At 43.6% G+C, this 72,089-nt stretch overlaps 1 protein-coding gene across 1 annotated transcript; it reads right to left on the reverse strand.

Annotated features, from left to right (window-relative positions):
* Positions 1-17,039: 17,039 nt before the first annotated feature.
* Positions 17,040-57,473, reverse strand: RIN1 (Ras and Rab interactor 1). Its single transcript, XM_088468328.1, has 11 exons — positions 57,168-57,473; positions 56,733-56,809; positions 52,603-52,780; positions 50,927-51,041; positions 42,995-43,067; positions 35,831-35,922; positions 34,635-35,657; positions 31,975-32,280; positions 25,332-25,463; positions 22,616-22,752; positions 17,040-21,400 (listed from the first exon to the last, which is right to left on the reverse strand). Exons 2-11 carry the CDS (start codon positions 56,762-56,764, stop codon positions 21,086-21,088), a joined length of 2,403 nt encoding a protein of 800 aa, XP_088324454.1. The 5' UTR covers positions 56,765-56,809; positions 57,168-57,473; the 3' UTR covers positions 17,040-21,085.
* Positions 57,474-72,089: the final 14,616 nt, after the last annotated feature.

Below are 72,089 nucleotides of genomic sequence, written 5' to 3' on the forward strand. Positions count from 1 at the left end.
ACTCCCAGATGCATTTCGTACTCAAAGACTTCGTCAGTGGGTGTGTTCAGGTGCCCTGTTCACTGCTTTATATCCCGCTGTCAATCATTAAATATAAAACACTGTTTCAATTTCAATCTAATTACTGACACTTTAGTTTCACAAACCTCGTTAGTGAATAAATCATATATATAATAATAAACTTTTACAATACCTTAGGACAGATCACATTGACATTTTAAAGGAGCACTCTTGCAGGTATATTATACTGTATAATAAATATAACTCATTTTAAACAATTAATACTCAAAAGTATAAGGTAAAAATTACAAACCTGCAATAGTACTCACTTTTAAAATTCTTCTTAGATATAGTAACAATGTGCAGAGAAAATATCCACCTGTGTTGAATCTAACCAGCATCTATGTTTTAATGAGGAGAAAAAAAAAAGTCAGAATAAAACAAGACACATAGGGGTATTCAATATGGGAGCAAAAAGTCCGTGCTGGACTTTTCGCTCCACATCGGAGATTTTCCTGGGATAAAGTATCGGGCTCACGCCCGCTTTATCCCCGTATTCAATATGAAACCTACGAAAAGGGAAGGTGCGAAGTGGGATCTGCGTAAAAAAACGAATTTTTCCTTGAATAAATTGTAAGACCCCCCTAAAGTTGTAAAAACATGGGGGATCACTATGGGTACCCCTGTTTTTGCCTGCAAATGAAAGTCGGGGATTTAAATAGCCGCAGCAGGCGTTTTTTCCCGACATTGAAGAAGTGTTGCAGAAGAGCACTTAGGTTATTTTTTTCGTTTTTTTAAGTGGTCCCATCAAATTTGGGGTACATGAAAATGGCTACTAGCATATTTTTATGTCCCTAAAGTAAGTTTTAAAAAATTCTGCAACTATGCACCTGCCGCTAATAGCCTATTCTAGAATACACCTGCCGCATACTTGCAGAATAGCCCTGAACCTATTTCCCTATTTTTAAACACTTTTTTCCCATTTTTTTTTTTTCACCCCAATTTTTAAATTAATTTTTTGGGGTGTCCCTATTTTATTTTTTTTACTTTTTTTGACACAGTTATTTTTAAAATGTCATTCCCAGGGGTGCAGGCTATTTTTTTTAAGCCTGCACCCCTAAACCCCAATTCTGCACTTTTTTCGCCACCTATTCAGTGGTGCAAAGTTATCCCCGTTTTTTTTCAAAGACTTTTCGAACCTGCGAAAAGTCTTTGACATTGAATACAGTGTAAAACCAAAACCAGCGAAAATAACGTCATTTTTTGCGAAATTATCGCAAAAAGAGACTTTTCGCTCCATATTGAATACCCCTCTTATTGCACTAATAAAGCATACAGTATAAGGGAGAGTTATACCAAGCAAAGGAATTATTAGTTCAACAATAATGCCTGTTTCACTCATACCTATACTAAATAATTCTGGTCCTCTTTGCTCTCTTCATTCTTTCCTGTTATTTTTATGTGATATGTTTCATCATCCTTCTGTCGTTCAGCCTTAATGCCATCATGCCACATATTTGCAATGCGTGCTTTCCTTCTGCCTTCCTCCCTTCTATTTTCCTTTTTTCTTTTGTTCTCCCTTTTTGTGGGGAGGTTGTTTTTTGTATTGATATTTTTTATTGTCAACTATGACAATACAATATACCATAGGTAAATCTGACTGTTTATATACACCTAGTTTTGGTTTCTGTTGGTATAGGTTATTATCAGATTATGTTCACACACTCTAAGGATGATAACTATTTATTTACTCTCTATATTTGAACCTTCATAATTAGTTTTTATGTGGTTCCATATATTCCTAAAGATAAAGACATGGTTACTTGTGGTTAATCTGATGTACTGACAGTGACATTTTGGATATATCTTGTACTTGATGGAGATGTTTATTGGGTTTTTAGAGAACTGCATATAGATATTAAATAAGCTGCTTTATATATTAATATATAAACTACTCTCGTATCCAGGTGGGATACGAGCAACAGACTTGTTAGAGATGTTTAGTGGGTTCTGAGAGAACTTTGTTTAGATCTATAGACACATAGATATATGCTAGTTTATACCAATTACGCATTTAGTCAGTTATCATATTATTTCCTATTTAGTTAGTTCTAATAGTTGTATATTACATTATTGTCATTTTTAGTGGTTATTATTATTATTATTATCATTATTATTATATACATTTTCATTTTATTTTGTCCAATAAGACATCCTTCCTAGAGATAGAATATTATAAATGCTATAAATGTAGAATATATTTATTAGATCATTTTTCTTATATGTATATATTTGAAATGAGAGTTTTCTTATTCCACATTTTCTTATATGAAGGGAAAGATTTTTCATTTTTATTTTTTATTACTATTTTTTAAGAAACCTTTTATTATTTCTTATGATTTTTATTTTTTATTTTTCCCTTTACATATATTTTTTCTGAATCATGTGTTAATGCACCAACTAAATATAAGTATATAAATTGTGCTAGAATTAGATCTATTGTATCTGCACTATTTAACATTGGATCACCAATATTTTCTAAACTAAGTCTCTCTAAATATCTGAGCAGGTGATTTTTCACAAATGGTTCTTTGCTGCGATATGTATTCGTTATATGTGTATGTTTTTTTAGAAAGATAAACTATTTATATTTGTACATGTGCCCATATTTAAAATGTATATGTCTGCTTTGTGGTATACTCTAAACTCAGTGCAGCTAACTGATTTAAAACCACACAGGTGTTTTCTATTGCAATCATTTGTCTACGTATTTAAGGAGGCTTTACCTCCAGGTTGCCACATCCCTCTGAAGAAATCCCAATAGGGAAGAAACGCGTTAGGGCTTCTCTGAGCTTATCCACATCACGCTGAACACCCCTCGGTATTTGAAGCTAACCGGGCTTTTACACTCCCCGCCTAAGGACGGAGTACAAGGATTGGGAGCTTCGCTATTGACACTAGACCTTTAGGCAGTGCTCTGGCACTGCAAAGTCTCTCTACAGCAAAGGGACAGAGTTCGAATGCTCTGCCACCAGCACCGGCTCCACCTAGTCATCACACTCCCTGCTAGTAGACGGAGACTTGGAGCGGCCACCTTCCAGCCAAACATTCTCCTGCAGGAGACAACTACCTAAAAACAAGAGACGCTCACGGCTCCCCATTCCGGCAGTTCCCTCCGTGGGAAGATGGAGGTAAGAGATTTGTTTTTCCTTTCTTACATACTGGTAGCCGTACCACATTGTCCGTCTGGTAATAATTACACCGCCGGCATCTCCATCACACGGCATAATTCCTTTAATTAAGGCTGGAATAATATAACCATTCTAGAAGGATTTAATCTTTCATTGATACATTTACTTGGAACATTGTGTCTAAATTGAGCTACCTATAATTGAATTTCAACAAACGTTCTCAATCTATTTACACTGTGGATTCATATATCTTTATTGACATTTTTTTGGATACATTCATTTGGAACATTGGGCCTCATTCAGACCCACTCGCAAGCGGCTGTCCGCTCGCAAGTGGGTCGATGGTGTGCACTGCGCATGCGCACGACGGAGGGAGCTCCGTCGTGCGCATGCGCCAGACGCGACGAGCGAAGGACTTTCCTTCGCTCGTTGTGTCTGATCAAAGGGGGCGTGCTGTCGATGTTGATTGGGAACGCCTACCGTCTGAAGCCGGCCCCACTGACATCACTAGTGATGTCAGTGGGAGTGATTTTGGCTCTGATAGAGCCAAAATCACTCCAGGGCTTGTGGTCGAAAAACCCGACCACAGGCTTCTGGTCGTACTGGCAATGGTCGCGATGGTCAAGACCATCGCGACCATCATCCTGCACGCTCGTATGTGCTGTGGGTGGTGACCCACAGCTATACGAGCGTCCAGGAGGACGCTCCATTTTTATGGAGGACGGCCCTCATTCAGAGCGAGCGCTCTGCTCAGAGCGTCCGGCTCTGAATGAGGGCCATTGTGTCTAAACGGAGCTACCTTTTTATACTGTGAATTTATATATCCATATTTACTATTTTTTTTGGAGTGCAAGGGGTAGATTTACTAAGAATCGAGTTTGGTCGAGATGACAATCGCGGGTGTTTTTAGGCATGTTTTTCATCTCGCAAATTTACTAAAGGCAAACTCGGGTTTGTTTGTGAGAGAGTTCATTCATCTCACTCTTCAAACTCGGGCGAGTTTGCAAACTCGAATCTTCTCACCATCGGCCAAACTCGGAAGTACTTTTCACCAAAAAAACACATCACGCAAATTTACCAAGAATCGAGATTACAATCTCGAGAGACATGCCTGCAAACTTGCTGCCAAATTGACATTTTAAACACTCACCTCCTGATCAGCGAGTTTTGCAGAAACATGCAGAAATCTTTTTTTTTTTCTTGCTAGTTTTTTTTATTTTGTTGAAAAAATTACGTGAGATCCCCCCCAAAACACTAACCAGCCCCGGACTTGTCAGCCTGTCCTGGTACCTAAAATTAACCAACTGGCGGACTTAGCCAATGAGCGGCTCCTCCACTTGAGTCCCAGCCAATGAACGGCCGCTAATGGAAGCTGCCGTGATTGGCTGGCGGCCATGAGACTGAACTCATTAGCAAGACTGTAACAGCATGCTGATACATTGAATTGGATCTCTACTGAGAACATTGCAGGACATAAGGGTGAGTATTGGCTTTTTCTTTCAGGTTTTTCACTCGGATACTTTACGTTGACAAGGGGACGTGAACATCTGGCAGCAGGTAAATCTGTGTGGGTATGTATGTGTATAATAAAACTTTAATTTCACGGTGTGTAGTGTTTTTTTACTCATTTCTTTACAGGTGAACTACAGGTGCCAGCAGGCCCTTAATGCCCGGCATGCTGGTACTTGTGGTTCTCCAAGTACCAGCATGCGGGGCAGGCTTACTGGCACCAGTAGTTTGACTGGAAAGACAATGTTTATTTTTCTAATTTTACACAACACCGACCTATCAACCCGCCACCCACCACCCAGGCCAGGGGTGCCCTGGAGAGGGGTACCCCTTGATTGGAGGGGTACTCAACTCCCCAGGGATCCCTGGCCTGGGCTGACTAGCGGTCAGGACTGATGCTGCGGCTGGGGGACCTGGTGAAAGGGCTTCCCTGGCTGTGGCATCAGCCCCCTGCTAGTAAGGGTCCAGGGCTGGTTTTAAATATAGGGGTACCCCTACACAATTTTTTTGCCCCTATAATTAAAACCAGCCCTGTCCCTGCTGCTGGTACCTAATTTATGGACGAACCCTATTCATTTTGTTCCCCGTAATTTTAGGTACCAGGACAGGCTGCCAAGTCCGGGGCTGGTTAGTGTTTTGGGGGGAAAGGGAAAATCACGTTATTTTTATAAAAAATAAACCAAGTTTTTTACAGGTACAACACAAGCAGCCAGCACATATCTCACTGATATGTGCAGGCTGCTAGCTCGGGCGAGATCTGCAGTGAGAAAACACTGCAATCTCGGGTCAGTAATCACATCTTCACTTGTAACTCGGGATAGAAATCTCGATTTGCTTCACCATTGGAAAACTCACTTTCAGCTAAACTCGCTTCTTAGTAAGTTTCCAAAACCAAAGAAAAAAAAAACAAGCCCGAGTTTAGGCGATGCAAATCGAGGTTAAAAAAAAACCTCGACCTATCTCGAATCTTAGTAAATTTACCCCCAAGTGTCCAAAGGAACTTTCAAAAATCAAAGAATTTTCCTTATTAATTTCCTTCTGTTGTGGATATCTTTTCTTATTTTATACTATATATTTTATCAATATTTGTAAATGTTTATGATGATCACGCTCATTTTTATAAATGTATGTTTATATGTTGTTTAGGACCACAAGGGTCAGTATACCATGTTATGCTAAATAAGCATTGTTTACTTGGGTTTTTTTTCCAATTTTTGGGCACATTTTAAATTATTTATACATCTATACCTCTACAGTGCTGTCTATATATCTTTTCATTTATTGTATTAATACAGTAGGCTTTCATAGATGTGGAGATCGCAGCACATGTAAAAATCATAAAGGAACGTCTAACAAAGTACTGGAATTTAAATCAACATATAATGGACAAGTTTTTTAAAATCAGAGAGTTTATTACTTGTAATAGCAAAAATTGCATTACCTTTTCCAATGTAAATGCAATCTCCAGTATATAGGGAGAACTTCACGCACCTTACGAGAAAGGTGGGGTGAACTCACTAGGAACATCAAAAAAAAATTTGAAAAATCTAATTTATCAAACCATTTTAAAGAAGTTCACACATGTTCCATTGACTCCATCTCACAAATAATTGTTATAAAAAAAATAGAAGGCAATTGGCGTAATGGAGCATACACATGATCAGATTTTCCTTCAGATCTGTACAATAACGATTTTAAAAATCGTTCAGTCGTTCATATCTGAAGGAAAATCTGACAAATCTGACATGTTTGTCAGATGATGATGAACGATGCGCGTTTCCATTTGTCAGATAACGATATCTGAAATCTGATCAGTGGTGTAAATTTATCCCAGATGCCTGGAGGCAAGTTATAATTTGGTCCCCCCTGCCCCGTTACAGCCACTGACACTGTAATATAGCATTTCTCAAGCAGATACACCTGCAGTTGCACACAGAATATAGGTATGCATGGAGGAGTGAGAAAGAGAGTTGTGGGTGAGGGGGGCATTGGACGTGTCACACTGACAAAAGAGGCTGCTGAGGAGAGGTGACACCAATGAGTAGGGACAGGCTATAGATAGATGGAGGCAGCAGCTGATGGTCTGACACAGAGCTCTCCACTAGTGTATGGTGGTTTCTCAGGTGCCAGGAAGAGGTGCCATGTATTGGGCGGCCATGACGGTACACTGCGGGTACATAGTTGCAGCCCTAAGTGGGGTGAATATATTGTAGGCAATGGAGGCGTTGCCCCTTCAGTGCTGGAGCCCGGCGGCAGGCGCCTCCATTGTCTCCCATAGTTCTTTCCCTGCATCTAATGTGTTTGCAGTCGGATTTGGACGATTCCATTCATTTTAATACGGGCAAAAATCGTTCAAATCGTTGGTCAAATTGTTGATAAATCGTTCAATCGTTCATCTGACATATCTGACCGTGTGTATGCACGATAAGAAGGACACGTGTATGTTTGGCCCAAACCGAAATGAAATATATTCATGATGCTAAGACCTTGGTCTATTATGGCCTAAATGCTGATTTTGAGGTAAAGTGTTTTTTTGTAAAATTGGATCTTCTGGGATTTTAAATCTGAAAATTGTATTTTGATAAAATGGAATATGATTTGTATGAAGTTTTTTAATCCATATTAATGAGTTTATGAATGAGTAATATTTTGTATTTTAATATGATCTTATATGTATTCTTATTAACTATTTTAATTATTCTATGTTGTTTATCTGGGAAATTTCTAGAGATAAGAGTATATTACTATAAGTCCACATTCTCCAAAATGGATGCGATTATGTCCCCCTTAGTATATACTTTACTATTCCCCTATTTATTATGTTAAAATGGTGAGGAGGACCATCCACTAGAGGCCGGTCTACCCCTGTGCAGTAGACAAGGTCCGCGACTACCGGCATTACCCTGGAACGCAAGCCTGATTCACAGAAAATGACATGACTTTCAATAGAGGCCGCATGTACACATTGTATTGTATTGTATTTATTTGTTATCATCAGCAAAACAAGTTTGACAGACGAAATTACGTTGCACAAAAACACGCTAAAAAACAGTGAAATAGCAATCCATGGTAGAGGTTATTACAGACAGTTACATAAAATAATGATGTTAAATTAACTAAGAGATACATTCATAGCATTCAGCATGTGCACAGCAGATGGAAGAAAACTAACCCTCAAGCGACTCGTACGTGCCCGTAGTACTCTGAACCGCTTTAAAGACGGAAGCTTATAAAAAAATTCATGAAATGGATGGCTTGGATCCAATATGATACTCTTGGTTCTCTTTAGAACCCTTAGCCCATAAACATCATGTATAGTTGGCAACTGCACGCCAATGATTTTGCTGGCAGTCCTAACAACCTGTTCCAGTGCACTCCTTTCACTCGCTGTACAGTTGCCATAGCAGACAATAATACCAAACATCCGAATGCTCTCAATTGAGCATCTGTAAAAGATTAACATGGTTACTTTACTAACTCCTGAAGCCCTCAAACGTCTTAGGAAAAACAAGCGCTGTTGCGCCTTTTTAATTAGGGACAGTGTGTTTAAAGACCATGTCAAATTTGACGCAACCTGGATACCCAAAAATTTAAAAGACTCAACTGTCTCAACATCCTTTGCTAATAGACACTGGCAATTTCTGCTCTAAACATCTCCTACGAAAATCAATTACCAGTTCTTTTGTCTTATCACCATTTAGGAGCAAGTGATTATCACCGCTCCAAGAAACCAATTTTTTTATCTTTTTTCTATAATGGGACTCATCATTCCTGCTAATTAAGCCAACGACTGCAATATCATCAGCAAATGTAATGATTTTCACAGAATCAGAAGTCGACACGCAATCATGGGTAAATAGCGAGTATAATAGAGGGCTGAGAACACAACCCTGGGGAACACCAGTCTTAATCAACACTTCCCCCAACACAGCACCTTCAATTCTAACTACTTGTGGTCTGTCAGTTAAAAATGTAAAATCCAATTACAAATAAACCCACTTAACCCCAAGTCAAACAACTTAGATGTTAGTGAGACGGGAATAACCGTATTAAAAGCAGAACTAAAATCGACAAAAAGTATCCAAACATAAGAATAACTCGCTTCCAAATGAGCGAATATAAAGTGAAGTACTGTAAGTACCGCATCATCAGTGCAACGATTTTTCCTATATGCAAACTGAAAAGGATCAAAATCTGCTGGGAAAGAAGATTGAATATGTCTTAATACCAGCCTTTCAAAGCATTTCATTATCAGTGAAGTTAGTGCAATTGGGCGATAATCATTAAGGCATTTTACTACCCCCTTTTTAGGAACTGGAACAATGTTTGCCATCTTAAAACATTTTGGCACTACACAATTAAAAAGGGACAAATTAAATAAGACCGTTAATATCCAACCTAACTGGTCTGCACATTCTTTGAGGACTTTACCACTAATCCCGTCCGGGCCGGCTGATTTACACAAATCGACCCGACGTAGACATTCAACCACATCATACTCCTCCAACATAAGAGGAGACTCCCCCACCCGGGTAATTTGGGGCATAACGGAAAGACTATTCTCTTGATCAAACCTAGAGTAAAACAGGTTCAAATCTTCAGCTAATAGATTATTATCATTGCTAATCACATCCTTTTTCAATTTACAACCAGTGATATCCTGGATCAACTGCCACAGGCTTCTCAGGTTCTTGTTATAACTTCTAGCTTCAATCTTTGCGGATTAACTAATTTTTGCCCTCCTAATACCTCTCCGCAACTCACTCCTGGCAGATTTCAACATTGCTAGGTCACCGGATTTAAATGCTCTATCACGAGCCTTGAGTAGAGATCGAACCTCCCTGTTCAACCAAGGCTTTACATTGGGAAATATTTTAATGCTTTTCGTTACTGTAACACTGTCCGTACAGCAACTGATGTAACCTAATACCAATGATGCTAGAGAGTCAATATCTATATCGCCATTCTCCCTACTCTCATCAATAAACAAATCCCAATTCATGAATTCCAACATATCCTGTAATCTAATCAGTGCATCCTCCGGCCATATAGTTACCAGACATCTGACTGGTCGCACTCTCCTAGCCAGTGACCTATAAACAGGTATAAGAAACAGGGACATATGATCGGATCTGCCAATGTGGGTGCAAACAACAGTTTCGTAAGCTTACTTAAGGTTTGTATACAGTCACCTGGTCCAAAGCATGAATGCCCCTGGTTGGAGCCGATACATTTTTATATAACTTAGGCAATACTTTCCTCAGGTCAGCTTTATTGAAATCACCTGCTATAATAAAAACTGCCTCAACATACACAGATTGTAGTTTTGCAATTTCCTCATAAAGAATTCCCAGGGCAATTGTCACATTAGCCTGAGGGGGAATATAAACAGCAATGATAATTGCCACCGAAACTTCTCTGGGCAAATAGAAGGGTCTGCATTTCATAGACAAATATTCAATATCCACTGAGCAATAATTACCAATACAGACAGCATCAATACACCAGGTACGCAGGACATACAAACACAGCCCCCCACCCCTGCTCCTCCCTGATGCAGAAGTTCTGTCTGCTCTAAACAGGACTCTAAATGCTTCATATACGAAAGAACCACTTGTAATTCATCCAGTTTGCTAGTCAGGGACTGGACATTTGCTAGAAATAAACTAGGCAAGGGGGGTTTGAGAAAACATAAATTGAGCCTGGCTCTAATACCAGCTCGTCTGTTTGATTCATCCCCATCTCAAGTCTTCCTGCTCAGACCTCGCTACCTGCCCGATATGGTCACTGGCACAAATTTGCATGAATGCCCTCTGCACAGGCATGGGGATAGTACCTCTGCCACTCATAGAGACTCATGTGAGCCCCTCCTGTCCCTAGGGTGGGACCTAATCTGACCCTACAACAGTAGATTGGTGTTGTCGGGGCATACTCGCAGATCTTTAGTATCCTCCATATGTATTATGGAGGGACAGTAGCAGATATCGGAATATCTCCGATATCTGCTGCAGTCCCTCCATTTCCAACAGCAGCCACAACCTCCCATAGGTTTCTACGATGGATGCAATGCTGTCAGATTTACCAAGCACATTCCGAAGCTTGGCTCCCACGGCTAACACCATCTGAGGTGGGCGTTGTGCTGCTGTAGCCTATGTGCTACACAGTGAGAGGGAGTCCGGCACAGGACTGAAAAGACACCCGCAAGGAGGTATTGATTTTGCTGCTGAAACAGGTTACGGCCTCCATGTCAATATCAGACGTAGCTGCAGCAACAGATGACAATGAGGCATGAGGATATCACTGGAAGAATGAACAAATGACAATGAGGTACATAGATACTGAGAAAGTTCCAGCATTTGTCTCCTGCCACAGTCACCATTATGCTGTATGCTATTGTTGCGGCTATTGAGCTAGACGCTAGAGTAGGAACTTTCTTTCCAACGATATACAGTACACAGAACTAACATTGCCAAATTGTCCACCCGGACATCTGACACCTGCACACCAGCTGGCTTATCACCAAGCGTGAAGCAGCTACAAGCTTGGCATCTTGGGGAACTAATTCTAAGCATCCAAAAGGACTCCTAATTAAGAGGTACTAGGAGTCCCAAATTGGATTAATTTCCAGATTGATGATTTCAAGGTATATGTTACCTATTCTGCACAGAAACGTAGCTCTGTCTACTATATGTGCGTTTACCACCAGTTAGCTAAACATGTACAACTTAATGGAGAGCACAATGCTATCTTATTCTTTACAAGGTACAGCCAATTACAACTTCCACTTTTTTATCATGTACTATTTTTATTTTTTACATTTATACTGATATTGTGGTTCTATTTGTATGTCTTTGAAATGCATACACTTCTTATTCTGTGTAAATATTTAATTGAAAACAACAGGTGTTTCTATTGAATTCTCCAGACAGTATTTTCTTTTTAACCTTTAATATTACCAGCTGAATGAAGAAGCTGGATACCAGGTACCAGGAAGCTGAAGGAAGAACCCAAACACAAGGAACAGCAGGAGCCAACAGAATCTAAGCAGCAAGCTAGGGCCGTCATTCAGAGCCGTACGCTCTGAGCAAAGCGCACGCTCTGAATGAGGGCCGTCCTCCATAACTATGGAGCGTCCTCCTGGACGCTCGTATAGCTGTGGGTCACCACCCACAGCCTATACGAGCGTGCAGTTTGATGGCCGCGATGGTCTTGACCATCGCGACCATCGAAACTGCGAGCCGGAGCCTGCGGTTGAGGTTTTCAACCGCATGGCCCAGAGTGATTTTGGCTCTATCAGAGCCAAAATCACTCCCACTGACATCACTAGTGATGTCAGTGGGCCGGCTTCTGACGGTAGGCGTTCCCTTAGGAACGCCCCCATCAGGGAGGCACGCCCCCGGCACGCCCACCAAAGGGGGCGTGCTGTCAATCAACATCGACAGCACGCCCCCTTTGATCAGACACAACGAGCGAAGGAAAGTCCTTCGCTCGTCGCGTCTGGCGCATGCGCACGACGGAGCTCCCTCCGTCGTGCGCATGCTCAGTGCAGAACATCGACCCACTTGCGAGCGGACAGCCGCTCGCGAGTGGGTCTGAATCAGGCCCTAAAACTGAAGCTCTGGCACCATGATAAGTACTTAGCTTACTAATGAGCTTTGTCATCTAAATGAGTCCTTAAAGTGCACCGGAAGTACGGCTCCTGACAGTTTATATGCATGGATGGTCATGTTTGGTCTGTGATGCATGGAATGTGTGATATTACACTTTTTGGCTTAATGAGATAAACTTCCTAATTGACCTAGGTGAATTATTAATCATAAATCATGATGACAAATGACTAATTCAGGAAAGGGAAGTATGCTACAATCTTGCACAATCCTAGTATGATGCAAAATTATGGGAATAAACTTTTGGTCCACGATTCTTCCTTTCTTTGTAAAAACAGATTAGGTTAATGCACAGGTTTTCAAACTCGGTCCTCAGGACCCCAAACAGTGCATGTTTTGCAGGTCTCCTCACATAATTACTAGTGAAATAGTTAGCTGCACCTGCGGAACTTTTAAAACGTGTCATTGAGTAATAAATACACCTGTGCACCTGCTGGGTGACCTGGAAAAAGTGAACTGTGTGGGGTCCTGAGGACCGAGTTTGAGAGCCACTGGGTTAAGGCTTAGAATTGCTCATACTTAAATTCCAGAAAGAGGTGGATACACCCTTAGCAATTGTTTTCCCAGTAATATTCTCTCACAGTTTGTATGTGGTATACATCAATTTGGGATATAGATCCTCATTTATCATACCTCTCAAGGACTGATAATGATTTTAGACAGCCGCCCATTAAATTACCTTGCACTTTGGCATTAGCATTTCCAACTAGAGTTTTAGAACTCACATTAATTTGCTTCAATAACCCATGGCTTCCATTTATGGTTGGATATCACATCATTCTGAATGAATAGGATTGAAATACCAATGACTCTTTGGCCGCCGGTTCAAATCCTGACTACGGCAGCCAGACAGGAGGACATCCCGACGCTGGCTGGTTAGTACCCTAGCCATCCCTTTTCCCCCCCGTAACCCTAACCCTCCCTTAGCGGTGCCTAACCCTAAAACTCCCGGGGGGGTGTCTAACCCTAACCCCCCCTTCCCGAACCCTAACTCTCCCAGGGGTTGCCTAACCCCCCTTTCCCCAAGCCTAACCCTAACCTTTCCCGGGGGTACCTAACCCTGTCCCCCCAGGGGTCCCAAAACCTAACCCCCACCATCCCTGGGCTAAGTAGTAATACTTACCCGGCTCTTGACGATCGGGATGGCGGGGTTTGGGCTTCCAACATCGAGATTAAGATAGGCGTCATTATTTTGATGCCTACCTTAAGTCCTGTGTCGGGCATGCATAGTTGGGATTTAGTCTATTAACTACATCCCATTCTGAGACTGGTAGCATGGACACAGCATCGGTTGAGTTTGACCTCACCATACTCTTGACCCTAGTTTTTGCACAGTGCTTGGTCTTTATCCTAGTTAAAACGTTTACATGCTATGAGATACGTATATGCTTACCCTGCTTACCCAAGCACACAGAGGAAAGAGGTTAATGGCCAGTAGCCATAATATATATAGCAATATAGTTGCTATAATAGATTGCTCCCTTACAAACTCACCGGTATGCAGTCATGAAGTCAACATTGACCAAGTTGACTTTCATAATGTCAACACCAGAATGTCAACAGTTATGATGACAGCATGGTCAAAATGTCATAAGAACAAAAGGTTGCTCACGCCAAGGGCTTCACCATAGAAAGATGGATAAAGTTAATCAGCCAGTAACAGAAGGAGTCTTTCAACCAGACATCTCAAAGTCAATACAGAGAAACGTGGGGACCAGATGCTGCGCACAACCTATTTCCTGAACTCTGTATATTCTAAATATATTCTAAAGTAGTAGAACCCAAAATGATGAGAGGGTACCAACTAAGAAACAAATGTTGCTTTTACTGATAAAAGTTTCACAATAATAGTCACTACAATTGTAATGCAATATAATATGGTGCCTGTAAACCATTGGTTATACACCAACAGATTAAACAAACAAATAAACACAATGGACAATGCTGCAATATGTCAAAATTGTCAGAAGGAAAAGTAAACAAATATAAACAAAAATAAACAAAATATAGACAAATGTAGACAAAATATAAATAGCAAATGTGCCGATCTATTTGTGAATAGGCACTGGTACTGGTCTCAACCTAAGATGCCGCCAACTGAATAGTCAATCTGATAGATGGTTAAAGTATAGTGTTTAGTCAGGGAGATCTAGCGGCGTCCCGCTAGTTCCAAAGGGGTACCTCGGTGGTATGCTGTAAGTCCTGTGGATGTCTGTACGTTGCCCGGGTTATTCTCCGTGTAGTGTGGGGGAGGCTGGCTGTGGCGAGCGCCGGGGATCACTCTGCGTCACGGGCGCCCTGAGTGCGGAGATCACGGACACTGTCCCTGTTGCCAGGGGGCAGGTCCGTGCACGTGCACCAGGTGCCGGACAGGGGAGAGGGGTGCCTACAATGTCTGTGATTTGTCGCTGTATTTGAAGGCTCAAGCAGCAGTACTAGAACAATTCAACTCCCAGAAGAAGACCTGACAGGTCGAAACGCGTTGGAGGAACACTGCAATCCCTATCTAACAGCGTCTCCAGTACCACATTTGCCGTCCAACTGTTTCAGCTTACCACTACCGGAACTTGAATCTACTAGCGAGCAACAGAAGCGCGCCATCACCGCCGACGAAGACCGCCGGGACCGGCAGCTTGGCATCCGGGTAAGTATCCTCTGGTGCAGAGTCGTCCGCGGCCCCCGGCTTGCGCAAGCCAGGACCGTAGGCACCCCTCTCCCCTGTCCGGCACCTGGTGCACGTGCACGGACCTGCCCCCTGGCAACAGGGACAGTGTCCGTGATCTCCGCACTCAGGGCGCCCGTGACGCAGAGTGATCCCCGGCGCTCGCCACAGCCAGCCTCCCCCACACTACACGGAGAATAACCCGGGCAACGTACAGACATCCACAGGACTTACAGCATACCACCGAGGTACCCCTTTGGAACTAGCGGGACGCCGCTAGATCTCCCTGACTAAACACTATACTTTAACCATCTATCAGATTGACTATTCAGTTGGCGGCATCTTAGGTTGAGACCAGTACCAGTGCCTATTCACAAATAGATCGGCACATTTGCTATTTATATTTTGTCTACATTTGTCTATATTTTGTTTATTTTTGTTTATATTTGTTTACTTTTCCTTCTGACAATTTTGACATATTGCAGCATTGTCCATTGTGTTTATTTGTTTGTTTAATCTGTTGGTGTATAACCAATGGTTTACAGGCACCATATTATATTGCATTACAATTGTAGTGACTATTATTGTGAAACTTTTATCAGTAAAAGCAACATTTGTTTCTTAGTTGGTACCCTCTCATCATTTTGGGTTCTACTACTTTAGAATATATTTAGAATATACAGAGTTCAGGAAATAGGTTGTGCGCAGCATCTGGTCCCCACGTTTCTCTGTATTTACCCACTGGATGAGGTCAGGCATCCCCCAGTGCAGCAGCATACCTGTGGCAAGCAGTACCATCTACACCACTTGCGCAGGACCTACAATCTCTCAAGAAAGATCTCAAAGTCAATGCCATTGTGAACTAGAAAAAGGTGTTTCCACTGCTACTGAAACCATCGGCTAGTAAATGTTCTCATGGGGTGTATTGATTGAAGAAATCAAGTATATGTGAAAAGAAAAGACTATATAGTGTACACTGTTTTATAAGGTAGAGGGTCGGTGAGATGTAATACACTCACCCTCTGATGGTGGTGGGTAGGTGTTGGACAGACTCACACTGTTGTCCTGTGGTGATTGTACAGGTCACAAAGTAGATTGTGTCCTACAGTAGTTCTACCCGATACCTAGAAATGGAAAACTATATAGTGTGCACAGGATTTAAAATCAGTCATTTTATCAAGTGTAGAACTCACCCTTTATTCCATTCGGTTTGGACAATCTGCACCTTTGTCCTAGGGTGGTTGCAATGGCAAGGGAGTGTCGTTAGGATGCTCTTTAAATTTCAGCTGACCCAAGAGGAGGATACATAATTGCTGACATAGGGCCTGATTCAGAACCCGGACTAACCAGCAATATTGGATGCAAGTGGACAATGGTTTTTCATCTGTACATGTGCAGGAGATGCACTGCGCATGTGTAGATTTGGTCCTGCAGACGTCGAGTGAGTGACAGGCCGCAGCTGTTTAGGGACAGGGAAGGGGACGTTTCACAAAACATTTGTGAGGCATGCTGAAGTCAGTGTCTGCATCGTCAGACTCACTGGCCTTGGCAGCTGTACATTCTGAACAACCTTAAGGTTACTCAGAATGTCCGATGTTCCACTGATGGTCACAATGGTGATCCAATGCTGTGCCTTCGGACACATGCAGCAGATCTGAGAAGGCACAGGTGGGGTCTCAATTCAAAAGACGACACCTGCATCATTTACATATCTTCTCTGATTGGCTGCACCGATCACTCCTGCATCCATCTCTGAATCAGGCCCATAGTGTGTACCACTTATACAGGTTGCTTTGGTTTTGGTATAACAATAGCACTCACCTTTGTATATGCACTCTGGACATTCATTTCCTAGCCCCAAGTCCATCGTTTTTTAGAAGCACAGATAAATGAAAATCCAAGATATATGCATGTATCATATATTAAATAAAATAAAATTCTGACAGAATATATGCTTTTCTTTAATGCAAAAATATATTTATTATAAAAAGTAAAACAAAAAGTCTGGCCAGGAAAAAAATATTATTTACAGTATATAACGATGCAGAACATCCAATAACCAGTAAAAGTCGACATTGTAATTATGTTGACATTTCATCAGTGTTAACATGCTGAATGTCTGCATAACAACCATGTCAGCTCCCTTATGTTGACATTAAGAATGTAATATATCGAAACCCAACTTATCTACCTAATTCACTGTAAGGTACCTCTTAAATAGCACATAACAAATTCACATAGAGATCCTTCTATCTTTACATATTTACAGATGAATTATACTGTATGTTGACTCAAATGTTCTTGCCACAATTTATTTCTTCTAAAACTTTACCAAATAGAAAAAGTATCACAGAAAGGAAGCTCAACCCCCTTTACGCAGCAGTTGTCACCATTTAAAAATTGAAAGAATGGCAACATGATATTGCACCCTATACTCAGAATCATATATTAGACCAAATATAACCAAAGTAAAAACAATCTAATGCAGGAAACGTTATTCTCGGCAATAAGAAATTCTGTACTGCCCAGATATATTAAAAGTCACATCCAGGGACTGTCCCTGTGATGCATAAAGTGATTGCTAATGTGATTACTTTACTTTGTGCTGCAGGACCCCTGGTGGCTTACTGCACATACACAGTCATTAGGCCACAAATGCACAAGTGACTATTTCCAGGGCCAGGCTTGGTAAATTCCACAATGCAGCAGCCCCCATAGAAACTAGTGAGGACTGCTGTTATGATCAGAAACAGAGGAACCCCTGTAATACATCCTGGAGATGCTCTAATTTTGCAGGTATCCACCGAAAATGGATGTTTTCAGATAATTTTGTTCTAAATTTGCTTAATAAATTTCCACCTAAAACTTTGTCTTGATAAAATGTCTGCAAAGCCATCCACATATTACAGGCAGATTTTTTCCTGTGGATAATGAAATATACATGCTGCTCTACAGCTAAACCTATGGTCCCCATGACTTTATCTACATCATCTGGGTTAGTGTGCTCCTTGGGGTCACAGGTAACCTTCCACAGTTTTTATGGCTTAACTTCATCTCCAGAGAAAACTTCCATGTGGTGTAGTTTTCTGAGCCTGTTCGTTTAATGAAGCTCATACTAGCCCCTGTACTGTACATTTTTCCTTTGTATGAATAAAGGGCTTTTTCTGTTACTCACAGCTTTCTTTTATTCCATGTTGCTGTAGCTGCTTGGGGCCATAACCTATTGACAGAACTTATGATGTGTGATGGAGGTAAGACCACATGGTAGATAACCATGTTGGGTGGTTTATTTTCCGGCAGAAAATAGGGTGCAGGTAACTGGGTTAATTGGTATGCAGCAGGTACACAATGCAGCCATACAGCATGCATGTCCAGGTGCAGCCAGAAATGTGTTGGTTTCATGTATGTGGTGTGCAGTGTAGTGTAGCACTCACCTGTATATACACATCCAACGGTGGCATTTGCTTATGTAATATACACTGTAGGTTGAGGATGGAGCAGAGAAGATGTGCGGAGAAGCCGAGCATGCACTTTAGTGCATTTCAGGACCGGGGATTTTAGGTTGCGTTGGCTGTGACGCGGCTCCAGCATTACAGAGCTGGAAGCATCATGGATGGGATACAGCGTGCACTCCATGTCCAACATCACCACTGATATAGTCACTGTTTCTATATCTGGTTTAGTAGCTGTGTTACTGGAAGAAGGTGCAGACCTTCAAAAAGCTTTCCTCCTTCCCTGCATTGTAATGCTGGGTACACACTGAGATATATCGGCTGTCCCATTGAACGTGCGATAACTCTATTGGTGTGCACAACAGATATATCCAGTGGAGAATTTTACCTATGGGCTGTGAGGCTGCAGCACCCCCAGTAAAATCCTCTATTGCACTGAGCCAGTGCAGTCCAAGACTGCATGGGCTACACTGTGACTGGAGGTGCTTCGTATTGAAAGCGCCACCAGCCAGTCACACACAGGACAGGCAACCCCAGGGGGAGGTGTCTCCTCCCCCTGGGATGCCAGTCTGGGCTGCCATAAGCAGGGAGCGGCTTCCAGTGGAAGCCGCTGCTCTGCCTTTCAGGCAGCTCTACAGGGATTTTCAGGGCTGCTAGCAATGCAGCCCCGATAAGCTGGTCGTGTTATGCGCATGTGTGGCACTACCGCCGCTCATGTGCAAGTCTCAGTGCCTGACATTCATTGTGCAGGCGTCGGGACCAGAAGCAGCGGCAGCCCCCCTAAGGCAAGAGGGCAGGAGCCGCAGCTGGATATATCTGTGAATAACGTAATTCGGATCAGGCTTGCAAGCACAGCCGATGCCAATATATCTGAAAGATATATCAGTCATCTACTGGTGTGTGCGGGCGACCTGCTGATCGCCCATACACTTGCTTCAGGGACCCAGTAGTGATTGATATTTCAATTGGACAGGCAATTTAAATGCCTGCCCAGTTCTGGCCGGCCCATTAACCTAGTGTGTACCCAGCTTAAGAAAGTTGCTAGAGAAGAGGGATCTGATGTACTGCTAGTAATTGCAGCTGACTCTAGATCAGATAAGTGCTGCAGATGCTCCAATAAGGAGCCTCCCGTAATTACAGTACATGAGGGTTATTTACTTACATTGTTGAAAGGTGAAAATTTGTACTAGTACCATAGAAAATGCAGACAATTTATTTTATTAACTAATCTGCACTAGATGGATGAATGCAACTTACCAATTGGCTAATGTGGATTTTGTGGAGATTTGCAGCATTGAGCAATATTAGTAAATAAATAACCCCCCTGAGTGTGACTGACCTCTCCTTTCCAGCAGACATTCCTTATACAACCAAGTAGAGGGTTGCAGAAGCATTGCACAGAAAATGGAGTATACAGGAAATTGACCCTTATCTGTCTACCAGTCTCGGGGTAACACGGGTTTTCATGTTTACAGGCTATACATTATAATTTGACCTGGCATAAAGCAATCTAGTTACATCCAGTGATCCTTATTTGGTAAGATTAGTTGTTTTTCCTTATAAATTGCTAGAATATACTGTATATCTTACATTATAACAGAGATCTGTAAACATTTTATTTGATATAGTGTAGTACAGTCACACAGCCTGCAAGTGTAGCTTCTGTCTATGGAAAGTGCTTCATTGGTAATTAGACCTGAAAATAGTATAGCAACAGGATCGGTTTCAGGCTAAGCAGAGAAAGATAAATGAATATACATCTTCATAATAATGTATTCTTTAACTAAACATCTGCAAAGTTTGCTCCTGGAACTGCAAATGTACAGCAACTAAGAGGAACAGATCAAATACATGTAGTAAAGTTCATTAAGTGGAAATAATGTTTCCTAGAATTTGTCTTTGCAGTATCATTATGAGCACTCCATATTCAAAGCCAAATGTGTGCAAAATAGTATAAAAATAATAATAATACTAATAACAGTAATAGTATTGTCTCTGTTCGAGCGCTGACCATGTGATATAGATGGAGTCTTTATTCCAGTTCTTGGTTGAAATTTGTGGTCTATGACAGGGTTAGAAGAAAAGGTAAAGTACTCATAGCGAAGGCCCATTTTATATAAACAGTATGAAACTTGCTATGTGTTGGTAGCTTGATCTTAAGAATATATTTCCTGATGAATATGAAGATCTCATTACCAGTATGGCTTAGTGACAACGTTCCTCTGTACAAGTTGAACTGGATTCAGTGGATTCTTATACACTTATGTGAAGTCTACACAATGGTCAATCTCTCAAAATGTTTTGTACAGTACATATTATTATTTACAACTCCTAATAGTAACCTGGAGTCATGTAGCATATGGAAGCATTAACACATTTCTACATCCAGGGGCGTATCTAGTTATTTAAAGGCCCCATGGCAAAAGTTTGTAAGGGTCCCTATGTACCACCCATTGGTGAAAAATGTATATAACACATGTAACTTAGAGAAGGAAGATGGGTCCCCCCTCCGCTCTGTGCCCCATGGCAGCTGGACCCCTTGCATCTTTGGTAGTTCCGCCCATATCTACATCTAGAGTCTCTGGAAAAGAAAGTCTTGCAAGGTCAAAGATTGCTGGCCAGTTCCTGTGTATTGGTCTGTTCTGTAGAGTCCTTCTCTGCTAGATGTTGGTAACAAAAGAAGAAGCTGGATCCAGTCTCCCTGAGCCGAGCTTTTATCTCCTGTGGCAAAGCATTGGAGGGCAGCACTTGCAGATTCCCACCACAGTGAAGGAATATGGAGTACCCCTCTGGGTCAGCGGGCTTGAATTTGAGGGCGCAGAGACGGGTAAGGTCAGCCACAGTTTGTGTTGGCTTTAGAAGGATGGTCTTGGTAGTGCAGCCATTGACTGGATCTTGATGGGCAACACGTAGAAAGTTCTGGAATTATAAGATAATGTTGAAAAGAGACCATCTAATCTTACATATTTCTCATGTACCAATAGGTCAGCATTTACAATCCATCATCCTTATTATCTGATTTTACTTCTCATCTTGCAATCCCTCACTTTTGTCGTTATCTGTTCCACTCAACATTCCACTAAACATGTTCCTTTTCCCTAAATATCCCAACACAACTTAATACCAATCTACCATGTCTCTCATTGAGTTATCATTCATTGGGCAATTGAATTGGCCATAAGTCCCCCTGCAATGGAAGTAAGTGCGGCTACATGCGGCCCCTGAACTAGCGGATTTTTCCTTGTACAAAAATTCAGGAGTTCCGGGGTGAGATCAGGCCGCAAGTGGGGCGAGTTGAGGTGCTGTTGGTGACGTTAGCACGCTGTTACAATGGAAACTCACCCCCCCTCGCGGGTAATGTACCCCTTCTATAGCAAAGTTAAATGCTCTTATTTCTCCAGTTTCTGTGTCTTCCATGCATTTGTCCTTTGTTTGTCAGCCATAACCAGCATATATATCGTATCTATCACACTCTGAGGCACATTCAGAAGTGGACGCTAAAACGATGCGATCACATGTTTGGACACAACTCTATGGGGCAGCACAAAAAAATCAATGAGTCAGGGGCTACCGTGATTGCTGCACATACTTACTCATAGGACGAGCTGGCTATTCCCCAATCGACCTCCATATGACCAAAATCTTAACTATCCATTATCCTGGGTGTGGAGCTGAACTGCATGTCCCATGATGCACAGTGAGATCTATTCGTATACTTGCCTACTTTTAAATTCTCCTCTCCAGGAGAAGCACAGAGAGGAAATGCAGCTTTGGGGGCGGGGTTGCCTGTTTAAATTTTGTATCATTTTATCCCCGTCCCTTCCCTACGGACCGGCGATTCCCTGTATATTGGTCCCCATGCTTCCCACTTCATAGGTTCACCCTCTCTTCCAGGGAGTGGGGGACTACCGAAAAATTCAGGAGTCTCCCACACCTTCTGGAAGAGTAGGTAAGTATATATGCCTAATCGCACCCTCATTTTTTATTTCCTCATTTTTGTAACCTCCATCTCCATTTCCCTTTTTTCCTATTTGTTATGTTTAGTTTTGTGGTGTAGTATACGTCTCTCAGATCATTATACATCACGACTTACCTTGTCTTCTGCATGCTGTATTTTATGCAGGAATGGCTTACCTGCAGGTCATTGAGCGATGGCAGACCTTGCTTCCTGCGATGCCACTCACTGAGTGATAGTCCAGCATCCTGGTGGTGAGTGTGTAGTGAGGACAAGACAGAGAGTGCAGCAGACACACTAGTCAGGTAATAACCTCCTGGTATGGACACAAGAAGGGGCACAAATAAAAGGAGTGAACAACTGACAAATATCATTGTAGTGGTGATGTATGAGAGAATGGCCAGTATACATTAGCTATCACTATTATCACTTATATAAAATGTTCTACACATCCATCAGTTACCTGTTTTCTGATCATCCTAAACATAATAATGTAATTACATCTTACAGTAACAAATGTTTCCTGTAACATGACTGAACTAGCTCCTATATTATATACAGGTGACATTCTTTGTACTATGTGTAATCATCTGAGTGGATTTTCTTAATCTATGGGAGTTTTTGCAGGAGAGATATGAGTTAAGTGTGTACTTTGTGACTATTTCGGTAACACAATGCCATACAAGCTCCTACCGTAGCACAATGTGTCCCAGGTAGGAGTTCTCGGAACTAGCTGTGATCCCAGAACAAACTCACATTTTCAGTACTGTAAATTATTTATTTTTTGCACCTCTTGTCCTCTCCTTCTCTGATGATTCCTTTGCACATTCATATAGGACAATTTAATTAGATGCAAGGTGGCGAGTTGCCAGTGTAATGGCGTGGAAGTGCCGCCAACGGCACCACAACTTGCCCCCATTGCTGCCCGGTCTCACCCTGGTCTCGTGGATTTTTGTACGCAGTTCTGTGCGTAGGTACCATAAGCGCGGTATATAGCTGCACTTACTCGTGTCGCGAGGGAACCCATAGTTAATTTAATTGACCCATAGACATAAAGCAGAAGCTAAATGTAGGAACCACTTTTAACCCCTTGGTGGTTTGGTCGCATCGTTTGCAACCACGCCAGGCTGTGTATTACCAGACATGGTTGTAAAAATGCGACCAGTCAGAATACACTGGGTGGCTGCAGCAATGTAATCTTCCAGCAGCCAATGGCAGAGGAACCTCCCAGCCCCTCTGCATCCCTGCACCCCCCCCCAGTGTCTGCCGTGCTGGCGATCAGTACTTATGGGGCAGCAGGACAGGACCCTCCCACGGGCAGCTGGAGAGATGAGCAGCCGCCAGGAAAATGTGAATGAAGCAGCCCTCAGCACCCCAGTGCATGCTTGCCGGATGCTCATAGGAGCACCCACCGGGAAAATGCAATGTCGCAATTTCACGATGGTCCGATCATCGATGGTCCGATATAGCAATGACCAATATGTAAAATCGATATTGATGTTATGTGTATCAAAATATATATATTTTTTTTCCTTAATAAAATTGTGTTGGATAAGTTCTAAATAGATGTTCTTGACCTAATTAAATTTCTGAGTGGTGTTTGGAAAAACAATATTAGCCAGTTAAATGGTAAGGGGGTGTTTATTTATACACGTATGTCATACAATACACAGCTGAGAGGTATTGAACTTCACTCTTTATTTCCCACCAACAAACACAATATACTTTCCTGCTTCCTTCTCTTCCATTATATTACAATGTTAGCAGACAGATCACTAATAGTGATTCATGTGGTGTAAGATTACAGCATAATAGCCGGTGACTGGTCTCCTTACCTTCTCCCATGAGTGCCTCCTGGGGCAGTAGTTCTGTAGTGTAGTATACGTCTGTCAGGAGCTGGGGCAGCTCACATAGCGCCAGCACATAACACAATATACTTTGCTGCTTCCTTCTCTTCCATTATATTACAATGTTAGCAGACAGATCACTAATAGTGATAAATGTGGTGTAAGATTACAGCATAATAGCCGGTGACTGGTCTCCTTACCTTCTCCCATGAGTGCCTCCTGGGGCAGTAGTTCTGTAGTGTAGTATACGTCTGTCAGGAGCTGGGGCAGCTCACATAGCGCCAGCACATAACACAATATACTTTGCTGCTTCCTTCTCTTCCATTATATTACAATGTTAGCAGACAGATCACTAATAGTGATAAATGTGATGTAAGATTACAGCACCATAGCCGGTGACTGGTCTCCTTACCTTCTCCCATGAGTGCCTCCTGGGGCAGTAGTTCTGTAGTGTAGTATACGTCTGTCAGGAGCTGGGGCAGCTCACATAGCGCCAGCACATAACACAATATACTTTGCTGCTTCCTTCTCTTCCATTATATTACAATGTTAGCAGACAGATCACTAATAGTGATAAATGTGGTGTAAGATTACAGCATAATAGCCGGTGACTGGTCTCCTTACCTTCTCCCATGAGTGCCTCCTGGGGCAGTAGTTCTGTAGTGTAGTATACGTCTGTCAGGAGCTGGGGCAGCTCACATAGCGCCAGCACATAACACAATATACTTTGCTGCTTCCTTCTCTTCCATTATATTACAATGTTAGCAGACAGATCACTAATAGTGATAAATGTGATGTAAGATTACAGCATAATAGCCGGTGACTGGTCTCCTTACCTTCTCCCATGAGTGCCTCCTGGGGCAGTAGTTCTGTAGTGTAGTATACGTCTGTCAGGAGCTGGGGCAGCTCACATAGCGCCAGCACATAACACAATATACTTTCCTGCTTCCTTCTCTTCCATTATATTACAATGTTAGCAGACAGATCACTAATAGTGATTCATGTGGTGTAAGATTACAGCATAATAGCCGGTGACTGGTCTCCTTACCTTCTCCCATGAGTGCCTCCTGGGGCAGTAGTTCTGTAGTGTAGTATACGTCTGTCAGGAGCTGGGGCAGCTCACATAGCGCCAGCACATAACACAATGCAGGCAGGAACTCATCAGCACCACACGCATCATCTGGAAGAGACAGGAGCACATGTATATGTATATGACATATGTATACATCTCACTCATACCTTATTGCGAGCAGATTAACATTTTTATAATCAATATAAAGTTCCTTTATTGTCATTTTTTCACAGGATAAGACATGACAAGATTTATTCTTTTTAAAGATATTTTTTTTTTATTAGAAAAACCTATTGAACCTAACCCTAAGTTACTGTAGATGCATTTTTTGCATAGAATAAAGCCAGAAGGAAAAATAGCCTATATTCTGGAGCATACAACTCGCGTATCAAGTGCCAGGTTATGTCAGGAATGCGTCACATACCCTTACACTCATGGTTTTCACCATTTCTTTTGCTCACAATATACAGTAAGCATTCGCTGATATGGAAAATCAAATGTCTTTAACACAGCAGGTACAACTCTCACATACAAAATAAATAAGATTGCTAAAACACACGTACAAAAACAATGTGTGCGTGTGAGTGTGAGCGTGTGTGCGTGCGTGAGTAGGCACAAGGAAGAAAGCACCTATCAGCTTCACAGATGAATTCACAATCAGAAGCAGTGATGTAGTGCTGGCGGCCATCAGCGTCATCATTATTGTTATCATCAGTGTTTGCCTTCAGGAATCTGCAGTTGATGTTACTGTTACAGGCATTTATGAGTCTTTGGGCTGTTCTGCATTTGTGCAGCTGGTATGCAGAGTCAATTTGTGTATTTTACTCTATGCTAACTGGCATAACTGCAACTCGGCATCAGGCCCATGGGTGTTCTCTCCTGTTTTGTTAGTTTTAGGAATCCAATGAGTAGGTCCCACCTTTCAGTCAATACAGTTTGTTTTTTTAAATTTCCTAAGCAAATGATGTGATCATGACGACCAAATTGTGCCTCAAATATTATTATAACAGCCCATTATTATTGTTATTCTCATGGCATGCTTATATATTGACTTGGGCTTCTTTTTGGAATATCCCAACCAAGGGCCGTATTCAATTAGTTTTGCACCCGCAAAAAAGTTTCGCCTGCCCGACTTTTCGCCGACATCGTGTGTTTTGGACGCGGAAACTTATTGTGCGCTTCCCTGCTATTCGCTGTGTGCAATTACAAATCACGTGAAAACGGCAAGTGGCAAATTCAGAACAGGTGGAAAGTGCTGTCAGAATTGGGGAAATCAGCCTGAACCCCCCAAAAAGATGCACTAACATCGGGGATCAATGTAGATGTGTCTGAATAGCCCTAATAAAGCTGTTTGGGGTACTTAAGTTGTTTCAATAGCTTCTTATTAGCGTCTTTGCACAAGTGGTGAAGAATGGCATTAACCAGTATTTTTTGGTGAAAATAAGTAGTCCTGTCAAATTTGGGGTACTTGAAATTGGGTGCAAGCATATTTGTATGTCTCTAAAGTGAACTTTTAAAAAATTTGAACCACCCTCATACATGCACCTGCAATCCCAAAAACACTTGGCCCCTCCTTACAGCACCCCAAGAAGTCTATTTCGCTAGTTTTTATGCTTGTCCCCCCACTTTGTACTTTTTCGCCCTCAAAATGAAAGTACTTTTTTGGAGAGTTTTTTTTACAGGATTTTTTGATACCTTTGGGGGGGCTGTCCCGAGGGTTCCGAGTGGGTTCCCCACGTTTGCACCTCAAAATAAAAATGTTGCACTTCTTTTCTCCTGCTATTCAGAGGCAAAATCTTTTTTGCCTATTACATTGCATTGACCCGGGTTAATGCACATGAACGCGCAGCAACCCAGGTTATTGTGCAGTGTGAAAGTGCCCAGTTGAAATAACTTGGGTTGAGTGACCCAGCATTTCAACTCGAGCAATAAGCAGGGTTGAACATGAGTTCAACCCAGCTCACAATGCAGTGTGAACGGGTAGCCCAGTTCGAGACAACCCGGGTGCCGTTCACTGCATAGGAAGAGCCGGCTCTTGGAGATCATCTCATCTCCAAGTGCTAGCTCAGCAGTGATGGCGGTGACGTCATCGCTCAGCAGTGATGCGGGGTCGGGCCGTTCATCTGAAAGGGATCTCAGCCGGGTCGCACCCGTGATGGACGCGTGTACAAATCTCAGGTGCGACCCGGCATTTGCGATGTGAAAGGGGTAATAAACAGGCTGAGGGCTAGTGCTCGTAGAGAAGGTTCAGGAACAAAACAACAACCTGAGGTAAAATACACTTGCAAGTGAAGATAATCAAATTCCAGAGAAATAGTCAGAAGTTAAAGGTAAAGCAGAACAAAGTTCAGGAGTTTATACAACATGACGTAACAGACTCTAAGATCTTAGAGGTTCACTTTCTACACCAATCACCTTACAAATGCCCACCTACCTGATATTTAAACAGAAGAACCTGAAAGAGGTCTCTTAATTGTATGTAAAAGTATATTTCTACCTTTACATTATACATTATAGTGCCTTTGTTCTTATCTTCTGCATACCAACTAGTATCCCTTATTTACTTTCTAAGTGAACAAGTTTATTACAATGAAACAACTTGTCCTGTCCACACACTGGTAATATCATTGGTACCTGTATGCCAAATATAGACTTTAAAGGACACCACATCTTTTCTCCCCTTATTATTCTTTTTCCTCCCAAACATACACTATGGGGCCTATTCATCAACACTAAAATAACGTTTTTAAGGACATTTTCCTTATATAACGTTATTTTGGTATTCATGTAGCCACTTAGCACAGGAGATATCACAGATATCTCCTTGCTAAGTTCCCCTGCGTTAATTTCCACACTCCCCATACATTAGTATGGGGATGTGGAAATTGTGGTATTCATCAAATTCCGAAAATTATACATTTTCGGAATTTGATGCAGTTACTATTCGCCACTGTGAGGTGGCGAATAGCAGGTGAAACTTACCTGTATCCGCGTGTGCAGGTCCCCCGACGAGTCCCTCCGGCGCTCTGCTCCGTCCTCAGGCTCCGGAGGCTGGTCGGACATGTGTGGTCCCCAGCAGAGCACAAGAAAGATTAGAAAAAGAAAAATGTTTTTTTTTTTTTCTAATCTGTCATGTGGTCTGCTGGGAAACCACATGACAGACCAGCAGGTCGGAGCCGGAGGCTGCTGCGCGGACAGGTAAGTCGAGGGGGAGGGGGGGAAGGTGAGCGGAGGGGGGAGGATCGGGGGGGGCACGAAACTTAACGCATCTGTAGGCAGTGCTGCGCATGCGCTGGTTTTACAGATGTAACAGCGCATGCGCAGCAGTGTTTCCAGATGCGATAAGGTAGTGTAGGCAGGGAAAAGTATCTATTTCCCGAAAAGCTGTCATCGCATAAAATGACAGCTTTTCGGAATAGATACTTTTGGAGAGGTGGAATGATGAATTCCACCTATAATTAGCTAGAACTCCATGAGAGTTCTAAAGCTAATTATCTCCAGAGAATTTTTAAGTTTAATGAATAGGCCCCTATATGTTATTACTAGCTGTTGTCTGCGGAAAATCGCTTCTGCCAACATTATGTTTATTTGAGGTATTCTAGTTGTATTACTTTGCATAGGGGCCCTGTTGCAGGAGTGGCCCATGTGACCAGCAGCGCTGTACAGAGTGGTGGCAGCAGCGCCTTCACCCACCACCATACTTGCCTACCCTCCCGATTTGGTCGGGAGCCTCCCGAAAATCGGGTGCCGCTCCCGACCTCCCGGGAAGGCAGGCAAGTCTCCCGGCAGCTGCCGACCCCTCCTGCCCCCCACCGCAATGACAGGAAAATCCCCGGCAGCGGGGGGCCTGTGACGCGATTCACGTCGAATCGCGTCATTTTGGCCCCGCCCCCTGCTTCACGCTGCCTGTAATATCGGCAGCGTGTAGCGGGGGCGTGGCCAAAATGACGCCCCCCTCTCCGCCCGCTAACTGTTGTAGTCTGGCTGGCCCCCCCCCAGTCAAGCCGATCTGGCTGCTCCCTCCCGGAAGGGGCAGCCAGATAGTCGGCAAGCATGCCCACCACTCATACCAATGTCACTGTGTGCCCTGTGCACAGACTGCTATGTAACCTATCCTGTTCACCCACCACTCACACCAATGTCACTGTGCCCTGTGCAGACTGCTATGTAGCCTATCCTACTCACCCACCACTCACACCAATGTCACTGTGTGCCCTGTGCACAGACTGCTATGTAACCTCTTCTACTCACACACCTCTCACACCAATGTCACTGTGTGCCCTGTGCACAGACTGCTATGTAGCCTATCCTACTCACCCACCACTCACACCAATGTCACTGTGTGCCCTGTGCACAGACTGCTATATAGCCTATCCTATTCATCCACCACTCACACCAATGTCACTGTGTGCCCTGTGCACAGACTGCTATGTAACCTCTCCTACTCACCCACCTCTCACACCAATGTCACTGTGTGCCCTGTGCACAGACTGCTATGTAGCCTATCCTACTCACCCACCACTCACACCAATGTCACTGTGTGCCCTGTGCACAGACCGCTATATAGCCTATCCTATTCATCCACTTCTCACACCAATGTCACTGTGTGCCCTGTGCACAGACTGCTATGTAGCCTATCCTATTCACCCACCACTCACACCAATGTCACTGTGTGCCCTGTGCACAGACTACTATGTAGCCTATCCTACTCACCCACCACTCACACCAATGTCACTGTGTGCCCTGTGCACAGACTGCTATGTAGCCTATCCTATTCTCCCACCACTCACTCCAATGTCACTATTGCCTGTGCACAGATTGATATGTAGCCTATCCTATTCACCCACCACTCACACCAATGTCACTGTGTGCCCCTGTGCACAGACTGCTATGTAGCCTATCCTATTCTCCCACCACTCACTCCAATGTCACTATGCCCTGTGCACAGATTGATATGTAGCCTATCCTATTCACCCACCACTCACACCAATGTCACTGTGTGCCCCTGTGCACAGACTGCTATGTAGCCTATCCTATTCACCCACCACTCATACCAATGTCACTGTGTCCTGTGCTCAGACTGCTATGTAGCCTATCCTATTCACCCACCACTCATACCAATGTCACTGTGTGCCCTGTGCACAGACTACTATGTAGCCTATCCTACTCACCCACCACTCACACCAATGTCACTGTGTGCCCTGTGCACAGACTGCTATGTAGCCTATCCTATTCACCCACCACTTACACCAATGTCTCTGTGTGCCCTGTGCACAGACTGCTATGTAGTCTATCCTATTCACCCACCACTCACACCAATGTCACTGTGTGCCCTGTGCACAGAGTGCTATGTAGCCTATCCTATTCACCCACCACTCACACCAATGTCACTGTGCCCTGTGCACAGAGTGCTATGTAGCCTATCCTATTCTCCCACCACTCACACCAATGTCACTGTGTGCCCTGTGCACAGAGTGCTATGTAGCCTATCCTATTCTCCCACCACTCACACCAATGTCACTGTGCCCTGTGCACAGATTGATATGTAGCCTATCCTACTCACCCACCACTCACACCAATGTCTCTGTGTACCCTGTGCACAGACTGCTATGTAGCCTATCCTATTCACCCACCACTCACACCAATGTCACTGTGTGCCCTGTGCACAGACTGCTATGTAGCAATCCTATTCACGTGATCGCAGGCCAAAGCACCTCTCCCCCCCACCCGTTACGGGCCATGCGCATGGTGTCACATCTGTCTCTTGCATGAATGAGGTCAATAAATTTTGTTTTTGTTATTGCTCAGCTTTAACGTGACGGATCGAGATGAAACAAAGGGCCCGATTCAGAGATGTAAACAAAGCCAATTTTTACACTGATCAAGCGATTGTTTGCCATTGCACATACATATCAGTCGCATTGCGCACGTGCGATTGCGCTCGCACTGAGGATCCATTTGCGAAGTGAGTGACAGGTAGTCAGCGTTTGGGGGAGATAACAGGGGGTGTCTAGACAAACGCAGGCACGTCTGACCATTTAAAACTGTTTCATGGGCGTGCATAAATTAGCCGACGTGCATAAATTAGCCATTGCAATCTTCTTAGTAGCATGAGAGCTGCAGTGTGAGTGGCTTGCCGCAAGGGTCAGACTTGCCGCATATGCTGCATGGCTGCCCGATCTGCATCAATGTTACAGATGTTTACGCAATTGTACGTCATCGAACGGATATGAGAAGGCAGCAGTGGGCGTCCCTATGCTCGGCTGTGTTTTGGGAGGCATTAGCAAATTTTAGCAACTACGATCCGTGAGAGAGTGCAGTTGTGATTGCATTACCACTCGTCTCTGAATTAGGCCCAAAGTGCAGGTAATTTCTAGAAGTTTTCATGAAAATTGGTTCAGTAGATTTTGCACTAACTTGGAACAAACAGACAAACACAACGTTCTTATAATATTAGTATAGACTGACCTGTCTAATACTCACATGATCTCTCATTAAAGTGGAGACCGTCCCCTATGACTTGATTGCCTTAGGAGCACACATAATACATCTGACTGCATCACCACTGGTTTGGGCCTGAGAAGAGTGGAGTGTCTTCACATTTGTGAAATACTCTTACCTTGTTGTGAGTCCATGCTCCTGTAAACACCGCGGCATACTTGTAGCAGAAGGCGCACTTTGTCACAAGGGGAGTATTTTTCCTGCATTCTCAATAATTTCTGTCGAATTTTCTCCAGATCTTGGAGCATGGGTGCTTTCAGCTTCACACCCAGAAGAGATGAACCACCCTTCTTTACCGCTTGCATGTTCTTCCCAAGTCTATCCAGCTCTCCACTTTCCTCCAGTCCTTTCTGAATTTCTAAAACCAGATGAGACCTCAACGGTTTCAAGAGAAGCCGGTGCAGTGATTTTTCTAGTACGCGTTCTGTAGTAAAAGACATAAGAAAGTTCAGCTTGTGCTGTGACCTCTGTCTCAGCTGCACCACAGATGTCTCTTCATATACTATTGCCGCAGTCGTGCCAGACAGCCCTCCTCCGCATGCCAGGTCCATGCGACTCGGCTTGCACTTAAGTGTTTTTTTCACTGAAATGTACGACAAAACCACTCACAAGACTACACTGGTTCATTTGCTATACGACACTTGTAGATCTGTTTCTGAATCTGTATACAATGTGCTACAATGCAGCTTTTTCTCACACCAAGTTCCGTTGTACAGACTCAGGGCCTGATTCAGCAAGGAACGCACGGATGCACGGGCACGCAATCTGCCGATTGTTGCGTACTGCGCATGCATATGCATCGTATTGCGCGTGCGCGAACTAGCTACTACAATGGGAACTGCATTTGCAGAGGCTACGCAGACCCAGAGCACAGTGATTGACAGGAAGTGTCGTTTTTGTGGGGGGTGACGGGGGGTGGTCGGGTGAACACAGGAGTGCCTGTGCATTTGGACGGCGTTTTAGGGGCGTGCATAATTAAGCCCTTGTGACGACGGACGAAGCCTGAGGTCTAGTTGCACGCAGGCAGTGGCAGCGGCCTCCGTGGTCAGGTCAACCATTTATTATGCTAATGTGTTTGATGGTTCTTGATGTTACCGATGTTTCCGCTGTCTTTCGTGGTGTAACAGGACGCACGTTAAGGGAAGTGGGTGGTATTGTGTAGTGCTGGGAGTAAGCTTGTTCTGTGTGCATATGCATTTATTAGCATATACTCGCAGCGGACGGGTGCATGCGTCTGCATGTGTGCGTTCCTTTCTGAATCAGGCCCTCAGTCGCACACAGATATACAAGTGTTGTGTATCAAATGAATCAGTGCAGTCTAGTGAAGCAGGTTTGTCACATCACATAGTGACAAGGACGCACATTTAAGTGCAAAAGATGCTACACCGCTTGGCGCAGCTCACTCATGCCAGGCGTCTCTCGCCGAATGGCGTATTGAGGCTAGTTGTATGAGGACACATCTGTATATACAAAGCATAAATAAATGCGGTGTGCTTAGTGGTTGGTTGCTTACTTTCCTGGCATTAATAACCTAACACTGTTTAGTCTACTATTTCCGACTCACAGCACTTCTATGGTTTCCCCCAGCCACATCGCTGTCATACGCAGTGATCAGTTGATAACACAAGGGCTGGATACAAGCTTTCCAATGAATATTGGACTGTCAATGATACAGCATTATAACCAATGATATTACTACACCCTATTTATAATAACCTAATATTTAAATAGAGTTATTAGTGAAAATTACATACAATAAGTCATAAATATATATATAACATACATCTGATGAGTAATTAAGTGAAAAGTTATAAATGGAGGGCAGTGATGTTGCTGCTCGTTGTATTACATTTTTAAATACCATGTGGCAACGTTGTGACACAAGCAGTACAAATGGATATATGAGGTATACCATGCCTCCTGTCACTGGTAACCTGGAGAGTAACATGTCGGTGGCCATAAACTCTATTCATATTCTTATAATGAAGGATGTTATAATACAGGGGATTTATAATACAAAAAGGTATGTTATACAGTATGTGATGTGCAGGAGAGCAACAGAACACAAATAACTCTTATGTACTCTATGCAAATTATAGGAAAGTTATAATCATAGCTGTTATGGTGGTGCTCTCACAGTGCGTATTAACGCAGGAGGGTGTGCAGCGAGTCCTTCCTCTGAGCAGCGCCACTCTGCCCAACCCCCACCCCTCCTCAGCCCCGCACGGAAGCAGCTAGATCCCCTTTCCGTAGATTGACCCTGATGTCATCAGCCAGTGTCCAACGTCATTCCATACCATCCAAGTGGGCATAGAGGGGGAACATAATCATGTGGCGAGCGGCCAACTTTCTTTTTGTGGTGGACTGTGTGGGCAGGAAACTGAACTTCCACCCTCAGTTCACGTCACTTCCAGGTACAGTATCTGAAGGGGAAATATACCTTTCCTCAGCCGCACCTCTTATCTTTTACGCCGGGCGGCAAGTGGCTCCCTCCTCCACCATAGCTCAGGTTTCCCAGTGATATTCCAGAAGATGCACATGTGCACAAGAGAGCAAAGTCTATTGCACAGTGCCATAGTCTTTGCTTTCACTGTGCGGCACCATCTTTCTGAAGATGTCACTTGGAAAATGGCGCAGCGGAGGAGGAGGGACTCGCTTGCCGGCTCAAGGTCAGTGTATTCGGGGTGCAGAGTGTGCCGTGCAGGGCTCCCCTGGATACAGGGGCTCGTGTGCACGGCACACTCTGCACCCATTATAAATACGCCTATGTCCTCTCACCTTCTTCATCAGATGTAAGTGTTTTCAGATGCATCTCAGCACGTTCCCTCAGCATATGCTTCAGATTATCCATAAAGTCTCTGACCTCCTTTAACAGACTCTTGTAGGTTTTTCCTTCCTCCTCTCCTTTATCCTTTATATCATTAGCTTTACCAGCTTCCACTTTTTGAATAAAAGCTTTCAGCTCCATCCCAAATTCTGTTGTCACATCTTTGCCCATTTCCTCTATGAAAATAATCATCTTTCGCTCTGGCGATAAAAGCGACAAAAAAGCTCCACTGACTGCCCGGAATGAGGAACGACCACTTTTCTTCTTCTTCCTTCTTGTAAGCTGAGGAGAGCACTTTCCACCATCCTCTGATGTGCCATCTTCGACACTGCTAATGGACCCACTATCCTGGTCTTCTACAGAAGTAACACCATTAAAATGATTCTCACTTCCATCTTTTAACTCTTGTGTCTTTTTCGCTGAGGTAGGAACATTGTAGTCATCCACATCTTTTGAGAGCAGTGGTGATAATTTTAGTCCAAAGTCTCGGCTGCCTTTGCTCAGGCTCTTTCTCAGACGTTGTCTAAGAGATGACTGAGGTTTTCTGTACTCTTGGTTTTCTATTATTTCTTGGGTTTGTCCAGACTCCGTCTGATCTGTTGCCTCCACTGGCACCATCTCATCTTCTTCTTTTACAGATTCCTCAGATGGTACAGGCGGAGGTGGGTTTAGAGGAGGGGAGAGGGAGCCTGAATTTTCTGTAGATACCCTGACCTTGATGCTTTTCTGGAAGTGAGAACGCTTGAGTGCTCCAGTATCTATGGATTTGAAGAGAGGGTTTAAAAAGAAGAGTGCCCCTTCTTTTCCACCTAAGGAAACCTCTTCAGGACTACGAGTTTTCAGTATAGGTAAAAGAGAAGGGCTGATTTTGTCTGGTAGGGCAGAGGGTAGTGGTGTCAGCAAAAGTGCAAGAGAGGGAGTACTAGCTGGGACTGAAGTAGTGTCTCGGGCGTTGAGGGAAGAATTCCAGAACTCTGAAGAGTGGGGAAGAGAGAAAAGCATTCAAATAATGAAAGTGAGCTTGCAGAAGTCATTATTCCCAAAAATATCCCATTCCCTCCTACAGATAGAGAGAGAAAAGGCATATAAAATTGTCCCTGCAAGTGAGTCTATGCATAAGTAAAAATAAAAAAACAAATGTATTTACCATGTCCTAAATGAGAAATGGCCTCCAGCTCTTTTCGTGAAGTAACTTTTTCTATAGCTGCAGGAAGTCTGAGCATATAAGGGAGGACATCTCTGTAACATAAAGACAGTAATTAATGCCATGAAAAATATGAAAGTAAGTAGTACTGAGATGATGAAGACACTACTGGAAAGCAAAATGAGAATTGAGAGTCCTCGACTGCAGTAATTTAAACATGACATAGATGAATGATTACGGAGACAAAGAGGTGATGAATGGAAACCATGGATTCTACTATAAGTGGAACCTTCTGTAGATGTTAGTGTTGCTACTCAACATAAATAAAATTAATTTGATAGTTATTGGAAAACTTTCCTTGGTTTTAGATAAAGAATAGAGCTGACATTAATCATTAGGGACTGAGCTCAAAATAATCACTAATACAGGGCTAGGCTCCTGACCATTCTCACCTCAGACCAACAATGGACTTGATTCTGCACCATAGATCACCAAGAGCTTCTGTCATTTATATATCACAGATCTGGACTTCTGATCTTAACCACCACAGCAATACTTCATCAACCTATCCATTCTGGGTAGTAAAAGAGGGTGGACAACCAGCGCATACAACACCTTTGATAGCAGATTATAAATGGGCTGATCATGTAGAATAGTCCTGCAATCAATATACAACCACTATGTAATGATGAAATAAATATCAAATAGGATATGATCAGTGTAATGAATTAATAAATATATAAATAAATGAATACACTGAGAGTATTGTGATTCTATAAACAATCATATATTTATTAGAATAGTATTATATAAAAACATAATGGTAAAACCAAATACAATTGTGGCCAATGTGCTATTTAAAAGGGGACTAATACCGGTATACAACATGAAATGACATATAGACAATACATATAAACAGTGTGTAACACAATGTGTGTACTGTGCAGAACAATACGCTGGAAAGCGTTTTACTTACTCCGCAATTGATATAGATGGTCCTGATCGGACTGAGCGCAATGTGACTAGTGTCACTATAAGTCAATAGTGTGTGGTCAGTGCCGCAGTAATGTTTAATCTGGCTCCGATACAATGTGGACAATATGTCCGCGTCTTCAACTCCTTTGATTAGGTATGTTATTACCTTGGTCTTCCGGTTATAGTCCCTCTCTGGATGCAGCCCTTGAGAGTCCCGTGGAGCTGGTCGTCTGCCGGCAGACTTCCTAGGATAGCCGCGGTGCGAACTGTGCAGCTTGTGCGGCTGGTGTCAGGATCGACTTCTCTGCAATCTACGCATTTCGCCTGTAAGGCTTCCTCAGGATAGCAGATGTCAGTCTACCCAGCTGGGGCTCTATTTCAGTCATCCTGGCTGTGAGGCAGCTGTGGCCATTTTAAGTAAGGGATGTTGCCCATATATTAGGTGGCTCCTTCCTTGCTGTTATTTCAGCCATTTTGGTGAAGGGAAACTTACTAAGTGGTTTGCCAGGGATGCACATATCTATGTGCTGGGTGTATGATCGATGAGGGACATAACATGACATTAACACACAAGGACACACAGACCACATATAACATGCCAAACTATTACATTAAAATAGAAATAGATAAATTAAAGTAAAATAAATAAAACGAAAATAGATTAAATATATATGGCTATTTGGTATTGAGGGGGATATAGTTCCCTGTATTGAACATATGTTGTGTCTAACTGATTCCAGTGGATGGATCTATATTAACACATTGGTCAATGTCAAAAAATGGTATTAAATATCTATACGATATCATAAAATGTGAATGTACCCCTATGGTTTTATAGGGGACCTTCCATAGTGTAAAATATGTAAGATGAGACAAGTGTATAATTATAGGTCAATGCCATGAATCTGAAATATGAATATATTGGTAAGTAGAGACAAAGAAGAGGATATCAATATAATATTACACAAAGGATGAATAAGTAGATGTATTGACTTAAGTATAATTAGTTTATAGGAACGGTGCAATCTCTATATCTATATTCAAGCCTTTTGGGTTCAACGTTCCGATTTCATATATTGTTTTGGTTTCTTCTTTGCTTAGTAGATTATCTATATTCCCTCGTCTCCATGGTGGTGTTATTTTCTTGAGACCAATAAATTGGAAATCCCTTGGGTTACTATTGTGTTTTTCTTTAACATGGATTGGAATGCTATGGTTCTCTTTTTTATTGTGGATGTTACAAAGATGCTGCTGTATACGAACATGCAATTTCCTCTTTGTTTTCCCCACATGCTGTAGGCCGCATGGACATGTGCCAGTGGTTTTTTATGCTGTTTTCTAGTAATATACTCTGTGCTGAATAGTTGGAGATAAATAGGAGATTTTCTGATTTATCTTTTGGTTTTTCTTTGTGCTTCAGGAGATCTTCTCTATTTATGCTATTGGCTTTCAGTTTCTCTTGTTCTAGGTGGTGTGGATTGTATTTTTTGTCCATAAAGTTATTGAGTAGTTCTTTTGATTGTACTTCGAAATCTTTTTTCTTAGAACAATTGCTTCATATTCTCCTCAGTTGTCCACTTGGGATATTGGATAACAATTTCTTGTGGTGATTGCTGGTGGCCTCCAAATAGCTGTTACAGTCAGTGGCTTTGATAAATGTTTTAGTTGACTGTGTCTGCACTGATTATGCTGGTGAACTCCAGATTCGCCGTGTTGTTGTTAATGGTCCGTATGAATTTTTCTAGATTCTCTCTTGGCCCTTTCCATATGATGATAACATCGTCGATGTATCTCGCCCATAATTTCAATTGTATTCCATATTGCTTGCTGCTCCATTTGTTTTCATCTTCCCATTGGGACAGCAACAGGTTGGCGTAAGATGGTGCAAATTTAGTTCCCATTGCCGTCCCTTTCCGTTGGACGTAGAAAGTGTCCCCTTACCAGAAAAAAATTATGATGAAGGATGAAGTTTATAGCTTCTATAATAAAATTAATTTGTAATTGTTCTAAGCCTGAATCTTTCTCTAGCCTCTTCTTCACATTGTCACAACCCATCTCATGCTCAATGCACATGTACAAGGCTTTGATGTCACATGTAGCTAGGAGGAGCTCTTCTTCCCTGGTGATATCTTTTAATAAACTGAGGATGTGCGTTGTGTCTCTAATGTATCGGAGTTGACATCTTACCACAGCTTGTAGAAATTTGTCCACATATCCAGACAAATTAGCTGTTAGTGATCCCACTCCTGCTATGATCGGTCTTCCAGGCAGATTCTTAGTGTCTTTATGCACTTTAGGCAGGTGATAATATACAGGGATAATGGGATCTTCTTGTTTAATGTATTGGTATTCCTGTGTTGTCAGGATCCCTATTTCCAGACCTTTCTTTAGTAATACTCCTAATTCTTTTTTATATTCTATAGTCAGATCTTTTTTGAGTGGTTCGTATGTGGATTTGTCCTGAAGTTGGTTCAAAGCTTCTTCATCATAGGATTCTCTGTCCATAAGGATGATTCCCCCGCCCTTGTCCGCCGGTTTGATAACCAGGTTTTTATCTTCTTTTATTGCATCAATAGCTTCTTTCTCTTTTTTGGTGATATTTCTTTTGTTTCTACTAATTTTGTTCATCATACTTTCTATGTCTTGTTCTACTAATTTTTGGAACGGTCTTATAAGCGGTCCTTTTAGATGTTGAGGGTAAAAAGTAGATTTTGGTCGTAGTTCCATGTGTTTGAAGGTGTTGATTCCTTCTTCTTGTATAGTATTTGTAGTTTTAGCCATCAATGGTTTGTGGTTGAAGAATTTTTTGAGAGTTAACTTATGTACAAATTTGTGTAAATCTATGAAGGCATTGAATTTATTCAATCTGTTAGCGGGTGCATATTTCAGGCCTTACTGTAGAATGCTTTTTTCTGTGTTATTCAGCTGATGTTGACTCAAGTTGAATATGCCTTTTGGTGTATGCTCTTCTTCGGTTCCCTTCTGCGGTTGTAGTTTTTTCTTTTTAATCTTTGTTCCTCCTCGCTTGAATTTGAACTGGTTCTTTTCTTTCTTTTCCCTTTGTTCTTCTGACCTTGTAAGTTTTTTGGAATGGCTCCTGTTCGTGAGTGTACTTCATTGTTACTGTGGATAAGATCCAAAAGGTGTCCATGTAATCTTCGGCCTCATCTGTTTCGACATATGATTGGTATTCTTTGTGTGATGAAAGGTTTTGGTTTTTTCCATTCAAGCGATTCATGAGTGTGTGTGCAGACAAACTTAATTCTTCCTCCACACTCTTCTTCCTTTGGTTGAAACTGTTAATGAGTTGTTGTTCGCTAGGATACTTGGATTCTTCTTCTATCCTTCTAGGTGATCTCTTTATGATGTGGTCTTTCTCCTGATATTGATATCTATTTTCCCTCGGGTAAATGGTAAACGTATGGTTCTTATTATTGGTCACTCTGGGGTGATCCATGTTGGGACGATGTCTTTCATCTTTAGTATGGGGAGGACGACACATAGATATGTGCATCCCTGGCAAACCACTTAGTAAGTTTCCCTTCACCAAAATGGCTGAAAAAACACCAAGGAAGGAGCCACCTAATATATGGGTAGCATCCCTTACTTAAAATGGCCACAGCTGCCTCACAGCCAGGATGACTTAAATAGTGCCCCAGCTGGGTAGGCTGACATCAGCTATCCTGAGGAAGCCTTACAGGCGAAACGCGTCGATTGCAGAGAAGTCGCTCCTGACACCAGCCGCACAGCTCACACCGCGGCTATCCTAGGAAGTCTGCCGGCAGACAACCAGCTCCACAGGACTCTCAAGGGCTGCATCCAGAGAGGGACTATACCCGGAAGACCAAGGTAATAACATACCTAATCAAAGGAGTTCAAGATGCGGACATATTGTCCACATTGTATCGGAGCCAGATTAAACATTACTGCGGCACTGACCACACACTATTGATTTATAGTGACACCAGTCACATTGCGCTCAGTCCGATCAGGACCATCTATATCAATTGCGGAGTAAGTAAAACGCTTTCCAGCGTATTGCTCTGCACAATACACACATTGTGTTACACACCGTTTATATGTATTGTCTATATGTCATTTCATGTTGTATACCGGTATTAGTCCCCTTTTAAATAGCACATTGGCCACAATTGTATTTGGTTTTACCATTATGTTTTTATAATACTATTCTAATAAATATATGATTGTTTATAGAATCACAATACTCTCTCAGTGTATTCATTTATTTATATATTTATTAATTCATTACACTGATCATATCCTATTTGATATTTATTTCATCATTACATAGTGGTTGTATATTGATTGCAGGACTATTCTACATGATTAGCCCATTTATAATCTGCTATCAAAGGTGTTATATGCGCTGGGTGTCCACCCTCTTTTACTGCTCTCATGTACATGTGTAGTGAGGACTTGTAGTACCCTCACCAATGCCCAGCTGCAATAACTTAAGCCAGACTATTGCGGATTAGCGCATCCCTTCCCCATACATTATACTATCCATTCTGGGACCTGGCCTTTAGCCTTATAATCAAAGCAGGGAAGAACTTGGCATCTGTCAGGGCATTCTGGTCCCAACCCCAGCCTTATTTTCACTGACTCCCAACCAGGGACGTCTTAAGAGAGGAGGGGGCCCGTGTGCACTCCTCATGCAGAGCCCCCTCCTCTCTCCTCGGTGGCCGGCAGCCGACTGATGTGGCTAGCCAGCCATCGGAGCCTTAGTATGCTCCAGGCACTAGAGTGTGCCCGGAGTCTACTGCGCTTGCGCAGAACACCAGAAAAATGGCCGCGGTGGCGATTTTCCGGTGTTCTGAGCAGCGCAGACACCCGACGTGGGACCACGGACAGGTAAGTCTAAAATACTATGGGTGCAGTGTGTGTGGTGCGGGGACCCCCGGGACCCGGGGGCCCGTGTGCCCCGCACACACTGCACCCATTATAGATACGCCACTGCTACCAACGTATCAAATCTAGGAAGGAACTCACTGTCGGAGATGTATCAAACTTTCTAATGAGGACAAACATTTTATAATGTACTTTATAATTGATAGCTAGAAGGTTTGATACATCTCCCCCCTCCTTTCAACTCATGTAGGTCACGGTTTTTATATGTGAGATGGAGACGTCAGACAGAGACTTGAGAAGTGTTGTGTTCTTGTAATTGGACTAATGGCAGAGAAATATTGAGGAAGAAAGACATTTTTTGTTGAGGGTCCTGCTCTCACATCTCAAATATATGCATCTCCCGGGGTGCTCATGAGGGTTGGTGCTCATGAGGGTTGGCGGGCCGATACTTACAGTTCGCATCCGCATCCGGAAGTGACGTCACTCGGGACTGCAGCGTTCTTTTGGCACCAAAACCAGGTGAATATGTGTATGAATATGGGAGCTGGGGAGACAGCTTCTGTATTTTCTGCGTTATGCTTCATGCATTTATGGTGTGTTGAACTTGTGTAGCATTGTCATTGCTGCATACGATCTATGTATGTGTGCATATACATATACACACACACACACATATACATACACATATACTTGGGAGTCGGATTCTGCACTGTAGCATTACGTGCAGCACTCGGCTCCTCACACATTGAGGGAGCCGGCACTACACACAGAGTGGACACCGGGGGCAGTCAGCACCTTTGGGACCCCCCCTGAAGGGGTTACTCGGGCAATGGGGCCCCTTTTTGTCGGCGCACTGCTTTGCCGCGCACACTACACCCCTCCCCGCACCGGTTATCACCGCGGGGAGGGACGCCAATGCTCCTTCCTACCTATGCACAATTACATCTTTCTGGCACCTTGATATAGTTTCCTTAATGATGGCTTTTTTTTTTTTTTTACAATTTTTATTTATATGTACGAGTATTTAAAACAATGATGCTGTGTCATCGTTAGTGTAAGATCGTCTGTTACAGTTTAGTTTTGTTATTCATTTGTCTGTCCATTTTTATGCTGTTTTCACATCGTACAGCGCCATATTCCTCCAATTGGTGACTTTTTGTCACGGAATCCTGCTTACCATGTCCTAATTAGTCTTCTTACTAAATTTGTGATGTTCTGATTGTTACATCAAGCTACAGATAGCTCTGAATAAGGGAAAGTTAATTATGGTCATACATAAATATATATTTATGTAAAAAGAACATATGTGTGTGTTATAATCACCTCTCATTGCTGTAGTAAGACACGAGTCTTATAAGATCTGGAAAGGTAAATGCTGAGTGTTCCAGAGAGAGACCTGCATAAAGAAAAAAACGTTACCATGCTAATTCATCAACATAAGCGCAACATGACTTTTGTGGGCTTGGTTAGGTGCTTGAACTGAATATCTTGTTCTTGGAGGATCAGAAGAGGATAGAGTCCAACTGACAATGCTAGCAAAGCATATAAGATATATAGTCTGTGCTCACTGATAGAGCTATGATATTGTAATGTCACTATCTCCTTTGTCCTATTGAGTACCTGTAGGTTGCACAGCACATTTGAAAACTGTCCCAAAAAAAAATTAAAATAAAGTAACAATCCACAAAATAATGAATAATAATATAAATATAACATTGACTTCAGCAAAGGCTAATGATAATGTAGACTAGGGGTAGGCAACCAGTGGCATTTAAGCTGCAGTGGAACTATACATCCCAGTATGCCCTGTCGGCATCGTTATGTATTGCCAGCTGTCGGGATGCCTACTGTCAAAATACTGACAGCGGCAACCCGTTCGTTGGTATCCCGACAGGGGTTGGGTTCATATACTTACTCTCCCCCTTCTCCCATTAATCCTAATCCTTCTTGTAGCCTAACCCTCCCCACCCCGCACCCTAACCCTCCCCGTTAGCTTCCCCCCCTTCATGCCTAACCCCAGTGGTGCCTGACCTTAAACCTCCCCCCCCATGGGTGCCTACCTCTAACTTCCCCCGGCTATACTACCTAAACCTAACCTGCCTCCCCTCCCCGGCTAGCACTAAGGGTGCCCCGGCTTACCTCCGGTCAGGCTGTCATCCTCCTGGATTCCGGCATCGGGATTAAGATAGGCGTTGGTATTTTGACGCCTATCTTAAGACCCTTGTCGGGCTTCTAGCATCGGGATTGAGACTGCCGACCTCGCGACCGCCGGTCTTATAACTACATCCCTGCCCTGGCACAGGTTTGCTCATAGAACATTCTAAATTGGTGTCAGGGCATGCTGGATGTGAAATTCCACACCCTGATGTAGAATATAGGACATACATGGGGGTTGATTCTGAGTCGCACGCAATCTGCCCGGAATTCCTATTTTCACGTAATTGAGTGATTTTCTTTTTTAACTGCACATGTGCAAAAATTTCTGAAAGCCCCCACAGCGCATGCGTTACACACAGTGTATGCACAAAGGTGCTCTTCCAATCAGGTCGAATGGCGTTCCTGGGCGATGACTGGACAGTGGATAGAAGTGCACTCAGTGGGTGCATTAATGCAAGCGGCTGCAATCCCATTGGGGACCACGGTCAGACAAAGAAACCTCTCTTGCCATAGGGCTGGTGAAAGTTTTGATGATGCAATCAATGGTTCCATACAAGGACGCACCAATCAGTATGACAATGGGCATATATGCTAAAGGTGGGTGTCTCAGTCCTTGCACATTCAGCCGCATGGATGTGTTTGTAGCAGCATTTGCATAAACTCACAGATGGGCAATCGCCAATAGACGCTCATGCGTGCGACTCAGACTCAGGCCCACAATGGCAAACATTTATGTCTATTTCACAAGATGCAGAGTTGATATATGACCAGTGGGTGGCAGTGGTGCATTTCCTGTATATGATAAGCTACATTCAGCCAGATGACACAGCTGGACTATGTAATTTAGATGATGCAAGGAAAGCATACTGGAATTGTGCATGTGCAACAGCACCCCCTAGTGCTGAAACCACTGAAAGTTTCCATTGCCCCCCTGGTGAGGAAAAAAAATAGCTTGATCATTTCTAAAATATTTTTACTGATACTTTATTGCATAGTCGGCCCTGGACATAGGCAACTAAGGCTCTTGCCTAGAGCAACCTAGCTCCAGAAGGAGTGCCCAGGGACAGGCTAGGCTGCCACACATCTGGATTAACAGAGCCCCTGTCCCTGCGAGTGCCCTTTAGTACATTCTGGCGCTATGATCGCATCTTGCAATGCAATTATAGGTGCTAATATCACATACAGATCGCATTGCAAATGCGATCATTAATAAATGGGCCCCTATATGAGGCATCTTGCCTATCAGGTGGTGTTTGAGGGTATATGGAAGTTATTGGCTATATAGATGTTTGTGGGGTCTATGGAGGCATATTAATATGACTGCTAGGTCTAATGTACATGATATTAATTTGTCAAATTGTATGCATTAAATATTTATAAGTTTAAAAAAAAAAATGATTTTATTTTTTAGCATTTACTTATATAGCACCAGCATAATATACATAGCACCTGCATACAGGATTCTGTTGTGGTTTATAATTGGGAAAAGATGACCACCCAGGTTTACAGGAGTGCCCATGGCTCTGGCATCATCCCTTCTGGGAGCACAGACCTAATTGCAGACTGAGTTGGGTGCAAGGCTCCCCCAGCTCTTACCCAGTGGAGAAGGGGTGGGAGTTCTCTTCCAGTGGAGAAGGGGTGGGAGCGCTGCACTTCACTACCCTACACAGCACTGTTACTGCTCCATAATGTACAGTCTGTGCAGAATACTGCTGATGGCGTCTGTGGGAGTCACTAGTGCCCTGCATAGAGTTTCTAACCTCATCACAAGCATCAGCAGTGCTGCAATGATATGAGCTATGTGAGGATGGATGTGAGTGAGGTGGGTAGTTTTGATACAGTATGTGAAAAGTGTGCATGTGCCTAACCACAGAAGACTAGAGCGGGGCCCTGCAAAGTAGAGGGACCAGCATAGCCAAGCCCACCTCACCGTTGGGCACCATAGCCGTCTCAGGACGCTGCTATGGTAGTAGTTCCTCAAATGTTCCCCACCATTCTCTCCCTGTCAGTTGTGATCACCATCCTCTTTTATAGTCATTGATATATGACAATATCAATAGAGATAAGTTACGAAAGTGACTGCAGAGCAAATGGGTCCCAGTCTGAAGATGGTGACTCGTCAGGGCTCATATAGGTGGTGGTCTCGGTCTCTGCCTCTCAGTAAAGCTCCACACTGATATGATCCATCTCCCGCGCTCCCGTTTCACCCTCACAGGCACAGCTGAGAAAATCAGTGAGCCTGGCACTGTCAGAGAGTAGGCTTCTCCTTTATTACAGCCTTTGGGAAGTGAGCTGAAGGGCAATTGAGCACCGAGATTAGGACAGAGGCCCTGATTCAGAGACAGAGGATTCGCTGACAGAGCGAATCCTCCTGGCCGCTCGCATAGCTGTGGGTGACCACCCACAGCTATAGCGAGTGGCCAGGAAGATGGTCGCGATGGTCAAGACCATCGCGACCATCGTGCTTGCGACTCAGACCCTTGTGGTAGGGTCTCGTTGCCGCAAGCCCCAGAGAGATTTCGGCTCTAACAGAGTCGGAATCTCTCCACTGACATCACTTGTGATGTCAGAGGGGCCGCCCCCAGACGGTAGTCGTTCTCATGGGAACGCCTCCGTCTGGGCAGCCACCCCCACCGGCCCGCCCACCAAAGGGGCATGCTGACACTCAACATCGACAGCACGCCCCCTTTGGTGCGAGAACCGGAGCGACGGCTTGCCCGTCGCTATCCGGGTCTCGTGCATGCGCACGACGGAGCCGGCTCCGTCGTGCGCATGCGCTCTGGGCCACCATCGACCCGGTTGCGAGCGCTTGTGACCGGGTCTGAATCAGACCCAGAGTACTGACATGAAGAAGATCAGCAATCAAAGTCGAATTTCCTGTATTAGAAAGTATCCCCCACAGGTAGGAGCAGGTTGGTCCCTGACCTCTCCTCCCCTCTATTTACACTCACTGGAAACTGCAATCTTCTCAGCCCTGAGTGCCCTGCAAACTTGGGGCTGTCATGTAAGATTGAAAAGCTGCCAATAAGGAAAGAGCACATGAAGCATGACCATCGGAAATACTGTGAGAACTTAGAGGAAAAATTAACCAGGGCACTTCTATGGGGCATAAAATTAGCAACCGCTGTATAGAGAGGCGTCTCCTAGTAACATTATGGTTGTTATGAGGCCCACAAACTTCCTGCTACACCCCTGTGTACAAACCAGGGTCCCAGATCAGGTTAATCCACCACTGTTGCTTATGGGTGTTCTTGAATAGGGTTTGTAGCCAATTTGGTCAAATTACTTATAAGACCACTACAAATAAGAAGAAAAATATTATTTTAAAAGTTTGACTTTAACTCCAAACTTAGGGCCTGATTTAGCACAGATCACAATTGTGATCACAGCTGGGTAATCGCACGCAATGCAGCTGCGAAAATATGCTAATGTCTGCCACCACTCAGCCAGTATAGAGACGCCCACTACTGCTTTCTCACATCCGAAATACCTCGCATCCTGCGTGTACATCGGTACCATCGAAGCACATCGGCCCCTCACGTACAATTACAGCAGCTCTGACCCGCCGCAGAAATTGCAAGTCGAGTTGCACACAGTAAGTACTCAAGCTAAGTAGGCAATCACAATGGCTAATTTATGCATGCTATGCAATGGCGTTCAAACGGACAGACACGCCTGCGTTTCTCCGACCACTCCCCCGTCACCACCCCCCAAACACTCACTATCTGTCACTCACTGTGCGATGGATTCCTGTCTGCGTGCATAATCGCAGTGTGATCGCGGCGCACGCACAGTACACAACAATCGGCCGATCTGCTTATGCGTTTGCAATAGAGATCCGTGCTGAATCAGGCCCTTAGATATTAAAGTTGTGAATATGATGTTATGTTGATCATCGGAACAAATTCTAATATAAAATGATTAACATACTGTATTTCCTTAACTTGATGTTACGAACACCAAATTCATAAACATTATTTGCATCTTTTGTTATTTTAAGCTAAATGGAAGTGTTATCCTATGTTTATATGATGTTGTTAAGGCTTTTATAAAATTATTTGTTTATAGTTATATTGATGTGCTTTGTGTACAATAGGCTGAAAAATATTGTGATGAGACTTGTGTCATCTTTATATATTTTATAACAGTTCAAAAAAATTACAATGTAATTACGTCATCTGTAACCTACTGAAATACTCATGGAATTACAGTACCTACATAGTTATTTTGGTAAAGGAAGATTGATCTGCAATAAGAAGATAAATTGGTTCCCAAAGCAGTGGGGAGTACTCATTATACGTTATTATATATGCAGGTAGTACCTATTATATGTTAGTATTATATACTGGTAGCAGGTGGTACTGTACTCGTTATACATTTTTATATACTAGTAGCAGGTAGTACCTATTATATGTTAGTATTATATACTGGTAGCAGGTGGTACTGTACTCGTTATACATTTTTATATACTAGTAGCAGGTAGTACCCATTATGTTATTATAGAGAAGTGATAACCAGGGATCATAAGTGGATTGTTAGCAGCTGACATGAAAGTGACACTGCCAATACCCCTTGAAAGAACAAATGAACAAAAAATATATGTCTGCGCTTATAACCACTAAAAATAAGAGCTGTTAATCACAATTCATTAGCAACATAATTTCTTAAAATAACAAACAAAATATAACTGCAGTTCCTAGCATATTGGATACAATGTTAGATCAATAATAACAACATGTAACAATCAGTGTACTGAATGGTATATTGAAATAATTATCCAAAAATAGTCCCAATCGGTAAAAATACCTTAAAAAGTGACTCGTGAACAATAATAAAATGTTCTGTAATTCAGAATATAAGAGTGTATGACCTTTCTCAGTAAAATACATAATGGTGTATTATTAGCCTTTCCTTAAATCCAGGTGATAATATCCGACAAATGGAACTTGTTTGCAATGTCACTCACCGCTCCCCTATAGTGAAATAACACAGATATCCCGGAATCCTGGCTTGCAATTAACCCTTGGTTTGTAATAGGGTGCGATGCAGCTCCTGTAGTAATGGAGTGGATAGTGTAGCGGCGTGGTGAGCCTCCGGCAATTGAGAGTATGCCGATGATTCCACGCGCTGTGCTCGCAGAATGAACACCAACAGATACTGGTTGCAGGTTGTACTTGGCGGTCAGAATCCCAACAGGGGTAACATACCGACACTTGTTGGTCGGTATGCTAACCCTCCTCCTCTCCCTACCCTAACCTTAACCCTCCCTTTTTGCTGCCGAACCCTAACCTACCCCCCTAGTGCCTGAACCTAACCTCCCTCTCCCCACACCCTAAACCTAACCCTCCCCCCTTAGTGCCTAACCATAACCTCTCCCTAGTGCCTAACCCTAACCATCCCCCCAACCCCGCTACTTACCTTCAGCATCCCAGCAGTTGGGATGCTGGCGCCAGGATTCTGACCGGCGTCGGTATTCTGGCGCCGATTATGTAAGCATCGGCATCCCATACTCATTATATGTTTTTATATCCTGGCAGCAGCAAGTACTCATTATATGTTATTATTATTATTATACTCGTAGCAAGTACCAATAATTATATACTGCTGGTAGGAGGGTAGTACACATTATACACTTGTAGCAGGTAGTACTCATTAAACGTTATTATATACTGCTGCTTAGTGCTTAAAGTGGTCCTAGAAAAGTAGTGAATTCACCCTCCCCCCTTGGAGCCTTGGAGCTTCTTAAATAAAGGGACAGCTGTAGTAATGCCCCTGTAGAAGTAATGCCGCCAATAGAAATGTACGCTGCAGTAATGCCCCCAGTGGTAGTGCCCCCCGGTGGTAATGCCCCCAGTGGTAATGTCCCCTGCAGTAATGCTCCCTGAAGAAGTAATGCCTCCAGTAATAGTGCCCCCTGTAATATTGTCGCACACACACAAACCCCCCCCCCCCCCACAATACTGACCTTAAGCCCCGTCTCTCCCATCTCCCATAGTGCACACTGCGGGAGCCGGAAGCCGGTGCTCAGGAGTGAACTCCCGCCTCCGGCTGCCGCTGGCGCTTTGGGGAAGGAGCTGGGAGCCCAGTGGTAACAAAATCTCAGCAGGCACCCAGCAGATGGAGCCTCCCTGTGGTGCCTCCCTGTGGTGGGCCGGAAGAGACGGAACTGGTTCCGTCTCCAAATAGAAGTGATGGAACGCAGTTTCACCCCATTCTGGCCCACTTTAACCCCTGCTGCTTATTCATTATTATATACTGCTGGTAGCAGGTAGTACTCATTATACATTTTATACTGGTAGTGGGTAGTGCGCATTATACATTATAATACACTGGTAACAGGTAATACTAATAATACATTATTATATACTGCTGGTATCAGGTAGTACTCATTATGCATTATTATACACTGGTAGGAGGAGGAGGTACTCATTATACATTATTATATACTGGTAGTGGGTAATACACATTATACACTGGTAACAGGTAGTACTAACTATACGTTATCATATACTGCTGGTAGCAGGCGGTACTCATTATACATTATATACTGATAGTGGGTAGTATACATTTTACGCTTCTATACTGTATACTGGCTTCAGGTAGTACTCATTATACATTATTATATACTAATAGTGGGTAGTACACATTATTATACACTGGTAACAGGTAGTACTAAATATACGTTATTATATACTGCTGGTAGCAGGTAGTACTCATTATACATTATTACATACTGATAGTGGGTAGTACACATAGTACGCTAATATACTGTATACTGGCTTCAGCAGGGTTTACCCATAATATGTTTGTAGCAGTTAGTACTCATTACTCTATATACAGATTACTGCTGGTTTGTACTATAACTTTACTTGACTATATTATATTATATGCTGGTCATTATTTTACTGTGGAACCTGCATTGTTATTGTGAAATTCAGTGTATTTCTGTATTCTCCCTTATTCATATAATAAGACTAATGCAAATTTGAATAAAGTCATAACAGCTCATTTACATACCTATATGTGTGGCTAGCAATGTGAATGACCTTGTCTAGTAGTTTTGATCTGACAATTTTGGAACCTTGCTTGGTAGCGTACCTGAAGGGCCATCATGTATGTATGACTGATGAATGAAGCTTGGTCCACAGTCATCTGATAAGCGCACACAGAGGACCAGCTGCTGCCGAGTGTTAGATCTTCTCACCAGGAATGTCTGCAAGATGAAATAGTTGAATGATTTAGATCTATGAGTCACAAGGCATACTGAGAAGGACGGAAAACCGTTTTTTACATGTGCTTCCAAAGGAATTATCAAATATAGGTGATGTCTATGAATAACACCAGATAGATATTAGCTAGATAGATATGTACCTTTGTACTTTAATCTGGGTTCCCTATATAGTCTAGAAATGAAGGCATATATTTAGTCTATCAGTAATGTCCACACACCTCATGCCTGATCTACTTTCTTCTGTAATCAAAACCTCACCACAAAGCCACAGCTGTACAACTCCACAAGTGTAAGCAATAACATCTCTTACAGAGACACTTCTCACAGAAAAGCAGTCTAATTACAACTGAAGGGGTGTAACTGGGCTGTAATGGGGCGCTCATGTAATGCCGGGTACACACTAGAGGATATGTCGTCCGTTCCGAGGAACGGACGACATATCGGGCACATCGGCCAGTGTGTACCAGCTATGTCGCTGAGGATGAGCACTCCCGCACGTCGTCAGTGACATGCAGATCCGACGGGCGATATCATCAATGGGAGGCCATGCTGCCAAATGCAGCATGGCCCCGGCTGTCACTCCCGGCATCGGCAAGTGTGTTTGCACTTGCCAATGTCGGCACCCCGCCAAGTTCTTCCACATGTGACATCGGCGCTGGCTACAGATCGCTAAGTGTGTACTCAGCTTTAAAGACCAGTCAGGATGTGTCAGCAGTACTGTGGGGTATGGAGAGTTGGACATAAGAGTAAATACACCTGTTTCCAGAAGAATCTTTTTTCACCAATTATAGACAAGTGCGCACTGAAGATGACAAGTACCAATCCAAGCATATAAAGGCAGTGCTCCGCAATATGCGTACAGCTCTGCATATGGGTGAGTACACTAATGCATTTCCCTGCATGCAATAGAGGAGCACATATGGTTCTGTCCAACTATACATCAGGCCCTATGGGTATAAATTGTAAAACATCATTCAGAGAGACGAGACAGAAAGCTGCCAATAGTATAATTTGTTAGTGATACAGGATATGTTGGCAGATATAATATAGATGAGTTATTGTCCATGCGCAAAACTTTTACTAGGTTATCATGGGTTCTGTGACCGGGGCCACCAAGAGCTGAATGTAGCCTAGGTACTGGGGGCATGTCCAAATCATGGAGGCATGGCCACGTCCCCTCTGAAATAAAATAACAAAAATACTATGCATACATTTGTCCCCTTCAGCAGCTGACCCAGGCCGGGCCCAGGGCCTAATGTGACTTTTTAGGCCTTCACCTTTGGCTCCTGCTTTATTTAATGCCCTGTATCAGTTTTTGTGTATATTACACCCCATTGGCCCCTAGTTGTTGTTGTTGTAATTCTGTCCTTTTCTATTTTTTCAGACTCCCTGTCTCTTATGTGTACAATATGGTTCATATAGTCTTAGTCAGAAGGGTCCGTGGTCCATCTTGATTAGGGTGGTATGATCAGTGAGCAATGAGTCCTGTAGTTACTAAGCCCTCCCCTTATACCCTTACTAAAGCTCTCTCTTTGGTACTTACCCCAGGTGGTTCCCTCTGCAGTATATGCAGGGCAGTGGCGGAGTTGACACTGAGGTGAAGCCAGACACTCTGGGTGAGAAGAAGCCTCTCCGAGATGCTGACTGAGGTCGGTGAACCTCTGAGAGAAGGGGAACGGGTGGTTTCTTGAGATGGGTAATCATACACAGGTTCCGTTGTGCTAGAAAGAGAGGCACAATGTACTACAATGATGGTAACTATATCATAATACTGTATAATACTACTGGGAATCCACACATGCACTGTACCTGACAATGCCACAAAGTATTAGGCATATGCTATATAACGGATATTCAGTACTTGTTATCAGTATCTACATGTTAAAAATAAACATTGGCCCTGGTTTAAGGATCAATACACAGTCAAAAAACCTTTACATTGAATATTATTGTTGAGTTGCAAAACACAAACTGTACTAAAATGAATATGCTTTATGCCTAAAAACACAAAGTGGAATGTAAAATAGTATATGTCACTACACTGATAAAAAAAAATAAAAAATGATTCCCTGTATAATAAAATGAAAGATGTGATTATCAGTACAATGCATACATATGCTCATTATAACAGGGCCGGATCCAGGGGTAGCTGAGGCCCTGTGCCGCCTGAGTGATGGAAGCCCCTGTAGTTGTGCGCGCTGCTCGAAAATGGGAGTGTGGCCTAATTACCATAGACCATGCCCCCTAAAATGATGTTATTTGGGGCGTGCCCACATGGCACGCCTCCCATGTAACATCAGGCTGGGGGGAGCCCAGCACTTCGTCACTTGCTGGGCTTCCCCCAGTACTGAATGGAAGCCGCGCACAGACTCGGAGGTCCGGCACAGCTGTAGCGGTGGGGGTACCCAACCTCCCGATTTGACCACCCGCGGCGACTAAGGTCCACAGGCGGAACAGCGGGACAGTGCTGTCCCTCTGAAATCGGGAATGGCTGGGAGGGGTGAGCCCTCTATGAGGTGGCGCCCCTGTTCAACAGCACTGGTCGAACACCCCAAGAGCCAGCCGTGCATTATAAGTGTATTGATCAGTACAGTGAAAATGTTTTGATAAAAATGTCACTGATAATGCTGAGTGTCAACACACCAATAATGATACTGCTCTATAATAATACTTTCAATACACCTATACCGGGCATATGTGTTGTATTTTATAGCTGTATAATCATATAGAGTATCAATGCACTGATCATGAACACGCTGCCCTGAACAATAATATAATCAATACACTATCCAGGTATGAGCATGAACAGATTCATATTTATGTTAGCATTATATGATCATGGGCTAAAAATGATGTAATTCAGCTGATAATAGATGTGGTCCGGGATAGTGGGAGCCACAAACAGACCTAAAGTGAGATATCCCTGTATTAGTGATTGCACATGCTGCCCCACTGGAAAATACTGCTTATTAATATATACTGATAAAGAGTTTGTGTCCTATGTAGCTGTATAATGGTGATGCGTATCAATACATTGCTAATAAACATGCTACCGCATTAATACTAAGCATTACTGTGCTGATAATTATTAATGCCCTGGTTAATGTTATCATTATCAAGCATAAATACATTGGCAATTAACATGCTACACTGTATTATAATAATACTCACTATTAGTATGTTGCACAATGAACATGTTGCCCTGAATAATAATTAGGGTATTAATTAATGGATTATCAACAGGCTATTTATTATTACTAAATATTAATACATTGATTATTAATTTGAACTCCAGTACAAAAATATGACTACAGTGATAATGAACATGCAAGACCTGTGTAATGGTACTATGCATCAATGCACTGGTATGGAGCATGTTTGTTCTATAATGATACGTAATTGTATAATTAATCAAAGTAACATCAGTAAGTTTATACTGGACAAACATTGACGCTAAGTACCAATACACTGATAATGTACATGCTGTTCCTGTGCAGGAGGTGGTTGCTGGGAGATGCTGCCTCCAGGGGGGTTAACACTCAAACGGGGGTCACACAGGCAGTCACATACACACACAATCACTTACATACAGTCACACAACATACTTACTGAAGAAGACTGGGTTCCAACGCTGGAGGGAGAAGACACCGCTTCGGAAGATGATTATTTACTGAGTAATTAAGCTAATTGGAAACTTCCAACAAGGGGCTTATTTATGAAGCAATGATAACCTCTTTCCCCGGCTGTATTTCCACAGTTTGCCATGTTCCTACAGTCTGCATATGAGGACTGCAGTGTCTGCTCACTTTAACAGGTGTCTTTAGATGGGGAACCTAGGAGCCGCAAAAAGGCTTTGCTTGACCCTTGTCGTTTCAAACTACTTTGCACATTTCACAGTGAGACTTCACAGGCAGCGCAAGGCTTCCTGTGACATAGGATGACCCTCACACAGATGCAGGGCTTTGACCGGAGCATCGAAATAGTGAATTGCAGTGCTGCTAAAATCTGTAATACCACAATAATACCTCTTTTCCACCAAAAACCCTGGTCCAACCTGGGTTTTTGGACATGGTTCCAATACAGGTCAGACCCCGATTAACTGCACCTTTGATCTGGGTTACTCCCAGGTCAGCCCTGTTCACACTGAACCCAGGTTTGCCCTGCTAAACCTGTGAGGTCATAAAAAGTGGGAGGTGACTGCTCCACAACCACCAATCAGTTAATTTTAGGCATGACACAGGACGGATAACCTGGATCACACCGTTTACACTGCACCATTACCCGGGGCCATCCTGGGTCCAACCCTGGTAGCTACCTGGGTTGGATTCCCGGGTCACTTGACCAGGATTATTTTTCAGGGACCCTTTTACACTGAGCTGCGACACGGGTAGACCCAGCAATAACCCAGGTTTTAGCTCTGGTGTAAAAGGGGTATAAGTGGCTACACATAATTTTTGGGGGGAGGGGGCATATTCAATTAGGGGTAGGGTTTACCACTCAGGGAAAAGCTCCAGTTTTCAGGCTCAGATCTATTCATTTATTTAGCATTTTCCACGTGTGGTAACCCCTGGGGTAATGCGCCGTAACCCATAGGTTCCGCATAAAATCCTGAGAACTATGGGTTTCCCTGTGTGTGAAATCCCAGAGGCTACATTTAATGCTGATTTTTCCACGCAGCTCCTGAGGCTCTGAGGAAAAATTAGCATTACGCACAGGGATGCAGGACCTAATTGAATAGGTGACGGTCTGAGCTGTCAATTAGTCACAGCTAATTGGATATGCTCCTTATGGGCCCCATACATCTGCGATGGATTGCCGCGGTCCCGCGATGCTGCAACACGGCATCGCAGGAATCCAACATGTTGGATTTCGGCGATTTGACGATCGCGATCAAAAAATTATCGCAATCGTCAAATCGGGGACATTTAACATGTGAAATGTCCGCGATCCGACAACAGATCGCAGAACATCGATGGTGGGCAATCGGAAGTATCCGATGAGCGTTCGGAAATTTCCGATCACATCCGTGCATCGCGCCGATCCATCGCAGATGTATGGGCACCTTAAGTCTACACAAACAGACCATCAAGTAATACAAGTAAATTTTTCCTGGACATAAGAATGAAGTAGAGCACAGGTTCTCAAACTCGGTCCTCAAGACCCCAAACAGTGCATGTTTTCCATGTCTCCTCACAGAATCGCACCTGTGGATCTTTTAAAATGTGTCAGTGAGTAATGAATACACCTGTGCACCTGCTGTGTGACCTGGCAAATGTGTGGGGTCCTGAGAACCGAGTTTGAGAACCACTGATGTAGAGTATCAATACACTGCTAATGAGCATGTGGCTCTGTGTGGTAGTACGTACTAAATATTAATGCACTGATAAGGAGCATCTCCATTATATAATGATTCGTACTTGTATAATCAGTAAATTGAATCAGAGCATACTGCCGAGTATCAATGCACTGATGATGAACATGCTACCCTGTATATTGGCACTATATAGTAACAGAATGAGAATGTGCCAGAATGATGCAGACACACACTCACACTCTCTCTCTCTCTCTCTCTCTCTCTCTCTCTCTCTCTCTCTCTCTCTCTCTCTCTCTCTATATATATATATATATATATACACATGTGCAGGGGATGAAATAAGAGGGTAATTACTGTACCTTGTGGTGCTGGGTACAGGAACACTGTCCATGCCAGGAATTCCAGTGTGTTTCCTCCTTTGTACAAGATGCTAGATCTGAATTTAGGGAAAGGATTATAGTGTCACGTTGCAGTTAAACCAGGAAAGATTATATTACTTCACCGCTGAACTTTGGCAAAACACTTAAACTGTTTTATAAGTAAACGGAAATGTATGCTGTAACGTTATATATACTGTTCTGTGGCTTTACTCTTCCCAGTGGAATATGTAACATAAAAATAAGTTTCTATAGTCTTTATGATCTGCATGATAATAAACCAGCTGTAAGTCATTTGCCTCCTTCTGTACTTATATTTTCTATTACCAAATGTCCAGCCAGTTAATTGTACAACAATACAGAATATGCTGGTGTACTATGAATATAGGATAATAAAATGAATATAATCTCACTTACCTTGTTCTCCCATGGGACACAGAATCCGGAATCTCTCTCACCCTTTTTTTCCCCACCCCTGTGGGTGTTCCCAGAGTGACTAACCTTCAGGGTGTTGCAAGGTATATACGCAGATCCTTCACTCATTATTTCCATGTGCCCCCTCCCCTTCTGAATGAGTCTCTCACGCTGCCTTTCCCCCTACTTGCCTGCTCTGCAAAGACATGTGAAATAAGTGAAGCTTCAGAGATTCCAGGAGGGGAACAATTGGGGACTAGCAGAGATCTAGAGCCCTATAACATATGCAATGTACCTCTATATAATCCACTGTGTACAATGATTTCCATACTTATTTTGCCTTTGCTTGTTTTACAAGTTTGTAAGAACACAATGAGGGTACGGATCCTCTGGAATGACATACTTCAGGATCTTGTTTAAACAAGTTCACACTCTAAGCACTGGTGGCCGAATAGCGTGACATTTTATAATGGGCTGCATTTGCTGAGACAGTACATGTGCAGAAATGTGTTGTACTTCAGTGTCACTGTATTCTTCATTATCTACTTAGTGCACAGACTGATACCCACAGGGCTGGTGGTAAACTCCAAAGCTGAGCTGCAGGTGCCATATTTGCTGAGATCAGCCGTAGCATCTATCCCATCGGCATTTTTATATATTTTAGGAGCACTGATGTATTGGGAACATCTTGTGAATACCTTGTACGCACATTTGTATTAATGAGGCCATTAGGTATGCCACATTCCCATAGGTAACATCAATTATCGTTTAAAATGTGTCTAATAATATAAACGGCAGAGTAAAAGGGCCCATACATCTGCGACTGATTGCCATAATTGCCCGTTCTGCCGACAGGGAAATTCAAGAGATTGAAAAATCTTGATTCCCCAATCCTGACCCAAAAATGGTTAGAATCGTCGAGTTTGGAATTTTTTACAAGTTAAATGTCCCGGATTCGCAGACGGATCGCCAATCATACATGGCCGGCAATTCGAGAGTCGCATTGGATTGGCAGAACAGGGCTGGTAGATGCATTGGGCCCCTTAAGAGAACATGTTGTTATAAGAGGTTCTGATGCAACTTTCAAGTACTGCCCACATGTAGAAAGACCAATGACTTATATCAGCAATCTTCATTTCATCCAATCAACAAGCTGCAAACTGGAAAGAGGATGAGCCATTTTGAGTAGATGGATTAACAGGAGAAATGGAGAAAGTAAGAACATGGGTGGGGGGGTTTATAAAACCTTCTAATGACGACCAGTGGAGGTGTTGCCCATAGCAACCAGATTCTAGCAGCTAGTTATTATTTCATAGAATATACCAGAAAAATGGTATCCAGTCATGATGTCAACAATCAGAATGTTCACATGGACGTTTCGTCGACATGTGGCATGCTGGCATACATTATGCCGATATGGTCATAATATCAACATAGTCATTGTGCATATCGTCACTCACAATGTTGACAGTACATTTTAGTGCTAGATTTAGGTTTATGGGTAGAGTTAGGGTAGCGTTAGTGTATGGTTAGGTTTAGGGTTATGGTAGGATACGGCAAGGTTAGTGTTAGGGTAGGATAGGGCAAGGTTAGTGTTAGGGTAGGGTTAACATAGGGATAGGGTTAGGGCTAGTGCAAGGATTATGGTAGGGTTAAGGTCTTTGGTACAGTTAGTGTAAGGGTAGTGTTAGGGTGGGGTTAATTTTGGGCTAGGTTTAGGATTATGGTAGGGTTAGTGTTAGGGTAAGGCTAGGTTTAGGCTGTGTTATGGTAGGGTTGGTGTTATGATAGTGTTAGGTTTAGGGTTATGGTAATGTTAGTGTTAGGGTAGGGTTAACGTAGGAGTAATGTGTTTTAGGGTCAGGATTATGGTAGGGTTAGTGTCTTTTGGGTTAGTGTTAGGGTAGAACTAGTGTTAGAGTATGGTTAGGATTAGCATAGATTTAGGGTAAGGCTAGGTTTAGGCTGGGTTATGGTAGGGTTAATGTTAGGTTAGGTTTAGGATTATGGTAGGGTTAGTGTTAGGGTAGAGATATCTTTAGGGCAGGGTTAGGATTAGCATAGGGTTAGTGTTACGTTAGGTTAAAGCTAGGTTTAGGATTATGGTAGGGTTAGTGCTAGAGTAGAGCTAATGTTAGGGTAGGGTTAGGATTAGCACAGGGTTAGGGTAAGGCTAGGTTTAGGCAGGGTTATGGTAGGTTAGGGTAAAGTTAAGATGGGGTTAGTGTAAGGTTAGGTTTAGGATTATGGTAGGGTTAGTGTTAGGGTAGAGTTTGGATTAGCATAGGGTTAGTGGTACGGTAGGATTAGGGTAAGGCTAGGTTTAGACTGAGTCATGGTATGACTAGTGTTAGGGTAGAGTTAGGGTAGGGTAAGGGCTTAAATAGTGACCATGTCAACATTGTGTTGGTTGAAATAATGTCCATGTCGACAACCTGGTTGGTTGCTATTGGCAATACCACTCCATTACCTTTAGAAGGTTTAATAAATCTCATAGTGAGAGATAGGGAGATCAGGAGATAATAGAGATCAGGAGATAATAGAGAACACAAAGAGCTAGTTGCAGATTGCGGATCGGCAGCCATCCAGTCATGAAGAGACACCAGTGGCATTTCGAAATTTGCACCGGCCGCAAACCAATCGCAGCTCGTAGACTGACAGCCATTCAGGAGTGGTCACCACTACAACCTTCCCTGCCTTGTGCCCCCAGGTCCAGCCTTCCCTGCCCCGTGCCCCCCCCACCAAGGTCTAGCCTTCCATGCCCTGTGCCCTTTTTTAGTCCAGCCTTCCGTGCCCTGTGCCACTCCCCCACCATGACTAGCTATTCCTGTGCCCCCAATAGGTCCAGCCCTCTCTGTCTAGTCCACCATGCATTGTGCCCCCAGGTTCAGCCCTCCCTACCCTGCATCCTACCTTGGTCCAGCTTCACCTGCCCTGTGCCCCCCATTAAGATCCAGTCTTCCCTGCCCTCCCATGTCTAGCCATCCCTGTGCCTCCAATAGGTCCAGCCCTCCCTGTTCTGTACTTCCTCTTAGTCCATCCCTCCCTGCCCTGTGCCCCCCAGGTCCAGCCATCCCTGCCCTGCATGCCCCTTTGGTCCAGCCCTCCCTGCCATGCATCCCCAATGTCCAGCCTTCTCTGTCCTGTGACCTTCCAGTAGCAGCTCTCCCATATCCAGACATAACTGGTCTCCCATATATTTTCCCCACCACCCACCTTTCCCATGTGCTCTTCACAAACCACTTTTCTCTCTTTCCACCAACCCATTTCATCTTCCACTTCTTTCTCCTTCATCCCTTACCATCCTCCTCTTCTGCTGAAGGCAATGGAGACCTTCTGGCAGACGATCAGAAGCGATGTGGCAAAATCTGAGATGGCAGGAAAGCACAATCTTCTGCTGTAATAAATTTTTCCTTCTAACGCTAGTATCGCTGGTGAAAACCCTGATGGCAGGAATATTTGCCAGTTTTCACCAGTGAAGGCATCCACATATGAACTGTACAAGTGTTATGGTGGTACATGTATCACCATAATAGCCTACCTATTTTATGTGGAATCTGTATTTAATGCCGGTGGCTGAATAGCCGCCCGATCCAATTACTGACAGTGGAACCCCGACGGACCTAATTCCCGACTGGGGCTGGTAAGTAACCTAACCCTACCCTCTCCCCCCCTACCCTCCCTTAGTGGTGCCTAACCCTAATCTCCCCCCATTAGTGCCTAAACCTAAACCCCCCTGCCCGCACTCTAAACTTAACCCTCACCCCCATAGTGGTGCTTAACCCTAACCCCCGTAGTGGTGCCTAACTCTAACCCCCCTTTACCTACTCTAAGCCTCCCGGGGGTTGCCTAACCCTAAGTCCCCCCAGGGGTCCCTAACCCTAAGTCCCCCCGAAAGTCCCTAAACCATTTCCAAAGTAGCATCCTTCACATTCAATACATTTTTTGCAGCATTTCAACAACGATTCAAAGACGTGCAGTAGACTGTTTTGTGACATTTTTCACTTCTTTCCACGCAGTAATTTTTTTTAGGGTTGGGAATACCCAGAAATCACAGGACGCTAAATCTGGGCTATATGGAGGGTGTTCCAGTGCTGTCCAATTAATTTCAGTCAGTGCTGCCAATGCAACAGCAGCAACATGTGGTCAACCACTGTATCTTCAGCAAATGTGGTCTTTTCTTCTTGATGGATCCACACAAATGGGTTTTCAGGACATTTGCATACCATTGTCTGTCCACGGGGAACCCAGTGCTGTAGGATCATACCATGCGCATCAAAGAACAGCAGAAGCATAACTTTACCTGTCGAAGTAATTCCATAGAATTTTTTGGGTGGAGGTGAATTTGCGTGTTTCCATACACTGGACTGTTGTGTGGATTCCGGATCATACTACGAATCCACGATTATAACGGGATGCAATCGGGAAGCCGGCTGACATTATACCGACAGCCGGCTTCCCGACTGTCATATCCCAGCGAGGGTGAAATGCCGGGCGTCTAGATGTAGATGCTGCTCATTTCACCGACGCTGGGAGACCGGCGCCCGGCATCCCGATCGAAGGGATGCCGGGCGCCGCGAGCGGACAGCCGCGGGGGGGGTGGGTTAGGTATAGGGCTCCTGGGGGGGTCTTATGGTTAGGCACCCCCCCGGGAGGTTAGGATTAGGCTAGGGGGAGGTAGGGTTAGGGCTAGGCACCCCCCCGGGGGACTTGGGTTCATGCAGCGGGGAAGGGGGGGGTTAGGGTTAAGCACTTAGAGGGGGGTTAGGGTTAGTCCCTTGGGGGGAGGTTAGGGTTAGGCACCCCAAAGGGAGGGTTAGGGCTGGGGGGGTAGGTTAGTTAATACTTACCTAGGGACGATCGGGATTTCCAGCGCTGTCGGGCTGCCGCTGCTGGGATCTGTTCCAGTGTAGGGCTGCTGCTGCCAGGAATCGAACTGCCGGCCATGCGGCCAGCTGTATTTCATACCGATTCCATTATAACCAATGCAGGGAAATGATACTAATGATCCCATTTGAATGTATATTTCTGGTTTTCTTTATATATATATATATATATATATATATATATAATATAAAGTCCAATCAGGGAGTTTACTAGACTCTTCAAGGAGATTGTCAGGGAGACTTCCTAAAATAGCTGCAATCAGGGAGATTTGGCAAGTATGCTTTATAATGGTGTACCATAGGCAAACGCAGGGGGGGTTTCCGTCTGCCTGGAAACCCCCCCTCCCCAGCACATTCCATGACCACAGTAGAAATAGTAATATAATAGAATTTTACTAGTGCTACATGTTCTTCTCAAATGAAATAATTAGCACCACCTGTGGATCTTTTAATATGTACAAAGAAAAATGGTAGTTGCTCAGATCAGCTTAATTGCATAACACAGGTGCTTGTAAAGGGCGGGGTTTACACTGAACACAGAAAAAAAAGAGAGATTTGCCCTCCAGCACACTGCAGCAAAAACAATACTTAAATCCTACATGATAATAGAGATTTAGAGGTATTGGTTACACATATTTGCAAATATTAGAATAAGCGCCAGGCCAATCGTCAAGGCTCCTCTACACTGGCGTCCCTAATATTAAGGGGCTCACGTCCGAGAAGCAAGGCACCCCAAAAAAATTCCAACCAAGGGCCATCCCCAGGGCATCACACGAAAAAGGGAAAAAGGTGATAGTGAAGTATGTAGAAAAGATGTGTAAAGATAAATCAATAAGTGTTAATGAAATGATAAAGAATTAAAATGACATATATAATGTACAAACAAATAGAGAAGTGATAAAAGTATTCTATGTGAATTAAGTGGTGATGCCATGAGAAAGGCCCAGTCAGAACCCCCCCGGGGGCCCCACTCCCAAACACTCACCCCAAAATAATTATTGCTACATAATGGTATTGGTTGGAATTTTTTTGGGGTGCCTTGTTTCTCGGACGTGAGCCCCTTAATATTAGGGACGCCAGTATAGAGGAGCCTTGACGATTGGCCTGGCGCTTATTCATATATTTGCAAATATGTGTAACCAATACCTCTAAATATCTATTATCATGTAGGATTTAAGTATTGTTTTTGCTGCAGTGTGCTGGAGGGCAAATCTCTCTTTTTTTTCTGTGATCTTTTAATATGTGTCAGCCAGTAATAATTAACCTGTGCACCAACTAGGAGATCTGGAAAACATGCACTGGCTCCCGGACTTGCTCCAATGCTCTGGAATGGTGCCCACATCTAAAATAAAAACATTAAGCTCAGGCAGGATGGCTTACTGCCCTATCAAATGACTTACTGTGATCCTGTATATACTGGAATTATGACACACAATACACATTGTATGACGCATATTAAAGCTGGATAAGTACCAATTCTGCCCTCTTCATGGACTGGCCACACTCACTCTAAAATGAAGCATTTGGAAACCCCCCTCTAGAAATCCTGTGTTTGCCACGGTGTACTGATGGCATCTCGTGATAAGGTGAGGATGCAGTAATTTCTGCTATTGTCATTGACCTGCCCAAGTGTATGAATATGAACCCACCAGTGTACAAAATATTTTCCTGTGCAGCAAGACTTAAGGATTGTCAGTCTTTCTGTGCCTGGTTATTTAGGGAAGCACTTCCCACATAACATGGGAACCTGCTGCAGTAGAGTGACAGGAAGTGTGATGGACATATTAAAGTATAAACACTTCACTTATTTCATGCATATTATTTACAGTAATACACAACTTTTCATATATATTCACTTTTAAATGTGGATGGATTTAATTTCTCTTTACACAAATGATTGATGTAAATGAGAGTGTGACAGAAGTGATTTAGTACACCACAGTTTTTGCCTTAGGAAATGGCATTCTAAAGGCTTTGAAACACTACCTCATTGTGAGATTGACAAGGGGAATGTGTTTTTGTCACTGTATAGCAATTCCATAACATAACTTACATAGAGTAGTGAAAACCTCGGTGTAACTGAAAACAGGACATTTCACTGCTTCGATCAATTCATGAGTGTGTTACCGTGGAGAAGTTCATGACTTCACCAGCTGCCCCCCGCGCCGTGGTTGGATCGCTTACACTAGTATGGGGAGAGCAATTCATAGAAGCACGGAAACATAATATATCCGTTTCACTTCCCAAAAATTATTTGCCATCGCAGGACATATATGTCCTGCATGTATATAGTCCATGTATACATATGTATGCATCAGGCAGTCTACTCTGCACTGTGCATACAGTACATACCTGCAATGGGACCGGCATATGCTGGGTCACCCCGGACTGCCAATTACCCCCATTCACACATGAATTGCTACTTATAAAAGCTATATATCACATAGGACTGATGCAATATATAGTGAAAACTAACAATTCATAAACGCAAACTACATGAATAGCCCCCCACATGCAGTTCACATAACATTGTCCTAAAGGTACATTCAAAGGTGTGTTTGCCTAAATTGCAGGGGGTGCATGCAGCTGCCAGAGAGCCTGCCTCCCCTGTCAGAGTCCCATGTGTTTATGTGAGGTTTTTGAACCCCAGGCAGTACATAAGGACCGCAAATGTCTTGTTATGCTCCTGGGAAAACTCATTAATTTAGTCTGTTTATAGCAATTAGAAACTTGGTGAAAGAAAGCAGGAACAGGACAAGCACAATGGATCATTCTCTAAGATGTTAAAATTGTTTTCATACATTGTATCGACTGGTCTGCAGATATATCTTGACATCTGTCCGGGAGTCGCATAGTGGGCCTGATTCAGAGCCGGACGCTCTGACCAGAGCGCCCGCTCTGAATCAGGGCCCTCCTACATGAAAATGGAGCAGCCTCCTGGACGCTCGCATAGCTGTGGGTGACCACCCACAGCTATAGCGAGCGTCCATGATGATGGTCGCGATGGTCAAGACCATCGCGACCATCGGGCTTGCGACGGAGACCCTGCGGTAGGGTCTCGCTGCCGCAAGCCCTGGAGTGATTTTGGCTCTATCAGAGCCAAAATCACTCCCACTGACATCACTACTGATGTCAGTGGGGCCGGCTTCAGACGGTAGGCGTTCCCATGGGAACGCCTCCGTCTGGCAGCCACGCCCCCAGCACGCCCACCAAAGGGGGCGTGCTGTCAATCGACAGCACGCCCCCTTTGGTGCGAGACCCGGAGCAACGACTTTCCCGTCGATAGCCGGGTCTCGCGCATGCGCACGACGGAGCTCCCTCCGTCGCGCGCATGCGCAGTAGGGCACCATCGATCCGCTTGCGAGCGTCCTGCGCTCGCGAGCAGGTCTGAATGACCCCCAGTGTTCCTATCTCCGGCGACCTGTGCTGCAAGTGTACAGGCAGTCATCTGACCTCCCGTACACACAGCACAATGTGCAGATATATCTGACATCAGCTGTGCTGCACAGCCGACGTGATATGTCTGTGAATGACACTCACAGACATATCGTCTATACACACCGGCAAACCGAACGTGCACACGATTTATCGGCCGGTCAATTGAACAGCCTACATGTCGGCCAGTGTGTACCCAGCCTAAACCTTAAGCCGGGTACACACTATGTGATCCATTGAACGATCTATTGTTCAGACACAGATTGGAACGATAGATTGCGCGGATTGCATAGTGTGTACGGACTATCTGCGCACTCCTGCAGTCGTATGCGATGTCATATATAGTGTACAATTTTGCATGCGGCACGGTGCAGGTAATTAAGGGCGGAACAAAGGATTGTTCCGTCATTCATTACATCACTCAATGTGTACTTGCAGCAACACATCAGCTCCTGTAATTTTTCAAATACAGCCTGTAACATGACAGGAGCTGTTTGGCTGGTACTTTATTCTCTCCCATGCTTAGTACATCTCCCCCTAATAGTGTAAAACCAGGAGCCTGGTGCTGTGGATAATTGCCACAGGCAGCTTTGTAGAAAGCAACATTGTGTGTTTTGGCTCTGCTTGAGTTTGTAACATCACAATACAAACAGCTAAATACTTACCAAACTACTGGGTACAAGATTTTACACCTGCAGAAACCATTTTGTGCTGGGGTGAGTAAAATGTAAAACCTGATATACAGTTATGCTGGGGGTGTGGAATAGTCCAACTAAAATATAGTGCAGTGTAAAATATAGCCGGCCAGTGCTTCTGTGCAGTGCCTGCCCTGCATGTGATTAAATGTTTGCGTTGCCACTTGCAACATGGTTTACTCACATCCTCTTCAGGGCAAACATTTACACCTAACTCAAAGTATACATGATCAACATCGTTAGGAAAATAAAACCGACTTACACATTTTCACATAGATTTTGGGAGAGGGTTTTATAAAGCATTTATATCGCTCCCCACCTCTCCTCTAATACTCCTCCACTTTATTTAAAATTACATTCCATTCCTATTGAGACTGATCAAACAAACGCATATTGACGTACACACGAGTCATACCTTAGTACACGCCCAGACACATCCAATTTGGCCTGGGGTATCATAAAATGTTCTCTCTGCCTTTATAGCTGCGGTCAGCATTTTGTCTACATATCCTGCAGTTTTACAGCACTACATATGGAAATGTGTAATTTGCCGTTTTATAACTGCTGTAAGAAATGCTGTAATAATAAACCATAATTGTTTGCATATGTCAAACACAACATTAATATGTTAGTCATGTAAAGAAGTTAGTTGCATACAATTGTCTACCACTGTGTTACTGTTTCTCATTAGGGGCTCTCTTCGCTATCAATGCTGATGGTCCCGTGCAATTTAAGTATTTGTCACCACTAAGTTGTGGTGACAGTTCCCAAACTACCAAGACAATGCAATACTGCTTCGAAAAGCAGCTGTCCCTATGATCAATGCCACTTTTGCCACTAATTAGTAGTTTACACAACCAGGTTTGACCTGGCAGTGTTCCTGCATGTGTGTGAACTCAGCTTGCACATACACAATGGGGTCTAGAGGGGATGGAGGGATCCCTCTTTGCAATCTGTATCTCCATCCAATAGGAATCTGAAGATGAAGTCAGTTCCCACAATCAAACTTGAATGGGTCTATTTATCAAGGAGTGAAAAGTGTGGAGAAGTGTACCAGTGGAGAAGTTGCCCATAGCAACCAATCAGCTCCTACCTATTATTTTATAGACTGTACTTGATAAATGCTACTTGACAGCTGATTAGTTAACTTCTCCACTGGTTCACTACTCCACACTGTTCACTGCTTGATAAATAGACCCCTTGATCATTTAGGTCCCAATATTATTGTATGGGGACGTGAGGTACAATGGGACTGTGCTGTGTACAGGAGATATCAGTGATATCATTACTGTAATGCTGAATGAGTCTATCACCCAAACATGTGGAAACTACTGTATATATAATGGACCTATTCAGCTTGATGCAGAGGCACTTAGGACTTAAGCATTAGTCATTTTTATACAAAGTTATTATTTATGATAAAGAGCAGTTAGATACAAGTGTATAGTATACAAGCTTACAATCCATAGATTGAATATACAATGTGTATTGAATATAGTATGATTGTAATAAAAATCAACAGATTTATCATACCTTCTAAAGAGAACAAGTGGTGATGTTGTTTGCATAGCAACCAATCAGATTATAGCTATCATTTCATAGAATGCACTGGATAAGTGGTAGCAACAAACCGTTTGGTTGCTATGGGTAACACCTACACTTGTCCTCATTAGGTTTGATAAATCTCCCCTCATAAAGCAATTACAATTACCCCCAGCTGAGCCCTTAATAATGTATTGAATTAGCTCTACAGTATAATGTCTTCTACCTAGTCTGCCAGCAAAAGAATTGCATCATGTGCAGCTGGTACAAAATGCAGCTGCCAGGCTGTTAACTAACCAGCCCTGTTCCTGCAACACTAATTCTCTACTCCCTTCATTGGCTCCTCTAAGATGGCAAATCTACTCCACAATTGGCTTACTGACTGACAGTCTAAGGTACCTTACTGCCCCACTTACTTACTGCTTTCTGTAGTTGAAGGTCTATTAGCAGTACCTAAAATCTCCATTAATACATTTGGGGGTTTAGGTCTGTGGGGTCCCATATATATATATATATATATATATATACACATACATACATACACACACACACACACACACACACACACACACACACACATAGGTTGAGTCTCCCATATCCGTAATTCTATTAACCGAAATATTCCAAAAACCGAAGTTTTTTTCTGGACCCTTGGAGGCTCAGACGAGTTCAGACATGATTTTGAAAGGCATACATCTGTCTATATAAGGTCCCACACTTGACAGTGCATGTCAGAGCACAAACCAAACATGAAGTCCAAGGAATTGTCTGTAGACCTCCGAGACAGAATTGTCTCGAGGCACAAATCTGGGGAAGGGTACAGAAAAATATCTGCTGCTTTGAAGGTCCCAATGAGCACAGTGGCCTCCATCATCTGTAAATGGAAGAAGTTCAGAACCACCAGGACTCTTCCTAGAGTTGGCCGGCCATCTAAACTGAGCGATCGGGGAGAAGGGCCCTAGTCAGGGAGGTGACCAAGAACCCGATGGTCATTCTGTCAGAGCTACAGCATTCCTCTGTGGAGAGAGGAGAACCTTCCAGGACAACCATCTCTGCAGCAAATCACCAATCAGGCCTGTATAGTAGAGTGGCCAGACGGAAGCCACTTCTTAGTAAAAAGCACATGGCAGCCCACCTGGAGTTTGCCAAAATGCACCTGAAGGACTACCAGACCATGAGAGACAAAGATTGAACTCTTTGGCGTGAACGCCAGGCGTTCTGTTTGGAGGAAACCAGACTCCGCTCATCACCAGGCCAATACCATCCCTACAGTGAAGCATGGTGGTGGCAGCATTGTGCTGTGGGGATGTTTTTCAGCGGCAGGAACTGGGAGACTAGTCAGGATAGAGGGAAAGATGAATGCAGTAATGTACAGAGACATCCTGGATGAAAACCTTCTCCAGAGCTCTTGACCTGAGACTGGGGCAACGGTTCATCCTTCAGCAGGACAACGACCCTAAGCACACAGTCAAGATATCAAAGGAGTGGCTTCAGGACAACTCTGTGAATGCTCTTGAGTGGCCTAGCCAGAGCACAGACTTGAATCCAATTGAACATATCTAGAGAGATCTGAAAATGGCTGTGCGCCAACGCTTCCCATCCAACCTGATGGAGCTTGAGAGGTGCTGCAAAGAGGAATGGGTGAAACTGCCCAAAGATAGGTGTGCCAAGCTTGTGGCATCATATTCAAAAAGACTTGAGGTTGTAATTGCTGCCAAAGGTGCATCAACAAAGTATTGAGCAAAGGTTGTGAATACTTATGTAAGTGTGATTTCTTAGTTTTGTTTTTTTTAATAAAATTTGCAAAAATCTCAAAAAAAAACCTTTTACACATTGTCATTATGGGGTAGTATTGTGTGTAGAATTTTGAGGACAAAAATGAATGTATTCCATTTTGGAAGAAGGCTGTAACATATCAAAATGTGGAAAAAGTGAAGCGTTGTGAACACTTTCCGGATGCACTGTATGTATTGTCGATCTAACTAAGGTCGATCAAACAACCGGATACCGCACCAGCCACGCCGCAGCCTTTCATGGTGTGGAGAAGAACTTTGACTCCCCATCCGCTACCACCCACAATTTAGATGGTACTAGGATAGCATACTGAATATTTAAGTCCTGGAGACGACGCTTTATGGGGAGGAATTTAGGTCTGTCTTTTTGGACATCCATTGCAAAATCAGGAAATACCGATATTTTAACCCCATTGCACTCCAGTGGGCCTTTAACTCGGGCCAGTCGTAGCACAGTGTCACGGTCCTGATAATGAAGAAATTTGGCTATTAATGTACGCAATGGAAAACCAGGCGTCAGGAGCCGGGTAGGAATTCGATGCACTCTCGACACAGAACTGGGTAGTAAATGAGTCTCTGCCATATGTATCCCCCAACCACTTTTCAAGAAATCCTTAAAGTGAAGACCAACGAACCGTACATTGTTGTGGCAGTCTGCCCTCCATATCAGAAATTGTATTCTACAAGGTAGACATTTGAGATGTTAGGGAAGTTACTTGAGCTTATAACGGGGTCTGGGAATCCTCCAGAATAGGCGTGTTTCTGTCTTCCTGACTATTGCGGAGATGTTGCAGATCTTGATGAAGAAAAGATATATTGGATTGGACAGTCTAATTTTTTCTGCCAATTTGGTCTTACAGGAGGTAACTGCTTCCAGCTCTAGTTGCAGCCTAACTTTCGGTAATGATTCTGACCCAGGCGCAGGTAAAGAATGTGGAATCGCAGACTTGGATGCACCCTGGGAGTCACCACACACTGGGGGTACAGGAGTGGAGAAACGGACATAGCGTTCCAACTTAGCAGCAGCGTGACCTGATTTCCCCATATTGATATTAGTAAAATGTGGGAAAATAGTGCAGGAGACAAATTGTAATATATTGATTTTGTATAATAGGAGCAGCAACAGGCAGAGATGTCTCCAGCAGTACACTGTAAGCTCAGGAAGTTCCTGTTACGGTCTCCAGAGATGCCTCTTAAGGGAAAAGTCTGGAATCCGGATAGACAGGGAGTTACGAAGAGCAGGTGTAGACTCTAAGGTGCCAGGAAGGCCGATGGTTCGGCTGGAAGGAGCTTGGATAGCTGAATATCCTGTTGTTTGTGAAGCAAGAACTGCTAATACAGTTTAAAGTGACACATAAGCCGATGGTGTGGCTGATAATGTGACCTGCAAATTAGTTCTGCAGCTAATGAGCCGGTATTGATAGTTAACAGGCCAATGGTACGGCCAATAGGCTGAAGGTGCGGCTTCGGAGCCGGTATTAATGGTCAACAGGCAGATGTTGAGGCCAAGGGGCCGATGGTGTGGCTAATGAGCTGATGTAGATGGCCAATAAGCCTATGGGGCGGCCAAGGGGCCGATGTTGCGGCTAATGAGCCGTTGTAGATGGCCAACAGGCCGATGGAGCGGCCAAGGGGCCGATGTTGCGGCTAACGAGCCAATGTAGATAGCCAATAGGCCGATGGAGCGGCCAAGGGGCCGATGTTGCGGCTAACGAGCCAATGTAGATAGCCAATTGGCCGATGGAGCGGCCAAGGGGCCGATATTGCAGCTAACGAGCCGAAGTAGATGGTATCCGATGGTGATGCAGCTAGGCAAGCCAGAGGCAGCTCAGAGCTGACAGGGGAAACAGGTCTGCGACGAGGGAGCGCCCAGCGCCTGGAGTCAGCTGCTGCTGCGGAGAGCCACCAGCAGCACGGAGAGCCGGGGAAGCTGTTTTGAGACGGGGAATCAGCTGAGATGCGGCTGCAGTCAGAGAAGCTGGTCCGGAAACAATGGAGTGTGGAGACGACAGAACAGCAGCGTGTCAGGAAGCAGGTAAGGGGAGCGCTGACCATGCAGCAGCCGATGGGATCAGGAATCCAATATAGTCGTCAAGGCAGCATGGATCCAAATGGGTTTAATTTCCAGGAGCACAAATCAACCAGCTGGTGCAATCATGACCTTACTTCCTGGGGCATGCCTGATTGTCCTGGCCTGGGAAAACACTTGATTAACCCCATCCTGTCTGGGCACTATTTAAGAGGCCAAAACGTGGTTGGTAACAGTTTCTCACAGAGTGAAGAAGTGATGCTCTGTCCCACTGCTGCATGGCCTACAGCTCCCCACACAAAGCAGAAAGGAGCAGTGATAGCAGCAGGCAGAGCTCCAGCGGTGTCACAGGACCGGAGACCCGGTGATAGCACCCTTCAGCCAGGTACAAGGCACAGAGCATGGTGGGAAAGGCAGACTAGAAGCCCCCACCGCAGGTACAGGCAGGCTGTGGAAGACAGGAGCCGGCAGGCGAAGAAATGCCCGGGTGCAGCTCCGGTGGAGTCATGTGATCAGGCAGGCCGGGAAACGCTAGAGAGGCTCTC

This window comes from Taudactylus pleione, unplaced genomic scaffold, assembly GCF_031769625.1.
Source record: "Taudactylus pleione unplaced genomic scaffold, aTauple2 ptg000085l, whole genome shotgun sequence".
Taxonomy (NCBI): Eukaryota; Metazoa; Chordata; class Amphibia; order Anura; family Myobatrachidae; genus Taudactylus; species Taudactylus pleione.

Bases quoted from the DNA above. Each gene is read 5' to 3' on its own strand.
- RIN1 (XM_088468328.1), bottom strand. From the start codon at position 56,764: ATGGACAGTGTTCCTGTACCCAGCACCACAAG. The intron at 51,042-52,602 runs GTAAGTACCAAA...TTCATCTTGCAG, and splicing joins TGCAGAGGGAACCACCTGGG to ACATTCCTGGTGAGAAGATC. The intron at 22,753-25,331 runs GTAAGGAGACCA...TGTCCATACCAG, and splicing joins GGAGGCACTCATGGGAGAAG to GAGGTTATTACCTGACTAGT.